The following is a 72,089-nucleotide window of genomic DNA, read 5'->3' on the forward strand; positions in this document are numbered from 1 at the left end:
TGCCATTTACTTCTGTGCTGAACTTCTGCGTGCACATATAGTATGACTTAAACCTTTAGGATGGAGTTTACTTGGGATTTAAAGAAGCATTTTGATGCTTCATGCCTCTCATTCAGATATAATAACAATGTTTTCCACAGCAGCAGCATAGTTCCCACATTTTTTTTTTTTCAATATACAAGGGAAAAATATGTTTTATCTGGCTTGCAGAGCTTCAGACTCACTGAATGGTTTAAAAGAAAAATTGTCTTTGTTCTGATTTATGAGCAATCACAAGTAACACAGATTCTCCCCTTGGGACATTTCTACTGAAGTGTAACCACATCGAGATTAAGCTTCGTCTTTGCGTGCCCTGATAGTCTTGTGGGTGCCATTACACGTTGAGGCATACAGGCTCAGGAGCCTGATCTAAAGCGAGCAAGCACAGGTATTTATTGCAGCAGAGAAGTGCAGAATATTTGCTGAGTAAGCCAGTAGGTTTTGCATTAAGCTGGGGATTCAAAGGGGCAAAAATCAGTCCCAGCAGCAAGTCTTGGGGCAATCTGCATTAACCTCTCTCTATGTCAAGAATTAGATCTTTTTTCTTCTCCTTTGTTTTCTCTATCTTCTGAATAGTTTTTAATCCATGGCAGAAATTTACCTTTTACCCTGCAGTTTTCAAATTTCCATAATAGGCTTTGGTGACAGATTGTATCAGAAGCCTTCTAAAACTAAACTGAATGATTGCCTTTGGTTTGCTTTTATTCTCTGTTAACTTTTTTCTGGCATTGAGCAGATCTGTGGGGTGTGATTTTAAACTCTTCCAAACATGGGTGGGATTTTTCCCCATTTCACAACTTTGTCAGTGTTCTGGAGTTTTATATTTACATTTATCATCCCATCTGAAACACTGGACTTGATGTGATAGTTGTTGAGTCTCAATAATTTAGACAGTAGGAAATCTGAAAGCATCCAACCTTCTTTCTTAATGGATAGATTTGTGTCTCAGCTAGGTAGATGTACGGGAGCTGGCTGTAACGGTGTTACCCTGATCTTCAGCAGCTAAAAATCTAGTTGTATTCTTTGGGAAACTATTTTAGGACATAAAGTAACTGTGTGCAGCGTGTCATCTGCATCTCAAGTGTGATCCACAAGCCAAGACGATACCAGGTCCACACTAGGAGCTGAATAACCCAAGTTGTGTTTCTTATGTTAGAATGATTCCTGACCTGGTGTATTCACACTGAAGTCCAGGGAAGAAGAGCCGCCTTTCCCACCCTCTTCTTTTTATGCAGAACTAAAAGGTGTACTTTGAGGGAAGATAGAAGTCTTGTTTCCATCTAGAGGAAAGCACACAGCGTGGAAAAGTTACCCCAGACCCAAGCAAAAAATTGAAGGGTAGTGGGGGAATGTGCTAAAAGGTTTGGGAATATGTAGAAAAAATACACAGTCACATGCTTAGTGAAGTGAGAGTTAGAATTTAGCTAAATAATACCCAAATGTGACTCTGACTTGTTCTGTCGAGCTTTATAGGTCCTCATTTTGATTTTCACATGTTTTGGTTCTGATGGTCTTGTCTCTTGTGTCACAAACTCCTAAAACCGATCTACTGATTTAGCTTTAGGAGGGAAACTATCACAACCCGGCCTTGAATCTTAGCCAAGATTTCTATATCTCGTGTACAACTAGCAGGTGGTTGGTTCAAAAGCAAACTGAAAGGAAATTTTTTCATGGCTCTTGTCTTCATGCAATGGATCTTGTCACCAGATGTTTACTGGTCGCAAAAGCTGTTTGGACAATTACAAGGAAGAAATACCTCTGAGTGGCAATAAGATACAAAATTATCACTTCTGATTGAGACCCAATATTTTGCTGGCTGGCAGGTTTCACATAAATCATTATACATTTAGCCTTGTCTTCTACTTTACTTTTGCAAAATTCCCTGGCATTTGTTGATTCAGACATCAGTCATTCTTACACATTCTTCTTATGTAAAATTTCTATTAGTTAGTGGAAGATGTTATTGTTTCTCTGCAGTTAATATATTGCTTTAGGAAAAATTAATTTAGAGTCCCACCACTATCTGTGGTGATCAGTCTTGTAGAAAAAAATATACCTGTTCAGTTTAGTAGGAATTTATTTAGAAACTGTAATGGGAAACCCAAAAAAACCCCAAATCTATTGAGAAAGTAGCAAGAAAAAGAAATATCTTAAGTATAAACTACCAAAAAGAGTACCCTGAGGGAAATTTAGAAAAAAATAGGTTTAGCCCAGTTCACCAAATGCTCCCATAAGATTCTGCTGCAAGCACCATTGAGGTTCCAACTGCAAATGGACATGGTGTTCAGCATCTCCAACCTCTACTTATTCAAGATGTCCTCTGAGCTTTCTCCACAGTACACTTCTGATTTTTGAACTAGCATATAGTTTGAAAAATTCAAACAGTCTGTGCAGTGGGGGAAAACACAGTAGTGAATGAAAGCTGAACTTTGACAGACAGTTTGCTGGAAGTTGCACTGAGTGTAACGTCAATTCTCGGATCAGCTTTGCAATGTTTGCATCCTAAGCCCGTGCAGATGGGTATTTATTTTTGTACCTGAATTTCATGGCCAGCAAACACTGCCAGTGGCTTACAAAGCGAGCCAAGGTCCTAGGAATAACACTGAGCTGTATAATCAAGAGCAAAATGAGTCCGAGGGACTTGTTTTCTTTCTGGTTTTCTAGGATTTTAGGGCCTTCCCAGACGAATAACAGCCATCAGAAGAGTGAAGTAGCGTATCTCTGTGGTGATGCATATTGCTTAAGGGCAACAGCACAACCTGGTGGTTTATGGTTAGTCTCACGCATCAGATCAGGTAGCTGCACAAGAAAACACAGGACTTTTTTCCCTTCCCCAGAAACCAGCTCATTTTCTGCACAGAACTGAAGCTGGTTTTCATTAATTCGTTTGTAAGATACCATTTTACCTGAGGTTTTCAGAATAAATAGAAAAGGCTAGACTGCAAGGGCATATGCAAAAAGATAAATTAATAGGTCCTTTCCAACATCTATGAATCTGAAACCTCGAGGCACTGTTGTGAAGAGCCATTTCATGTGGTTTTGTGCTGGATATGTCTGAATTTTTGTTCCAAGATAATAGCTAGAGGCATATAACTAAAAAGAAAAGCTTGCAGTATGCACTATGCAAAAATGGGGGGGGGGGGGGGAGACAAAAGGAGAGTGTGTGCAGAAAAAAGGACAAGTTTATCTTGCTGGCTTGTTCTATTATGACGAAGCCAAGCAGAGTATATATAATACATTTACATAGACTGAATATTCAAACACCAATAATAATATTTATTCTCCTTCTTCTGTGTCTTCAGGGTATGTGACGTTGGTCAGAGTGTATCTTCTGATGTGGCAGTGAGACAAAGCGGGTGCCAAATGTGCTCAGACAGAATTTTCAAATAAAATTAATTACATTTTCTATTTTGCTTGATTCGAAGAAAAAGCTATGTCATTACTAGCAATGCAGCTGGCACCAGTGTGGTTGCTGAACAAGTTTTCTTACAAGCTACAATGTACAGTTTATTTACTGATCGTTTCGAAGGGGACCCAAGCCACTAGCTGTAGGGTTCCAGTCCTGTGCTGGGGCTGGTCCTGAGACTGTTCAAGCCTTTTTCATTGTCAGGCTGGGTCCAAAATACAGACTTCTCCTCAGTCCTGCCTAAGTTGACAGAAAGAACCTTTGATTTCAGCCTGTGTAGATTTGGATCTGAGAGAAAAGGGTTCTTAAGAGATGTTTTCCTAGGCACTGCAGGACTGATGTGTTTTGAGCCAAAAGTAGCTTTATTTTTATGCAGTGAAGATTCCTCTAGGATTGTCACCACAAGTAAATGCTAAGGTTTCTCACTGCTTTAATGCACTTTAATCCTGTTCATGGTTGAAGTACATTTTGGTCCAAGAAAGCTCTTTAGTCCACATGGAAGTGTGGTTAATGCATTTAAATTTACACTTAAGCACACACTTAAGGTTCATTTATTTTACAGTGATCAAATATATAAAAAATGTTAAGTGGGCTGAAATTTATGAAAAAGCTTCTCATTCTGATTCAGCTAATTAGAGAGGAAATACGTTGCTACATAAATAGGGCAAATTACTTTGAAGACCAGTGATGATGCTTCTGAAAGTTTGTACAAAGAGCTTTGCAAAAGTGTGGAGCAGAAAAAATAACAAATAATTGTTTTCTTTTCCTTGAGAGCTGCATTAGAGGACAAAATGCTCGAGGACCAAATCCTATTGTTCAAAACTTTTCCCTAGAGTCCAGTGAGGCACAGGGAGGTGACACAGTTCCCGCATCTCTGCATCCCACTGGAGCAGATACTGGAAGCATGTTCAGTTCTGCTGCAGCTAGCCATAACTATGAACAGAAAGCAAACACATCTGAGATGAAATGCCTTTCTGCCAGCTTCCCACACATCCTGCTTCACAGTAGAGAAGCTCCAGAATATTTTCCAGCTTGCTAGAAATTATCAGTGAGCACAGTGGCATCACATCTACCTGTCTGATAGGTTTTCATCACTCAATAATTATAACCCACCAGTTCAGACATTGCTTTTTGCTTTGCTTACAAAGCAGTTGACAGTGATGATTACTGGATGGAGAGCATGGGTTGAGCTGACATGTCTCCATGAACCCCTGCTGATGTAACTGCTGTGTAGTGTCTGGGGCAGCATGAACATGCATGACAGTGTCAGTTCTCCACTCTACTTCTCCTACTCTTTGCTAAAGCTATTCCATATTTTAATGTTAGCATAGTTTGTTTATCAACAACATCATGCACTGCTTGTGAACACCTGCCAATCTTTACAATCGAGTATCAAACACTCAGAGAATAAGCATGTACCCAGTTATTAAGCTTGGGTAGGAGGAAGCTCTTCTGTTTCGTTTCTATGTTAAATGGAGGGAACATGAAGAGGGTCCATGCTGCCTTCACAGTTCCACTCACCCCACTAAAGGGAATGTTGTATCAGCATTTACAGCACACTCAGAGGGTGGATGATCTTTTACTCAGTGGAGTAGAAGTAGTACAGACTCAGTGTGTTCCCATATGTGTCCACCAAATTGTGTTCTCGTCACTACAAATTTTGTATTAAATTATTTAGGTCAGCTTAAATTTGGAAAGCAATAAAATAAACACCATTTTGGCTCATTTACATGTCTGTGATTATTGTAAAATGGTTTGCTTCCTAAATTAAAGCCATGCAAGCAGTCTGCCAGGAAAATGAACAGCAATATTTTTCTTTTTCGTTATATCTTTGAAAATCTGCTTGTAACACTCAGTCATTAACCCAGAAATAGATGGACACCTGGAAAATGAAAATTCAGATTGCTTTTAGCATTCACTGATCTGTGGACGCTCAGGCTTGAAATTTCATCATTTTCCTTTGAACTAAGTAACATTTTGAGCCTTTGCCTAATGGTTTTACTATATACTGCTGCAGACGTGGGCAGGACGCTTCAGCACAGTACATCTTTAGAGCTGTTAGAGTTGGTATATCAATATCCGGTGATTAAGGACCGCCTAATAGCATGCATTGTCAGGATACAGAGTATCACATTAAAAGTCATTAATAGCTCTATCCTGTGTGCTGACATGATGTAATATAGCAGCTGTCCCGTGGAGGAACTCTTCAGGCATCCTGTTGAAGGTAGACATGCTAATAGCTGCGGTAGACTGGCATATTGCATCGCGACGGCGCCAGAGTCCTTCCTGCAAACAGCACTACAGTAACGCCAGACATTGTATATCGTGCTAAAGATCCATGCGTTAACAGCTCCATTTTTACTGACATCCTCTTGTTTGTTATGCCAAAGATTTATACTAAATGAGTTAATGTGAGCTAAGATCAGGTTTGTTTCATGTGTCTTTGAGGCACCATGGGGACAAGAGCAGCTAGCAGGCAGATGCTTGCGCACATCCCATACATGAAAAGTCCTGATCATGACCAAATGTCCAGCCATGAAGAGCCAGTACAGTTTCTGAAAGGTTTGTTCTGCAGAAACGTCCGATAAAAGTTCTCTACAGCAAATTCAAAGAGATCTTGCTGAACACCTTTAATCCAGGAACAGGGCAAAGGAAGCACCTTCTGAAGTGCCACAAATTGGTATTTGAAAGTTTGTGATGTCAAATGCTGGTTATTGTCACTGGATTGGGCATTCACTGCAGTGTCACTACCATCTTCAGTAGACTGGGGGTTTTACTATGCTTGGAGAACTTCACACCCATCATTCAAGTGAGGCTTTTGGGTTAGCAGTCTGTGTTTTCCCCCTCAGGATCTTTGGGTGAGGAGGAGGGGGAGGCAATATATCTGTCTTTCAGCCACTTTATTAAATCAATCTCCATCGAGACGCAGGAAGCACTTCTGTGGCCTCTGCTGCTGAATATAATGGAAATGGCTAAGCTGGGAAAACTCCCCTTAATGCCAATAAACCCTTGGGCTTCTAGCTCATATTTTGTCTCAAGTGTAGCATAATAGATGGACAGCAGAATGCCTGTTGAACAGCCTTCTGATAGCTCATCCCATAGCAATCCCACATCCAGGCACCGGAGATACCAAAGGAAGAGTCTGAAAATCCTTCCAGCTGCTTAAGGCAGGGGCTGTCTTCCCATGCTTAACCCCACATTGCTCGGGGGTAAGAATCTCTCAGTCCTCAGAACAGACACCAGAGCTTGGACCTGTTTATATACAGTGATCCTATTGAGTCTTTATTTGATCATCCAAAATAAATGCTTATTCATATTTACCCTGGCTCAGTTCAGAAGGCTGTTAGGTACTGGCTGTGCACGGTCCCATTTTCTGCTTGCTGACCAGATGGTCTTTGGGTTTTGTTTGCAGAGATGAGTTAGACATGTCTGGGAGCGCATATCAGGATAGGGAGGTACCTATGGATACACTGTGGCTGGAATACAGGTAGGGCAGCTGGGTGACAGCAAAATAAAAAGAGCCAGTTCTGATGATCTGGTGTTGAACACACTACAGGGCTTTTATTTCTTTTCTTCTTTTTTTCTTTTTCTTTTCTTTTTTCTCCCTAGTTTGGAGAATCTTCAGACTGATCCCATAAACCGACCCCCCTCCCCCCGATTGCCCATACATCAGGTGCTCAGCACAAACTAAATTCCTACTGTCCAGGCACCCATCACTGAAACAGCTGTCTCAGCATTAGGTTAACATCATTTGCATGGTGACACGCTGGGATCACTTAAGCCCAAAAAGACGATGATTTGGGAAGCACAGAAAAGAGCTGGATCCGTTCACTTACATTCCCTTTGGTCAAACATCTTGTTTCCTGTCTGTTCTGGTATAATTATCTCAGCTACATTTGATAAATTTTACTCCTTGCCCATCTTCTCTTGAAATAGCTTCCAGGTTTCTCTATAAAGTGCTCTGATTCAGCCCTTTTTCCTATTTCATGCACCAATACTTAATTCTTGTACAGATTTTTATTGATTGCTTTTCTTAGTGTTATTTCACTGTTTTATGGCTGCTGTTAATGTTTATTAGAAAAACTATTTTTTATAGTCTGCATGTAATAACATCTCTGTGCATTTTTTGGCAACACTGAGAATAGCTGACTAAAAATTGGGGTAGGTGGGTGTGTGGAATAAAAGGGGAGGAGAGGAAAGGCAGCATAGAACAGTTAGCGAATTGCTTTTCACTTTTCACATGGTTAAACGCTAAACACTGGTAAATGCCCTTTCACCACGGAGATCAGTTCCTATCTGATATAAGTGTGCTTAATCAGAAAGGCAACACCACAGGCACTAGTGTTTCTTTGTGCAACATTCAAAACCTTTGATGTTATCATCAGCTGGTGAGGGGATTTTTTTATTATTATTATTATTATTTGTTTTTAATTTTTTTTTCCATGAACATGAAAATTAAAATAACTTGAATGTTTTCACCAAGCAAGTCTTAGCTGTTGCACTTTATTCCTCCAGCGGCACTGGGAAATAGGCTGACATTTTCCTAAAGCTCTGCTCCTGCAGGATAGGCAATGAAAGGCAAACCATGTAAAACTCACTTAGCAGAGCCTGCGTCCCTACCTGTGGGTTTTCTTCCATGCAAGTGAGTCTCTGCTTTGGCAAAAAAAATGAAGGCACAGGGGTTTTGTGCCACGATAGTCCATCTGTGCCTTCTGAATCCATTTCCAAACCAAATCCTCACTAGAACCTTTATTATGATTAATTACTGAGTGCAAAAGATTCACAGCTGCGGCGGTGGCTCCAAGAGGCACTGGCAGCTCCTGGACAGACTGCTCTGAAGCGGCTTTCCTTCCCCACGGCACGTCTACCAGCTCAGGAGCCCAGGAGGATTCGGCAGTACCTTCTTCTGATTGTTGCCCGTGGTGACTTTTAGAAAATGCAGCCTCTGAATCCCAAGGGCTGGCTTCTGTTTACTGCAGAAAATGGATGGAAATGCTGCTTTTATTCAAGATTACGATCAGGAATGTCTTCAATTTTTAGTGATGTTTTGAGAGAAAAACCACACTGCAGCTATAAAACCACAGGATTGAAAGCAAAGCAAGAGGGATGGTGTTTTAAAGTTATGGGTGTCTGAATGCGATTCGGGCTTCCTTATGTTCTTGGGCACATCTTTTAATTTCCCAGTATCCTTGGGTCTGGTAACTTAAATAGAAAGTCCTTCAGGTTGTGGACTGTCTTTCTGAATTTTGTACTGAACCTGCCTTCGGGCAAAAGGGAGAGAATAAGCAGAGAATTGTAACATTCCTGCTACTGCTAAAAATGCCTCTTCTCCCCAGCCAAGGTCTGCAAGGTCTGACCATGGTACTGTATTCTCTGTCAGTGCACTGAAGTTTTCCTTTCCTTTTTTCAACCTGACACAACCCCTGCTAAGGGAAAATGCACTTACGGGTTGGTCTTGGTTTTACATGATAGGGGGGAAAGGGACTGGGAAAAGTCTGTGCTGTTTCAGGCTTGTACAGTTTCCTTGGTGCAAAGAAAGGTGAGAGGAAGAAAGGATAAACTGATGGGGTGGGTTAATCCAACAGGGATCTGTGCGGGGCAGAACAGTCATAAGCAGAAAATGCTGTTAGTGAACTAATGGAGATTACTCACGAACAATGAGTCTAACTCATAAAATAATCTTTCCTGATAGTTATACTTGGTTAAAGTTTTAAGGGCACTGTTGAAATGCCCTTAGCATTTTGATTTGTACCTTTGGACTTCATGTTGAGTATCATTATTTGGAACATATTACCTTTAAGCTAATGTTGTGTACTTAATGTATAGACCTGAGGGAGTCTACTGTACTTCACTGTTAAGCCACCTGTTCTGCCAACTCTGTTTTTCAAGCAGATGGCACTGTGATGAATTACCTGATATCCACCAATCGTGGCATCTTCCTGAAACCTCTGCCCAGATGTTTACAATGAGATTTTCATCATTGCACAGCACTTGCACATCCACAGAAGAAGGGGCCTTCTGTTAGGAAGTCACTCAGCCTGAGAAGTTTCCTTCTCTAATGGGATTACAGCAGTGCTGAGCAGTGCCTGAGCTTTCATAAGCATAACAGTCTCTGGGCACGACCCCATGGCAGAGGTTACTAAATTGTAGTCCAGCAGTAACAAAACAAGCACAGCCTCTTCCAGGGTTGCCTTGTTTTTCCCAAAGTTATATTTTCTTTATGAAACAGGCAAAGAGACTGAATCAGCTGTGAATTGCAGAAAAGAAAGGAAGAATGTTTTTTTTTTAGTTTTGCCCTGATGCAAGGAAAAAATAAAACATGCGACCTGATGTTGACCAGCACCGATATTACCTTCTTTCTACCTCAGCAAAATTATTGGCAAGGTGCAGACTATCTTCTTTCATTGAACTTGAGTATCAGAAACTCCTCAATCCTCCACTCCCCCAGGCTTCAGACCCACTCAGGGCAATGACAGAGCGGGGCTGAAATTTTACCTCATGCCAAACTGCTTATTATTTGCACTAAAATCCATAGCTGTGACATACACAAGAGCTGTGACCCATTTATTGGAGAGTGGAATGGGCACCCCAAGCTTTTTTTCTCTATAACTTCCCACCAGTAGGTCCCTGTGGACCCTGATGTGATGCTCAATTCTTTCAATCCTAATTCCAACATGCTGGATGAAATAGGAATCTGCAAACTGCAGTGGTTTAAGCTAAACCTTGGGGCATCTCCGTGGCATTTTTCATCAGTCATATATCTCATCTCGTGGATGCAGAAGATGAAAGATGGAGGATTGCAGTAGTGATAAGGCCGAAAATAATGAGTGAGATTTGGGATAACTGTAACTGAGAAGAGTTCCCACCTTCCAAATATGAATACTACTTAACAGATTCCATAAGCTCATTTATCCATCAAACTTCTTAGTTATTCAGAGTTTAGGTATAAGGACATATTATCATTGTGAACTTCAAACCGTTGTCGTTAGATGATAACCAGCAACCAAGCTTGGCTATTTGGGTATCATTACATAATTTTAAACAATTAGATCTTTACTATCCATAGGAGGGAAAAAGAAACCAGTTACGCTGCCAATTAATTAATCTTCTGCAGAAATCTGCGAAACCTAACTTATAATTTAATTAGCTTTATCATGCTCACCCAAGATTTCAGCTCCTTTCTGAATGCTCCAATTTTGCCTGTTTTCTTACAAGCTAAACAGCAGGCTATAATAATGTCATGCAAGACATACTGCGTGCACATTAATAACTTTTTTATTTTCTTTATTGAATCTGATCCCTATATGAGACAAAATGCTGAGTTCTGTAAGAGTACCATAAGGAATTAAAGGTAAGGGAACATTCCAAAGAAATAATAATAATATTAATACCTTTATCTTGTAACTGGCAATATTTTCTCATTGGCTCTGATTTCTCCAAGAATTTCATAAAAGTACAAACCATAATTGCGCTAATAAAGAGGAAATTATACCAACCTATAATTAGAGTAATAAGGAAAAAGGTACGACGGATCATAATTGAACCAATAAGAGGAAAATATAATCATGTTTAATGGCTTATATGAGTGTTAGTGTCTTCTGTATACTTAATAAATTGGTATCCATTTTCATGGTATGTATCTAAGACACCTTTCCTAATATTATCAAATTACCCTTCAGATGTGCTGTTGGGAACTTCTGCTAGTCCTGGAAGCACCTCTGGAGTGATGCTTCTTTCAATAGCTGGAATGACGACACAATTCCAGGTGGCTTTGACCACCAGCTGCAATCACGTGCTTTTAGGGTTTCCCGGTCTCACCTTCATAGTTCTACACAGGCATTGTGTAGTACCAGGTATGAGATGTGGAAAATAAATACAGGAAGAGGACCCTTTGGGGGTCATTGTCTGGAAATATGCTCTGTGAGCCAGGTATGCTTGACTCAAAAATAAAGGCAAAGATTTCTTCCCTAATACTCACAACAGAATAGCGTGAATGATGATGGTTAAGAGAGTGGAACACCTTCCTTATGAGGACAGGCTGAGGGAGCTTGGCCTCTTTAGCTTGGAGAAGAGGAGACTGAGGGGTGACCTTATTAATGTCTATAAATACATAAAGGGTGAGAGTCAGGAGGATGGAGTCAGGCTCTTCTCAGCTATGGCACCAATAGGACAAGGGGCAGCGGGTGCAAGCTGGAGCAGAGGAAGTTCCATATGAATGTAAGGAGGAACTTTTTCCCTGTGAGGGTGATGGAGTGCTGGGACAGACTGCCAGACATGTTGTGGGGTCTCCTCTGGAGACATTCAGATTCGCCTGGATGTGTTCCTGTGTGATTTAGTCTGGGTGATCCTGCTCTGGCAGGGGGTTTGGACTAGATGATACTTCGAGGTCTCTTCCAACCCCAATCATTCTGTGATTCTGTAAATGCAAGCCCCAAAGCTGAGATGGGTTGTTCCTTGCTGCTGCTAACCTCCCATCTTCTGTGCTTTTTACCTGAAGATATCACAGCTTGCAGCATTGGTGTTTTTCCCTCTGAGTCCTTGAGCTGCTAAACTGTCCCTGTCTCAGCAATCGTGCCCCGGTCTGCAGTTTCACCTTTTGTATCTTGTGCAGCTTCATCTTACTTGTTGTGCTCACAGCTTTTTCTCACAACGTAGAGGTTTTCTCAGAGGTTTGAGCCAAGGTCGCACAGAAGCTCAGCATGAAAACTCAGGCGGGGATCAGAGACAGCCAAGCCCACCCCCTGAGGGAGCTTACCAAGGCTGGAGTTTAAACAAAACCTCCCCACACTTTCACACAAGTGGCATTTCATATGACTTAGTTGATTTTCCTCTCAGCAACTGCAAACCAAAGAGAATGTTTCCTACTTTTACATACTATCAGCATCCAAATTTTTCCTCACACACACACCCCCCCCTTCACATAAAATATCCTTTACTTCGAATTGATGTTTCCAAAGCTTTTTAGCCCAGTTATCCTTATAAAAGCCCAGGTGCTCTTTCTGAGGCTTGGAAGGCCAGGATCAAATCTGGTGGAGGGGGACTCTTCACATTCAAGCAGACCTTGAAATCTCAGAGGACACCTCGCGAGAGACATGTGTATTCCCCACCAGAAATATCTGAGAGATCTTTTTCCAAACAGTTCTATCTCTCACATATTTCTCAGATCTATTAGGTAAGTCCTGAAGATAACCCAGAATGTGCATAATTTAGGATATTCATTAGTATAAACTTCTGCATATGCTTAGGTAATATCCTGAAGGGCAGTTTAATAATGAACTAAATCATGACATAAATGTTTGATATTTCTAAAATACATATTGTTCAAATTCTCTAAGCTTCTTAGCCTACTAAATGTCAATCTTTTCTAAAGCTGGCCTTTGCTTTCATTTCTTAAGAGACTTGGACATCTCTTGTATCAAAATTACCACGTCAGTGTGACATCTATTTCATAGGTACACGTTAGATGCTGAAAAGGCACTCTTATTTTTGGTAGTGATTTTTAAGAACCTTGCCTTAAATAAGAATTTACATAACCTCCAAAACCCCCAGCAATAAAGGTAGGTAGATAAATGGATAGAGATATTTACAAGTATCAGCATACATGCACGTATGTATGTATAACATCCCTTATAGACACGCACACACACACACATATATATGGAATTCTATTTGGCGGTTTGTACCTCTTTTCCTTTCAAGCTCCCAAAGGAAAAACTGAGAAAATGACCACCTTACGCTGAATTACTAAAGGCATTAAATGTATTTAACCTCTAATTTTCGCTCAGGTATTTTTAGTAAGCTAAGTAATAACTAAAATAAGTGTTTCCTCTCACAGCACGCAGTTGTGAAAGTTTAATTTATATGTTAATTTTTTAATTAAAGGAAAAAATTATAGAAGAGGGCTTAATTTTCTTAAAAAGTACAGCATAATAGTCTAATGTTAGACTAAAGTATAATAGTCAAGAAGCAGAGGAGTCTAAAACACCTGTTCCAATGCCCCCTTCCCCTGAAGACATCCAGGCAACCCCAAGGCTGAACTCAGTGTTTTCTACCAGCTGGGATGGCCAAATCACTTATCCTGGGATGCCCTCATCAGAGTCCATAGAAATGCTCCACGTGCTGCGTTTAGTAACCACATCTGCCTCAGAGCAGGAGGTGGTTTCAGGTGCCTTGGGCTCTGTAAAGAGGAGAGAGAAGGGCAAGGAGAGGGGAAGGGAGCAGTGGTGACAGCAGAGGTAGGACAACACAACCAGCACTGGAAAATTGATGAAACCAGAAAGAGCATTTTTAGTGTTTAGTCTGCAGAAGGCAGTGGTGAGGGTTGAGAATTGGAGGCTTTGTTGTGAGCATCAGAAATATTTTATTTAAAAGTGGGTTCTCACAAGATTTGGGGCTTATGATTCATTCCTCTGGTGTCATGGAGATGAAGCAAATGTGTGTGACCTGGCCACGTTTCTGAATGGGTTGAAGAGGTATTAGAGAAAGTGAGAGAACATTGCTTTCCCTTCAAGAGCAGAACTTAGTGTTTCCTGCAGGAATCTGCACTTGGAAAGGTTTGATCAGCAAGGCTTGCCACTAGAGTTGATTCCAAATCAATCCTAGTTTGTTGATAAATGTTTATTTTGATTTTAAATATTTCTATTTACATTACTGAGACAACAATCTTAGCTAACAATCCTGAAATCCAACCTGCAGCTGTCGGACACTTCCATGCTGAAAGCACAGGGATTTATAACCTGGTTTAGCTTTCGACTGTCACATATTCTCTCCAACAGTCAGGTCCCTGCAATGTCTGGCCTTAAAGGTAGACTTTAAAATTGCAGTGAGGATCTAAATGACCATGCTTTCTTGAGCTTTTCTCTATTAAAACACTATTTCACATGCGAGCTTTTAAAAATCATTTGTAGTCTCCGTGTTAAGGTCTATAAACTTCATACTTAACTTTTTATTTCTGCTTTATTCCTGTTCTACGCATTGCCAAATATTGCTTTTGTGTAATTGAAACAGAGCTGTAGTTTGATTATTAAACAGAGGGAAAGTAATTGTCTTCAGCTCTAACAGGGGAAGCAAAGGCTCTTGGTAGAAGAAATACTTAAACTGTGGAAAAGTTGTGGGTTTTCTTTATTCAGAGCAGCACTAGAGACGAGATGCTGCTGGGGACCAGGAACCCCATCACCAAGGGGTGGCCTTCTGTATGCATATGGGGGCTCAGGGATGTCACTTTAACACAACATTTTGTAGTGGGGGTGTATGCAATTTATTTATCTCCTCTGCTCCCCTTCTCTAGTCCTCTTTCACTTGTAACCTTCATGTATTTACAATTTAAATGGCCTCCCCTGCACCGTGGGACATGTCCCAGCCGTGCTTGCAGCCCTGACAGCTCTGACCCGCAGTTCAGACTGGCTTCCCACCTGCAGTGCCGAGTTCTGGTGGAAACAATGCATGAGAGACTCAGGGTGAGGGAAGGTATCGGGTGAGCCAATCAGGGTAGGTCATTTCCTATTTGAAGCATAAGAAGAGGGAGGAAACAGCCTGTGATGCCATACGGGTCCCATCAGAAGCAGACAACGCAGATTCTGTAGGGTGACCATGAGTCAAGTAATAGATGTTTGCCAGTCATTGACGTGTCTCTGCAGACAACACCCCTTTTTTATCTGCCACAGTTGCTTGAACCCACTTATCTTACAGAGAAAAGTGTTAGGTACTTTAAAATTATTATAATTGAGAGCTCAACAACAGCAATAACGTGGAGGGGGGGGATATCAGTGCTCTAAGCAGATGGAGGAGAGAGAGGCAGGACTATATTATATTATTAATTCTGTTTATTTTTCCAGATTACACGATTGTTTCCCTTTGTTAAGAACAAACAACTGCATCTTCCCTTTCCTATAAAGAGCTCACACCTGGTTTTCCCCAGCACTGGTTTCTCTGTGTACAGCGTTACTACAACTCCACCGTTAGCCTTTGAGCAGATGTCAGAGAGCGAGGAACGGGCTGCCTGCAGATCAAGTTGCTGCTGCCAACTCTCGCGAGCTTTGTGTCAGAAACAGTTGATTATAATGTCAGTACTGTCCAATTCACGGGCTTAAAGCAGCAGCTGCATGCCGCATTTTCCCTGAAGTATTCAAAGATCCTGACTCTTAAAAAACTTTGTAGTTCTTGTAGTAGAAGTGGGGTAAGTGATTCTCTGTTTACACGTCTCTGTCTGCCAGGATAATTGACAGTTCAGCTTGATTTGCACGGGGATTGGGATCTTTTAAAACGTTACGCTCTGCCCATTTGTTGCTCTCTTGGGAAAACTCACTCTGCTCTGCAAATGGAACGAGTAAGCAGGCGTGTGTATCAGACCTTGGTATTATTCAAGGGAGCCTGGGCTAAGTAAATTAAGCTGAGCTAGAAATCGCTTATTAATTCAAGCGACTTTTCTATTTAAATAGTGATTATATAGTCTTGTGTATAGATTTTTTGGCTGGGTAAAGATTTGCCAGGAGAGGAAACAGTCATTGAAATAAATTGTGTTCCCTTGCTGAATAAGAATACAGAATTACAGTCTGTTTAATTTTTGCTGGAGGAAACCTCTACAAAAGCAGCTTTTTCCAGTATGCAAATAGATTATATGATGTATCACTGCTCTGTTGAGGCTGATGAGCTAAAGCAATCTGCTGACCCTTTTACTCTCACAGTAATAATCAAGTAATTTTTGCTCAGTGTGCTTTACGCTGTTGAGTTTGTTTTAATGCAGCATTAAAAACTTTATTACATATGTGCCATACGTTCACAGCGTAATAATCATCCTCTGTCACTTGCTACTTCTGTTAATATTAGCAGAGGAGTAACTTCAGAGTAGACAAGTCCTCTCACTGGGTAGTACAGAACTTGTGTGTTTTTCAAGCTTGATTATTTTCAAACTTTTTCTTTAAAATGACATCTGTTCTTTTTGGAAACCTAATTAAAAAGCACAGAACTGGTTTTATTGTCAGGCTTTATTCTTTGTAAAATTGTTGTCTGAAACTTCTTAGGGTCAAAAGTTATGCCTTTGGGTTTTGCTCTGCTACACTGTTTTCCTCCTTGTTTAATTAACAGGAAAGTGCAGAGGGGAATTAATTTTAATTACTATTTAGATATTAAAAGCTTTGGGAACTTTAATGTCTCTTGACTTTTCTTAGTGTCAATTTCACTTCTTCATAATGATGATGTTTGAAAACTCTTATTTTCAGCTGCCTGTGGTTCCATCCTATGTAGCGTGTTAGGAGGATGGGGAAAAAGAGATGTTGTCAGTGAATGAGACTTACAGACATCACTCTGCCCACCTCACAGTGCTGTGCATTGGGTGCACACATACCCAGCTAGATACTATCAGCATTTCCCACCCCAAGTTGCCTTGGTTGACTGTGAAACAGGCTGAAAGTGTTTCTCCCTAAGCTAATCTCTATAGACCTTTTCTCACCTAGCTCTTAAAAGATTTTTATTATAGGAATGAAGGGGGGGGGGGGGGGGGAGGGGAATGACTGGTACATAGAGATGGGAGCTAAATGGCACTAAATGATGTGAGCATCCTGTGTGGGCACAGCGGGCTGCTGGAGCAAGCCTCTGTGAGCAAACTCCTCGGGATTTGCTGGACCACGTGAGTTGTCCAGATCGACTACTCACACCTCTGAAGTTCAGCACACGTGGGGGTATTTACAGGTTTCTATAAGATTACCTGAAGGCCAGGTGGAGTTTTAGACCAGCTCTGACACGTATTGCATCCACTCACCACCTTATCTTTTTATTATTTTAATAAAAAGACAAAAGTATTGATGTTTCTTTTCTAAAATTGATCCCTTTTCTATGTTTAGATGAATGCTAAAAATCTTGTCTCTGCAGTTTCTTCCATGCCCCTTTGATGATCTCCCAAAGTTAGGAACCTCTTTGCACAAAACCTTCCTCCCCCTCTCCTCCCTCCCCTCCCATTTTCTCCGTTGATTTCCAAGAACACGCAAACAAGGGGTTGGAGCTCAGATGAGGCCACAGCTGTACTTTCCACAGATATTAGCCTCATTCCTTTTAAGGACACGAGTGCTTCTCATTAACAAAGAATGGCCTGTTTAAAATGGCAGGACAGAGCACGCTATGTACGACAGGGCAAAAAGCAAAAAATAGAAGGAAGCTTTGTTGGGCTTTTTCAAATATGTAAGCCATAGAAATGGGTTTGTGTAAATAGTCTTTTTCTGACTTTTCTCTTGCAAGGGGAGGATATGGGAGGTTTTACAGCATTTGAAATAGTTGGGGTAAATAGGACTCTTAATGTCCTTAAACCATCAGCACCTCTACCCTTAGCTTTAAGATTAAATTGATTGTCACTTTGCAAACTTCTCAGGAAGCAAAGACTCCACCTACATATGTTAAAAAATCCTTGGTTTGTTAGAATTTTAATGTTCATTTGAAGTAGGAAGTAGTAGAACTATAACAATTTCCCTGACTGTGGTGGTTGTTGACTTGGTTCAGTTGCTTTAGAGAAAAAAAAAGCTCTTGAAAGAAATGTTTCATTTAGGTCTTCATTTAGGTCTCTTTAGGCAGTTGTCTACAGGAGGTGACGAACTGACAGTTCAGAGGTCCTTCATGTACTTCACTTTTAAAACATCTCTGTGTCTTAAGACACATAACTAAGACAGTGAAATCACCCAGTGCTTTGAGTTTACAGCAATGCTGTCTCAATGGTTTGCTTCAGCCCAGGCATCTACAGTGGCACAAGCATATCATCCAAAAGTTACGTAGACCTCAAAATCCTTGGACTAAAGCTTGGCTTCAAGCTCCTTTTCAGTGTTCAACAGAAGTGTGTTTATGTGCAGAAAATTCTGTGCCTAGTGATGTTTGCTATCACACTCTGTTGTTTTGAGAATATGAATTGCCAACGTGACCTCTAACAGAATAATGGCTGCTTGGGCATGGTGTTTTCTGTCACAGATTGTAAAATGTCCTGTTCATCGTGCCAGTGGAAATGTGAGTGGTTAAGTCATCTACTAACTGAAGTAGTTGGACTCTGCTTACATGACTTTACCTTCCCTAGTCTGGCTTCTTCAGTTCTATGTTTTTTTTAGTGACAAAGTTTTTCTGAAACACTGTACCAAACACTAATTACTAAACAGATTCTTTGGAATGCAACTAACAAACAAGAACTCATGATTAAAGACTGATGAGCTTTGTGCAGCAGCACCATCTTGGAAAACAATACTAATTCCAAACTTACTATTTTCCTGTTTCAGGCATCATGATTTGGACAAATGGGACAAGTCTCAATACCAGATTTCTTATGTGGCTTCTTCTCTTGTATATGTTCATCAGGAAGGTAATGCCTGAAGATAACATTATTACAACCAAGAAAGGCAGAGTCAGAGGGACTAACCTACAGGTACTGGGGGGAACTGTGACAGCCTTCCTTGGAATACCTTATGGACAGCCACCCATTGGTAGACTGAGATTTCAAAAACCAGAACCTCGTGAGAAGTGGTCAGATATTTGGGATGCCACAAAACACGCAAACTCTTGCTACCAGCTTCTAGATACAACTTACCCAGGATTTCCTGGATCAGAGATGTGGAATCCAAAAACTAATCTGAGTGAAGACTGCTTATACCTTAATGTATGGATTCCTTCTCCCAAACCCAAGAATGCAACGGTCATGGTGTGGATATACGGTGGTGGCTTTGAATCTGGGTCAACTTCCCTACCAGTCTATGACGGCAAGTTTCTGGCCAGGGTAGAAAGAGTCATTGTAGTTTCTATGAACTACAGGACTGGTGCATTAGGATTTTTGGCTTTGCCAGGGAACCAGGAAGCTCCTGGAAATGCAGGTTTATTTGATCAAAGATTGGCGCTTCAGTGGGTCCAGGAGAACATAGCAGCGTTTGGAGGCAATCCAAAAAGTGTGACTATATTTGGAGAGAGCGCTGGCTCGGCTTCTGTCAGCTACCATATACTTTCTCCTAAAAGCCATCCTTTATTCACAAGAGCCATCATGCAAAGTGGATCTGCAAATGCTCCTTGGGCTGCAATAACAGCATCTGAAGCCAGGAACAGAACGGTGGCTTTAGCTAAACTGCTCCAGTGTCCCATCAGCAATGAGACAGAGCTAATTCTCTGCCTCCAAGACAAGGATCCAAAGGATATACTAGAGAATGAAATTTTTGTTGTAACATATGACTCTCTTTTAAAAATCTATTTTTGTCCAACTGTGGATGGTGATTTTCTCTCGGACATGCCAGAAGTGTTGATTGAGAATGGCCTTTTCAAACAAACACAGATCTTAGTCGGTGTTAATAAAGATGAAGGAACAGCATTTCTAGCATATGGAGTCCCTGGCTTCAGCAAGGATAGTGATGGCTTGATCAATAAAACAGAATTTGAGACAGCTTTAACTGTGTCCTTCCCAGAAGCAAGCCAACTTGCAATAGAATCAATCATTTTTCAGTACACAGACCTGGAAAATGAGCAAAAGCCAGAATATTACCGTGATGCCATGGATGATGTTATTGGTGACTACAATATAATCTGTCCTGCAGTGGAATTCACCAAAAAATTTGCGCAAGGACACAACGCTTTCTTTTATTTCTTTGAACATCGATCCTCAAAGCTCCCTTGGCCAGAGTGGATGGGAGTAATGCATGGATATGAGATTGAGTTTGTGTTTGGATTGCCCCTAGAAAGAAGGGTGAATTACACTAAAGCTGAAGAAATCTTAAGCAGGTCCATGTTGAGATACTGGGCAACTTTTGCGAAAACTGGGTAAGTTTACTGTGGAAATTAGTTTGATTGGTCAGATGCTGCTTATTTTACAGGTAGAAAAACCCTAACTCTGTTTTTAAGCCCTAAATAGTTTTTGGAGGTTTTTTCCAATGATGATTTGAAGCCTGATAAGACTGTTGAGGAAGGATTAATTGTTCAGCTATCCAGAATTTCTGGTTTGGTTTTAATAAAAGCACCATCTTAGCAGAAGAAACTCTTGACGCACAGTTCATTGTGCTGGATGATCTTGAGAAAACAACGTGCAGCCACCCATAAAAAACACAACATGTTTTACCATGGCAGCGGTTGACACAAAGGAAGGTTTCAAGTTTCAGAAACAAAATCTTTCCAATTCAGGGAAAGACTTCCAACAGTGGAAGTAGGAGCAAAAAAGCCAATGTCCTTTATGATGTAATTTGCTCAGAACATGCAGGTGTATAATATGGAGGGATATTAAGTTCACATGATGAAGCGATTGGAATTGCAGGATGCTCTTTTCTGAAAGCCTATCTTCCCATGTGTGCTGTAAGTATAATCCTGGGCTTCACTGAACCCGATGACAAATCACTTGCTATTTCCATTAGACTCATCTTTAAGTGAAATATGTCCTAGCCTGTGTAAGAAGCAAATAAGCATATTTCATTTGGATGTTTGAAATGGATTAAATACAACCCTTCATCCAGTCTATTTAGCTGGAGTCCAAGAGAAGTGAGACAGCCCTCCCTCTGCATGGCAGGGTTGTGCAATATTCAGTTCGAAAAGAAAACATCTCAGTGCTGTAAGAAAAACTGCCTCTACCACAGTCATATAAGATTAGTCTCAGAGCTGCAAACCTGATGGGATGGGGAGGCATCTTGTCTTCTCAGAAGCCCAGTTTTTTCTCTCTCCTGTGAAAATTATACATATATATCTGTACCTGTGAAAACATACTGTCAAACATTTAATTCTCACAGTAAAAATGTTTAAATAACTTAAATTTAAAAATCCTGAATTAATTTTACTTCCATGGTGGACTTTATGTTCAGTTTGTGAAGGGTATGTAGATTTGTAAAGACTGAAATTGACTTTGGAAAAGGCTTTAACTATTTTTCTCAATGGATTACAAATGAGAGGAGACCACTGTGCTCATTCAGTCCATATAACCTTGCACATAACACAAAACACAGGTGGGACTTAAACATTTCCAGTGATGAAAAGTCCAGAACTAATGTTGGTAGGTTGTTCTACAGCTTAATAACACACCAGTTATGGTTATAAAAGGAAGTTTTATGGTTTACCTATTCCACTTCTTCATTTATAGATGCTATGTTTTGTTTGACAACTTCTAAGCTTTACATTATGATTTGTGTTCCACACAGAGATAATTCTAGGCTCTATTCTAATAACCTTAATCCTTTCCTTTTTTCTAAACAAAACAGGTTATACTCTTGAGACTTTCTATACAATGCATTTTGTCAAGTCTTTAAATAGTAACTATACATCTTTAAAACTGTGATCCCCCAACACCTTGTTGGTACTAAATACTGTTGTCCCCAAAGTCCCAGTGATGGCTGTTACCCATTCCCTCTAGTTCAACCCCAACTCCCCCTGTTTATCCACCCAAGGGAAGTTCTACTTTCCATGCCCATGGGGTTATTGTGTGTGCCTGCCACGCGCAGTGTCTCCGATCCCCCTGTCCCCTCCACTGCAGCAGCACAGCAACACGAGCCTTGCATAGTCCCTTTGCTTACAGCTTATTTTATATGCATCCTTTTTCTGAGAGAGATTTGCTTATCAATAGGTGTGATTAATTGTCTGCCTTGATACTCAGGAATATTAATTACATTAACAAGTTCTACCTCTTTATATGTTGAAGCTGATGATATTTTTTTGCCGTGAGAGGAGAGCATATTAAAACTCAGAAGATGACTATACAGATAGATACACTCATCAAACACATAATGGTTTAATACAGGCTTTATTCTTGTGAAATTTAATCTAGAATTTGATTTATGAGCTCTTCCTGCTTCCCTCTTTACTGGGAGCCTGATGACTCCACTCGATATGTATTTGGTGTGAAAGACCACAGCACTAAGAAAAGAATTCAGCAGGGTTGTACCTTCTGGAATTGAGCTCTCCAGTTGATTTATCAATGCCAAAAATGCATCTGATAGATCCCCATGACAAAGTCTGCACAATGAGGTTAGGCAGAGATTGGTAACAATTCCTGCATCATGCTATGACATGGAGAGAAGACTCCTTATTACACACTGCAGCTTTACAACCTGCCCTACAGGAGTTGGCAATAAGGATCTTATACCAGAAATAACTGATCTTTCCATTAAACAGAACTATTTCTTAGTAGTAAAAGCAAAATTTGGGTGTGTATTAGATTTTTCAGAATAAAAATTACTTTTTAATTAACTATTTTTTTCTTCTGGATTGCATATATATTTATGTATTACAAGTATTTCACATCTATATAAATATATAAAATATTAAAATGTATTATACATTATATAAAATATATTTTCATATAAAATATAATATATATTATTTTAGCATAAACATGCAATGTTTATATCTATAAAATATGTATATGTATCTATAAAAATATGTATACAGATACTTACATGTTTTTACAAATATATATTTCTCTACTTACCTATGTAGAGAAATATATATATATATATGCATATATAAAAGCTCAATTAGCTGCAGTGCAAAATAGAGGACACTACTGTCCCTGTCACAGTTGCTAGCTAAAATTAGACAACGTAAGGTACATTCAGGTTTAAGTTTATAGAAGACTGTCCTGTCATCTAGCCTGATTATCATTTGCCCTATAATTAGATTAGCCCACAGCTAGAATTTCAAGTGGTTTCCACAGCAAACAGCAAATAATCCCTCCCTCTGCTTCCAGCACAAGTATTGAAAGCATCACTATTTGGGCTGACAATACTTTCAGGCGATTTATGTACCAATAAAAGATCAGATCAGTACTAACCCACTGCATGATACATTCCACATTGCCCTAAATGCAGACCCCTTAGGCTCTATAACACATTATTCATAGTATAGAATGAGTGAGGAAATAATAAAAGTTGATAATAATTCCAAAAGTAATAGCTGATCCTTGTTTTACTGGCACTTCTACTCGCACGGTAAACATTGATAAAGAACTGCGGAAGCCCCATTTGACATAATGGTTATAGTAAATTCTGACATGATCAAAGGGCGAAAAGCTGAGGGGAAAATTACTGTACCATTGATGTCTCCAGTAGATGAGGAGAAAAATCAAGTAAAAGATGAAAATCAGAAATATTGTACAGCACAATTTTTAGCGAGGGCGTTTGACCTAATATTCTAATGTGCAGAAGTACAAAAGCACAAGGGAGGGAAGAGCAGCCTGCAGTGGAAAGGAGATAAGGTAGGAGCAACAAAAGCTGAAAGAAATAGGTTTGTTCCTGATGCTTTCTGGTTGGGAGGCAGCAAGAGGTGGCTCGGCCACACTGCGTGGGGAGCTGCGTGCTCCACGTCACCACTGGCATCGCAGCCCGGGGCTCGGTGTTTCTCAGGAGGGGTCTTCAAACGCATACTTTGACCTTACTGCTCTCTGGTTTTCATTCTCACATGAGCACGAGGAATAAAAATAATGATATGAAAAGCCAGAGGTCCAGATGCTCAGCAGGAGCATTTGCTGTTTCTCAGAAATTCCCAATGTCATGTAAGAATGAAATAAAAATATGCTAAAGAGAAAAAACAGAGAAGTGAATCCTTCAAAGGTGCCAAGAGTGGATATGGAATTCTTTATTCCTATCTTCCTCAATAAACAGAAGGAGACTGTCAACTAGCCCAAGAGTTTCCCATCCACCACCACCTCTGTCAGCAGCCTATGCAGTTTCCCAAGTCTCTAGGCACTTCTTACTAATAGATAAAAATATTTTCTGGTTTTGAATGTGAATGGGAAGTGGGTAAGGTAGATGATGCTGTAGGAGACAGAAACAGACACTGTTGTTATCCACCAATACCTCTTCAGTAGTCAAGGGTATAGTGTCATTTATAGGAATCTACCGTGTAGGTAGATGGTCTGTAACTTCTGTGGAGACCTTGCTGAAATAGTCATCTTTGACAATAAGCCAAAGCTTTTCGGTCATGCGATTCCCTGCAGATTCATTAGCCAGAACAGGACTCGGTCACTTGGGAACCCCTGGGAACTATGGGTACCCTAACTACTTCTGTTATTGCACAAGGGCACAGGCTGCTAATCACTGCCTGCAGTATTTACCCATTATATAGTGTCACTTCATATCACATAGAGAAGAATGAAAAAAAATAACATTTGTATCTTCCAGTGGTGTCTTCACTTTAAAATTGGATTCAATGTACTGGAGGAGAAATATGCTGTAGGAATGTCCTGACTGAGCAGTGCGAGGTCAGTCTTGAGGTGGAGGCTGATGTCCATTAAGATGTGGAGATAGGTAGCTATTACTAAACTGCCAATAAATTCCTGGGATTGGAAGACAAAAGCATCCAAGAGCAGCAATTCCTTTTCCATCACTTGAACACTTTTGCTGTTTCACTATCACTTCAATTTTTAATGACTGAACTTTTGGTCTCAGGTAAGGTTGACCACGTATCCCAGCTGTTCCTAGTGCTATTAGCATCATTTCACAAAATACTTTTATTTTTTTTCTTGCACATATTTGAGCCTTGCAAGAACTACAGTTTCATCACATCCTCAAAATCTCTGTTTCACCAGAGAGGAAAGGAAGAGGGTTATTACTGGTCTTGTCTGAATACATCAAGTATAATAAAATATTTGAGTTATAGGAAAGAACGGATTCCAAAAATCAATGTTCTTGATTTACTCTTTGATTTAAAATTCCTCCATTTACTCTGACCTAGGGTCTCCTCAGCTGATGATTGTATCCAAGAACATTGGCAGTTGAATATCAATCATTAGGCTTAAAATAATTTGATAAAATTCCAGATGTCATCAAAATTAGACAGGTAATGGGATGTGGCCAGTTGTACTCAGCAGGAAACCATAGTGTGGTATCATAGGGGAGGGGCTGGATCAGGCTCAGCAGGCTTATGTTTGTGTGCAAGTAAAGTTAATTTTAACCCTATTTGGTTAGTTTTCAGCGACCTTTCTCATGAATGCTTTCCAGCATGCTTTTTAAAATGACATCCAATTCAAATTTCTCTTTTTTAAAGACTTTTAAAATTCATTTCCCTGCTGCACTTTTGTTATTCTTCAGAAAGCTTTTGAAAGCAAGCAAGTGACACTAACAGGTACTATCAATCATACGCAGCAGAACGCTCTGCTAACTCCAGCAAGAGGAAGTTTTATTTATCATGAAAAAATATATGGCATCCCAAATCAGTGGTTGCTAGGTTATTCCTTCTGCGTTACTTTATTCATTAGATTTGGTAACTGTATTCTTTAGACATGAGTGACGTAAAGTGACAAGGAGACAGACAAATCAGATGAGATGAAAACTCAAATAAGAATGTAGCGGAACATACAAAGATAATATTTTTAAGGCTTTGTGAAAAATGTTTTGGATAAAAGGAAACTGGCAAAACTTGTCTCGCTGCCAGTTTTACAACTGCTGAAACAAATCTTTGCAGCTTTTTCTATAAAGTGAAGCCTTTGAAATATTTCCTCCTATGTTTTAGGGGAATTTGTGAGGCTTTGATTGTCCCACTAAAGCTCTGAAGCACTTTGCCTGGTTATTATTGCCTTTCCCTGATGTTCCACTGGTAGACATGTAATAAATTTCACTGCTTTTGTTACCAACTTATCACAACATGTTTATAGAGAGTAGTTTCAGAACAGTGAGAACAAAACCAACAGCCTCATATAGAGTCCAGACAGCAGGTTGAACTGGGGACCTATATACTCTATGTATGGAAGGGAACGAGGGTACACAGTGAAAAGGAAAATAAAAAAGCTCCAGCTACTTTTAATTTTCTAATACTTCAGAAACTAAGAAGTTTTATGTACCACTCAACCATCTCATGGTAAGAAATGTACTACGGGTTGTATGTCTTGCTGAGGTTAGCCCATGTTCACAGGGACAGAGGTGGCAGAAGCAGGTGCCTGGGTTTGGGCAGAGACCTGGTGCTGGCCCCCACAGGGACTTCAGATGCACTGGAGCTGTACTCAGTGGGACTAAGAGGGGACTTTCTCTGAGGCTGCTGCTGCTTATGGCATCTCATGTTTATCTAGAAGTCATTTGTCATCTTAGCTAGTGATTTGACTGGATCAGGTCAAGAATCCAGAGGACTTCTGGGGGTGAGGTGAAAAACCAAAGGAGTATACATGAGGCAGGAGAGAGGTTTCTAAAAATACAGAGATATACAGAAAGGAAAGTCTTCCTCTGTTAGGGAAAAGCAAAGCTTTAATAGTCTAATTGGTCCAGCGGAAGGTGGCCCATGACAAGGGGGTGGAACTAGGTGAACTTAAAAGTCCCTTCCAACCCAAACTAGTCTGAGGTTCTGATTTTGACCCAAAAGACCATATTCATTCTCAGCCTCACTCTCTTTCACTAGAATCACCTCTGAGCCATGAAAAAACAATTGTGGAATTCATAGTCATGAACAAACAAAAGGTTAAATTTTAGGACACTTACTCCTATTTCTCCACCTTCACTTTTGGATTTTGGGTTCTTACAAGTGACTCATCATTTTTCCAGGGTCCGTTCTTATTGTTATATTCAGAAGCAGTAATGGAAACATCTTTTTAGCAATCTATTTGGAAATAGTGCATCATGGAAAAAATCAGTAACCAGAGACTCACATTTGGCAGTCATCTCTCTCTTCCTGGCTTGCAAGCTGACAAGCTGTCATTGAATTTCAAAATTGAAACCAGTAGCACTCGATTCAGTCATCTTTTGAAAATAGGTCGGAGATACAAATGGTTTAGATTGGCTTAATGTTATTACAAATATTGCAAAATTACAAGAAGATGTCTTGTTACTTTCCCTATGTGAGGCAAAAGCAATTCCGTCCATACAGATTTTGTTCTCCACAACAGATGAGTCAAACTATTATTTTCAAACATGAGATGAGAACGTTTATTAAGGAAATATCCAAATATTGACTGCGACATGAAACCGAAACTGTAATGCAGAGGTTTGCCTTGAATGTAACAGAGGTGATGCTTTATGGGAAAGGGTAAGCTCTAATGCAATCAGTCGAGGAATCAAACCCACCAGTAATAATGCACAGTCCTTGGACTGAACAGGATGACCTCCCCATGTCTGCTGTCAGGAGAAGGAATGATAAAGCAGGTCTCTTTGAGGTGGTTTTTTGTAGAGCTACGCTGTCTTTGGCTGACCAGATATCTTGGACGTGACTTTTCCTGTTCTGTTGTACTGGGAACAGTTACCTGCTGTGCCCAGAACCAGGCAGAGAGCCTGTACAGGTTCCATAGGCTGACATAAAATTATGGCATGATTTCTCCCTTAAATTTGGGAGTGGGTAGAAAAAGCCTGGATGGAAACAATTTAGCTTTTGATGGAAAGTAGATGAAAAAGGAAGATGGGAAAACAAGAGAGGGAAGCGCTAATTGTTGCAAGAGGCTAGGTGGAGAAGAAAAGATTTTAAAAAGGGAGAAAGAACAAAAAGAAAGATGGAAAGGTAAAACATGAGAATTACTGGTGAAAGGATTTGTGAACTGTGAAGTAAATGCAGGCGTGAACTTATTATGAGATATGTGTAAGGCAGGTTCATGTATAAAAGCAATACACTTCAGAGATAATCTAGGTTTAGGGATTACTTTCCCTATATCATAACTTTTACAGGCGTGTACACACGAGTGCAAAAGTCACTGTGAAATTCTAATTAGTGTTCACCCACCGTTAATCCTCTTTTTAGGGCCACTCTTCTTCCATGCTGCTTTTTCTGCAGCTTAGCCCTTGTTTCATCATCAAGAGACAGAAATTGAAGTTTAAAAGGTCTGCAAACCCCATTTTTCCAGGTGGTTCTGGAACACTAATCTGAGGTCCTACTGAGAAATTCCACCTGAAGAATGGAAACCTTTCGGTACACATTTTAATTTACTCCCTAACACAAGAGATTGACTTGTTTCAGGGAAGTGGCAAAGGGGAGAAGAGAGGAAATGAGGAGCAGAAGAGGTTACCTAACACCATATTCTTGAAGGTAGCTCAATATGGTGTTTAATTTTTTTTCAATCAGCTGCAAGAGCAGTCAGCTGGGGGTAAATGTAGTTAGCAATTCGCTCATGGGATTTGTGAGATTCTGTCCCTACAAATCTAGAAGCTTCATAAGTAGTAATCAGGCATTTCACGCTTACAGTTAGTGATGTTACACAATTATATGCTGGCGCAGATGTAAAATTAAAAGCTGCCACCGTCTGCTTTCCCAGACATCTCTGGCCACCATCTGTGTTCTCTACCTTTCCTTGAGGGAACATAAGACAACTTCTTAATTTCATACAATACGAACTCTAAAGAGTGTAGCCTCAAATTTACACCAGAGAGATACTTCTTCTACCAGAGCTGCTGTTCAAACACTGTGATTTTTAGTTTAGCTGACGAAGTTTTAAATATCTGCCTCTCATCGCTGTTGTTCACCATGGTGTTCTCAAGGAGTAGCCTCCAAGTGAATATCTTATATAACTGGAAATGCTTAGAGATTTAAGCAGTTGTATTTTCCTAGCTATGAATTAGTCTGCATGCTAAAAGTCCACCTGATTTTGAAAGAGAAGCACTTTGAAGAGGCTCAGATATCCTCCCTTCTTTACATAGTATTTCTTCCTGAGACTGTGCCTTCCATGACCCTCAGTCCAAATGTTTATCTCCCTCTTGATGTCTGCATGTAGTTCAAATCAGATTCACACTGTGTTATAAAGCTGGGACATAATTCAAATGTGTTTGAGAAAGATACACAATCTCTATTTGTAGATGTCAAACCTACAATGAATTTATAACAGAGATAACAAAAGAAAACTTAATCATATTTTTTTAAATATCTTGTTTTGGGGGGGGTTATGAACACTGTAGCTTCTTATTTACATTTCTCATCATGAAAAATCAGTGGTTCTGCTTCAGATGGGGCAATAACACACACACACACGCTACTGAAAGATACCTAATAGTTTCATTTATAAGACTGCTCAATTTGGCCAAGATTACATGGTAGCTGAAGTTTGTGACTTATGCTCTTCCTACCACTTACAGAAATAAAGCTTTGGCAATAGCAGAAGATATCAAGAAAACGCTGCTATGATGAAGTCCATCAGGACACAATGAATCTAGATGATTTTGTTTGGTGCAGGGCTACATGGGCCATCCATCTTGCAAAGAAATCATGATTAGGGCAATTACAATTGAAAACAAATCTCAAATATTATATCCTAGTATAGTATCCACTACACAGTCGGTATTGAAAATTTGGTCTCTAGAGATAAGGAAAGCATTAGACCCATTTATCTAACAATTTCTGAGTGTCTGAGATGAACTATTAAAGGGAAAGCAAGCAAGAGATGGAAACAGCAATCATATACATATGAGTACAGTATTTACTCTTTCTCGCAACCAACTGGGCTGAAAAATTTTACCAAAGCCACTGGGAATTTAAACCACAGTATTAATAGTTCCATGGCAGTAAAAACATTTTTCTCTCCCTTTACACAGCCTCTTTAGGTTTGTCCCAGGGAGCAATTCTGGTTAAAACACTATGTAAGTTAATGTTTTTCCAGGTCATGAGAAGGAGAAGTGAGGTTGCAAAGGAGACAAGCCAGTTGCAGAGGATGAATAAAAGGGCAAGTGCCATGTGCCTTCCTCTCTACTTACTTTCTATGGAAGTTATTTCCTCCTCAGTTCTCAATAGGTTCACCACCTTCTTCCATTAGCTTGGTAATAATGAAGCTTCCATAAGTTTCAGAAGGTTAAGCACCTTCTTCGATTTCCAAATAACCCTCTTCAACCTCTACAAGTAACACTAAAAACTATAGTTTCATCTGATTTCTTGTTGCACCCAAGAGCGTAAAAAAATAACAGCTTTGAAAAGAGGTCCTTGAAAGCTGAAATTGATACCGTATGAAAGGGCATAAGGATCTTAAAAAATACTTTATAGGAACACCAAAAAAAAAAAAGGCAAAAAAATTTTCTATTGAATAGAGAAGGACTAAGCCATAGTGTTGCTTCTCTTGCAAAAAAGCTACAGGTATTTCTCCAGCTGGGACCTGATCCAAAGCTCTTGAAGTCAATCAATTTGCTCCTTTTGTTTTAACTTGGAACAGCCCCTAAATAGTAAGTTGATTCATCTCAAAAAGTGCTGGGCTGGTCTTTAAACACCATGGCAATTGATGCCTCAAGATGCAAGGCATGTTAAGCAGAAGGAATAAGATAGGTTTGAAACTTCTTTACTGCTTTATCCCAATACATAATCTAAATGTGTAAACAACTACAGTTATATGGAGTAGGTTATATTGGACATCAAATTCAGCTTAGCATGACTGAGCATCACACAGTGATAAGCACTTCTTAAAACAAGACAGGATAAAACATGGCTTTGGTGGTTTAACATTATCTCCACATTAACATCAAAATTTCATCCATTTTCCTGAACTCAATTTAACATCAGATCTTTTGTCTTCTGGAAGTCATACCATTAGGTTGTAGACAATTTTTTATTTGGGTTAGTTTTGATTTTTGGTTTTGGGGCCAGGAAGTTATGTTTTGGTTGGGGTTGTTTTCCCCCCTCTTGCCAATCACTCTTCTTATTAGGGCAGCCTCCAGCATTGCAGGCTTTTTCCATTTCCAGAGCTTGCTTTCTTTTCTTTGGCCAGAAATAATGCTCTGTGATGAGAAAACTGTGACACTCAGCATGGTCTTGATCTCTTTACACTTTCTTCAAAACTGTGCAGAATGTGCATGGATTTAGGATGCAACATCAGAGATATTGTGGGATCAAGGGTGTCCGGGCTTTGGGACTGTAGGATAGACTCACTGGGAGGAGACACAGGTCTGATAATCCTCATTCAGAGAGACTCAGAGGATACAGGCACAATTTAAATCAACCTGGATCTTCATTATTAATTAGAGCTAAATCTAGAGAAAGGTCTGGCCATGTTTAAATTTACCAGTTGCTCAGGAAAGGACATTCTAACTCACTTTCAAGCTTCTAGTGCTGGTGACTCTTAGACAGAAGGGTGGGAGTGCTGTTCCAGACCTTGCATGATAATCACATCTCATCATATGATATAACCATAGTGGACTTTGGGGCAGGGACTCCTGAAATAGCAGCAAGCTTTGCTGATGCTTTCACAGTGGAGGAGACCTACGTGCAGGAGTGCCAGCATGGGCTTGGAGGTTAGAAATACACAGCCAGGGTCTGAGGGGCTCATTAGCTCTGGCTCGGCTGACCCAGCTCGTTGTTACTCCTGATACCAGAGCAGACTCCAAGGCAGGAGCCAGGGATTTGAGGCACTGAGCTCCTAAATGCATTGCAAGCATGCCTAAAGAGCTAAGGCAGAACATCCTGGATCGAAATTTCTCAAATGCTTTATTATTTATGGCCAATACCTTAAGACTTACCTCGTCAATCCCTTATATATAGCAGGAACTCAGAAACTAGTACCAAGACACGCATGAGCAAGAATCTTTTCCACTTGATGGGAGAGAGGCTGTTTTGAGCAGAACACAATAAGACTAAAAAAGGAGCAATGGCTTGTTGCTTCATTTCCTGAAACTGATATCGGTTATAGCTACACATGCCACGATAATTTATAGTTTAAGACATTTAAACACACAACTGCTGTCACCAAGCTGGAATCTGGAAGGAATATCCTGAGCTTTATTTAGGCTGTGAAGGTGTAAGAAAGCCTAGCTGCAAAGGTCCTTCTCCGATTTCTGTCAGTTAAGTAGTATGCCAGCTGGATCCTGCAGGTTTCTTCAGGGATCAGCAGAAGAAATAATATTTACCTACGATATAACTTGTAAAGCAGTTTCCTTTGCTGGGACTCAGAGGCACTTCGTAGTCACTAGATTATGAAGTCCTGTATGTGAACTGTGGGTGAGAGCTGAGCACAACAGAACTCAGCAAACTTCCCATAAACAGCTGCCTAGGAAAAGTGATTTGAAGGACTCAAATCTGCCACCTCCCTCAGTCACGGAGTCCTTTCACTCAGTGCAGTGGGAATCCCAGTAAGGCTTAAATGTCACAGAAACAGAACCAATGATTTTTGCATTATTAAGGAACAGGTAGATGAGAAAAGCTATGAGACTCGCAAGAGTGCTAGCAAGAATTAAACTGTAATAAGCAAACCAATGTTTTTAAATTGTTATTTTTATTTCCTAAATTCCCCAGTCCTTCACAGCGCCACAGGAGCATAGGCCTGACACCTTGAGAATGCTGATGCCAGGAGGCTGCAAGGAAGCTTAGTGCATGAAGCAGATGATCAGGGATGCTCTCCAATCACCCAGAGCTGCGCAGGCTGACAGCACCTCTGTCTGAGTTGTCACCTTTCAGTAGGGTAGTTTTTACAGCTTGGTTATTACAAATGGCAATAATCTATTCAACTGCTAGATTAGATAGCTGCTGTCTTTCCCATTAATCTGAGAGGATAAAGACCTCAACAGAATATTTTAAAATAAAATATTAAGCGTGGCAGTGCATTTGTGCAGAGGGCCCATAAGTCCAGTCAATAGGATGACTATTGATTAGCTGATATTAAGGAATACTCTGAAGAGCTTTCTCAAAAACTAGCAAGGTAGCTTGTTCTGCAGTATCATGTATAAAGAGCCCCAACTGGTAGCAGTAGGGCCATCAAAGGCAGGGTATATAGTATATGTGTATATAGGTAGTATGGTATATGTGTATGTAGGTAGTATATGTATTTGTGAAGCAATGGCATGTCAGCTTCCCAATTCACTTATTTTGGAGGGGTACTTCCTCTTGTTTGTTGTTGTAAATGGGCTGATTCATAAGCTTTGGATAATAGGCAGGAAGTGTCCCTGCCATCTAAGCTTTGCTTTTGTAGTTCCTAACAACACAAAACAAAGTGTGCAATCTAATGTAAAATATTTTGGCATAATGTGAAGATTTTATTCTGGTAGTCCACCAAGTCATTTTTGTAGGTGTTAGACTGTTAGGTGACTTGGGAAAAATGTTCTGGATAACTGAATTAAAAAAAAAAATACAACTAAGAATAAATTTATTATACACAATGATACATAGGTGGCACAGTTGATGGTGATATTGCATCAGATACAACCTACATATTCACTCATTGAGAGCCTTTTAGATTTATACAGGCCTCAGCCTCTGATGGGAAAACTTATGCAGTAAGTAGACCCTCCGGGAATGTTTTTAGAGATAAAAATTCTTTGGGGTTTGTTTGTTTGGAGTTTTTTTAAAGGTGTTAGTAATATTTCTTCTTTCTTTCCCTTGTGAACTTTTCTAAGGAAACTTTCCAGAACAGGTTCATTTTCTTTGTTCCAGTAGCTAGGACTGCTCCTCAGGTTAAGGACTTTGAATTTTCAACCTCACAGTCCTCTCTGGTGTCTACTTAACACCGAGTCATCTGAAACAAATAGCCTGCTATGAAGAAACCAACATTAAGCCAAATTGTTTAAGGTTTTGAGAAAATTCAACCAGTAGTTAACAGCAAAATCTGCTCCTCTTCTTAATAAGACTGGGCTGAAAAGTACCTATTAAGCTCCCAGTCGTGCCATCCAAGCAAAGCCTTACACAAACACGTACAGTTGCTACACCATCACCCCACTGGGGACTACAGCACCGCCCAAAAATGATATTAACCTGGCAGTTGGTGCCTTGCAATGAGAAAATGAATGTAGGTATAAATATCATGTGTCATGGCCTTTAGAAATTATGTGAGACATCTGGATGAGTTTGCCTGACTAATGCTGCAAATGCTTCCCACCCCTCCACAGCGAGCCATGCTCCAGAGGGCTGAGGCAGCACGGGCATGTCTGGTGCTCCTCATCAGTGCTCCTGTTAATTAGGAGTGGCCTTCTGTCCAAGTGAAAAAGAAGGAAAGCAACCCAGAGTGAGGTGGTGGGAAGAGAAGGTTTAATCATTTGGACTGGATAGATAAGCATATTTTGATTGGGGAGGGCAGTGTCAGTATGATTGGTGATTTTCCTGCTGACACAACTGCTAATACAGAAATTGTAAAACTAAGATAAGTTTGTAAGATCCAAATCTCGTGGCCTTTTCTCAAAGCATATGATCTCTGTTATCGAGTCCTCTGAAGTCAACATGATGTCTCATTGATTGAGGCATCAGCAGGAGGGACTCGGGCGTCAGCTGTACTATGGAAGGAGGCACAAAAGGCTGGCATAGCCTCTCCTTTGGGGAACAAAGAGTTGGAGACCAGGGGTTTGATGGGTGCCCATCACAGGAGGATGTTATCTAGTGCCCTTTACCATCCTATCATTTCTAAATGCACCAGTCACTTCCCTGCGGCAAGCGGGCATGTTTGCTTGTGGCACAGGGACAGCTTGGTCAATGGCAGTGGTTGTTAGCCTGACATCTTTGTTTCTGTTGTAAACCACATAACTGCTTCCAACCCCTTACTCACCAAGACTAACTGTTGATACCATAGTCCACTTGTTGCCTCCTCATCTCTTTGCTCATTTTTCCTGAATCTTGGATTTCTCTGCCCTGTGCTATCTTACTCCCTTTCGCTTGGCAGAAGATGCATATAGGAGACACCGCCACCAAAACTCAACTAAGCCATGGAAAAAGGGGTTACTTATGCACTTCTACAAGCACATTCTTAATTACATTCATCCCTATCAGGTTTTATACCTGTGCAGGACTGCTGTGCTGCTGGTAGCCTTTCCACGGCTGCTCTGAAGCTGCCTTGGGTACCACTGCATGAGCTTCAGCAGCTCCCTCCCTCACAGAGCCATCCCTCACTCCCAAAGCTACCCCGGCGTGAAGCATTTACAGCGTGCTTCTTATTTGCTGCTGAGCTGACTATTTCCATAATTCTTAAAGGCTTTGTAATGCAACTGTAGGAAATGTGCAAGAGAGGGGGGGTTATTGCTGTCGCATTCGCTCTAAGGCTGTTCCCTCTCCCCCTTATCTCGTGCCCATGGCAACATGCTGTAAAATGCCATCCCATGAAAAACAGCTGATTGCCAGTACTGCCTGACAGCTCCAAGGAATCATGAAAGCCAATAAAACATTGCTCATGCTCACTCTCTCCTCCTTTTAAACCAGCTGTTTAAAAGAAAAAAGGAGCCAACCTGAAAATGAGCATCAGCAGTGAAGCCAATAAAAGTCACACCTAGGAGGAACCGATCTCCATCTGATTTCAATTCTCACTGCACAGGCTGCAGCAGCATTATCATAACTTCTCATTAATCTCAGTGGGCAACCCTTTCAGCTAACGAGACCCACGCCAGCAGCATGCCTGCCTGCCCTTAACCCGCAGGAAGCACCGAGGAGGAAATTGCCTGGTGGCATACACTGTGTCCGTGGCTGGTGGGGCTGCTGCTACTTCCTGCTGCTGAGGCCACCTTCCCACCGCTACATGCAACTGGGAGGGGGGAATGGGAAATCCTCTATGGGATGAGCCGTCGGCAAACGAGCTTGCTGAGCTCTTCTGGGAGCAGGTCAGAGGGAAGCGAGATGCAAGTGAAGAGGCAATTAAGACCAATAACACACTGCTCAGGTGAAATTAGTGTATGCTTCCTCTCAGGGAGCAGTATCTCCACTAACAGCTTCAGCCAGGCAGAACAGATATTTGTCTGTCTGGAGGAAGGGGCTACCGGGGACTGGAGGTAAAATTGTGTTTCAGCCTCTGAATCTCAGTGAGTTTGGGTTCGTATAATTCGTCTGTGTTAGACAGCTAAAATGATGTGGGGTTTGTTTTTCTTTTTCTCTGGAGAAACACACAACTTGGTAACCTGATCCATTTACAAACATAGCAGCTAAATAAGAACACGGTGAAAGCTTGGGACAATCTAAGCTGGTGTGTGCTACAGGGAGTGTTCACAACACCCATTAGGAAGGTAAATGATGCCTAAAACTGTTTAAGAGACTTATCAGAGGATTTTTTCTTTTTTCTTTTTTTTTTTGTGGGCTATACTGAAATACAACCAAAAGACCCTCTCTGTTAAATGCTGATGGTGCAGCAGAATGAAAACTATTCAAAGTTCACTCACAAAAATAAAGTATTTTACTGGTACTTTATATCATGAAAGATTACAAAAAAAATGATGGATGATAAATTATATTGTTATGTGCATGATGAACTATCTGTAAAAGCAATGCTGTGTAACAATTAATAAATATGCTGTGAGCTATTACTGCATTTCAGGCTGTATTGATCATATTAATGAGAATGCTAATGTATGTGTGTTACGATTAACAGAACATTGGTTCAGGTTGTTGCCTTTTCCATCTGAGCCAAATTAACTTTCTAAAGTTGTTGAAGATGAACATTAAATAAAAAAAAACTTTCAGTGAATAAGCTCCTCTCAAACTCTCTTCACTCCCACGTCAAATCTAGCATATTCACTATAAACAAGTTTTGATAATTAAATATTATTGGCAGTTGTGGATATAAAATACCCAAAGGGGGAACAATCCCATCTTTGTAACAGTGAGTAAAACCAAGTATCTTCCACTGAGCACAAGACTCATGAGAAACCCTGAGGGCACATGCATGAAGGTACAACATGAGGGCAGCCTTACTGGAGACTGAACCTAAAAAGATGCTCTATTTTTTGAATTAATGAGAAAATAAGTTTGGTTGCCTTAAAGATATATCTTAATGCAACAATTAGCTATAAACAGGCTGCTCTACCACTACCAGAAAGTGGAGTCCAGCCTGCAACATCAGAGTATAGGGAATGTATGGAGGGAGCAGGGAGGTGTTTAGAAAAAAAAGATTAAATAATGAAACAAACTCTGTTTACAGCCAAGTTTAAACAGAGGTGAGGCTTTTTATTTGTTGGTTTGCTTTTTTGTTTGTTTTTTTTCCTCTCTTGTATTTCTTTTCTGTGAGCAATTAAAATAATTGCATTTCTTAATTGCCATAAGGCTTGCTCCTGCAAACACTAAAAAGTATGTAGGAAAGGAGCTATCTGCTTTCTAAAACATTCAGTGAAACAGCTTATATTTTCTCCAAACATAATTAAGGTCTTTCAAGACCAGAGTTTATAGATAGGCAAAGATGTCTAAGAAAGGTGATTAGTGTTTCCAAGGTAGATGCACAACTTAGAGGTTTTGTAAGCTTTATTTCAGTAGAAACAAGTTCCCATAATCTATTACCAAAGATTGTCCATCCAAATATAGATGGACAGAGACAAGGCTGTGCAGTGCACTTGATTCCTTTCTGTTCAGTAAGGATATTCTCACAAAACTTAATTTTCCATTTGAATATTATTAAACTTTGAGTTTGGTGCAGAGAACAGGGAATTTTTCAGATTATTCTGGTCACTGCAGTTCTCATCATGAAGTTATTAGCAAGAAGGAACGAGCAGTAATTGTGCTAGAACAATGAGGTTATAGTCATAACTTGTTCTTACCAGTTAAAAATTACACTCCCGTTACCCCTCTGTTTTGCTGTGACTAGGAGCTACTTTTTAACTTGGGAAATTTTCAATAATGAAGCTAAGAAGGAAATTACTGGACATTTCTTGGAACACTTAGCTGCCTAGAAGTGTGGAGAGAATAATCAGCAGGTCCATGTATTTCAAAATGCTGTGTTCTTCTGATAGTTCCTTCAATCATTTTTTAGTAAAATACATCTGTAGCCATTGTGTCATTCCCCCCCACCTGTAAATTATAATGTGGAGTGTCATGATTTATTTCATAGCATAAAAGCTGTTAAATGAATACTGACAGCACCATTAGCGTTCTGATCTTGAACTGAAGTGCAAGTCAGCTCTGCTTAAGTCATCATTCTCGTGAGCCACAAATAAATGTGCAGTTAAAAAGGGTGCCATAGGTTAATCAGAGCTGAACTAGTAAAGAAAAATTAGTAAAGAAGTGAGCAATTCAGGAAATCTCTACTCTAACATCGTTTCCAATGCCAAAGACTGCAGAACATTAAAACATGAACCGAAGACTTGATTCATTCTGAGTAAACTAAGATATATTGATATTATTTCAGCAGCTGAATCTTGTGCTTTGACTGCTCCCACCTACACCCAGTAACTTTTTATACAAACTTAAACCAATTATTTTCTCCCTAGTCATATAGATAAAAATACAATATATTGTCCTTTTTGGAGGGGAAAAGTTAGATGCCTGGCCCTAGAACCTTATGAATTGTGTTGTATTATAAATATTTATCACAACTATTTTAATACTAACAGCTGTGATCCTTTAATGAGCAGAGACTGTTTTATAAAGGGCCAAGCAGTCTGTTCCTCTTCCCTGGTTTCCAAAAGAAAGATTGCTCATGTTTGGCACTCCACTGATGGGGCTCATCATACTTTAAGGAGGAACACTTCCTTCTTAACAAGACACTATTGTTTCCTCTCTCAGTATAGTTCTCACCCAAAGTTTAGACATTATTTGTACCTTTACTTGTATATTTATCTGAGTTTAGTCCAATCTTTTGTTTCAAACTAATACACTCAACTTTCTACTGGTTGGTTTGTTTTTAAGTCATCTGTAAAAATTTACGGCTTCAGTGAGAATCTCCAAATTCAACAAGTCTAGTTCTTATGTAATTGTTTAACTATTTGCCCTTGGGAATAACACAGAACAATCAAGAAGTGGAATATAAATAATTATATTTGTTTTCTAAATGAAGTTAAATTTACCTTCCTTTCCCCCCCACCCTGTTGCTTACAAGAATATACTTCAGTAATTCCAAACTAACATATTTAAGCTGAAAGAACTGTTGAATAATAATTTTCAAAATGCTTTATTGATGTGCAAAGGTAATTTCTCATTCCAAAGTAACTGTTTCCTTTCTCATTTAGATCTCCAAATGGGACCCTGATTAATGGAACAAGATGGCCAGTCTTCACCAGTACTGAACAAAAATATTTGACATTAAACACCGACACTTCAGAGATACTGACGAAGTTACGTGCTGAGCACTGTCGATTCTGGAAATATTTTTTCCCCAAAGTTCTGGAAATGACGGGTAAAAATACTTTTGTGTGACTTGTATACAAGGACTATTTGCTTGATATTAACATAATACTTTAGTTCAAGTCTTTACATTCCTACTTGTAACTGATGACAAGCAAAAGACTTCAGGATTTGCCTATGCAAAATTGAACTGATTTGTGTCTGTTTATGTTTATGACATGTCACTACCTAGAAAAATATAATGGGTTGTTTGAAACTCTAAATTCATAGAATCATAGAATGGTCTGGGTTGGAAGGGACCCCAAGGATCAGACAGTTCCAACCTCCTGCCACAGGCAGGGCCACCAACATCTAGGCCTCAGTTGAACACAGGGAACTCAAATTTTTCTTTAGGAGCCCGACTGTTTTTGCAAAACCTGCCAAACAGACCGAGCCTCTGTGCTTCTGGACTTCAAAATTAATCGGTTTTATAAGGTAATTTTGCAGCTCTGGAACTGCGTTCTGCACTTTGACTGGGGGAAAAGAAAAAAAAACCCCACCTTGTTTCAAAACTAAGATACATTTTTTAAATGTTAATTAGTAATTTGCAAGAATTTTGTGAGCTTTGATTTGAATGTTAGTTTTAATCATCTGTGCACCATTACATATTTTTCTTTCTGAAATAATTTTTTCCCATCTCGTTTGAGTCCATAACTGTACTATGGCTCAAGTTTTATCTCCTCTCAACTCAATAGAATGCCAAATTATGGATGTATTTTAAGGAAGTTTCTTAAATTCTGACAAGCCCTGTACAATGAGCCAGGAGAACTGAACTGTTTTCTATGTTTCTTTAACCTGGCTGTGAACCCCCATCAAGTAGCGTGCATCTTACAAACAGACTATGTGAAACCCAAACCTGGCACCTGGATCCTAATGTAGAAATACAAGACCATTGCCAAGAAGTAGTGCTGCTTTGCCATGTACCTACATCTATCAGTCCTTGAAATATTGAAATAGAAACGCTGCTTTTCTATTTATGTTCACTATACAATCTTATACACATCCAACAAAGAAATCTTTAAGATTTTGCTTAGAAACATGATATAATACTTTATATTGCAATAATTCTCTTCACTGAAATATTATTTTGCATTTCCTATCTCCTTTTATGCCCAAAGGACAGTGCATGCCATAAATACACGTATTCCCTCAATTTCTGAGGGTCTAGCTTTTCTATTACTTCTTCCATTGAAATATTCTTAGAAAAAGAAGATTGCTTTAACATGGTATGATATAAAATGACAGAGAACAAGAAGTAAGGAAATTTTATGTTATCATTATTGCAAGGTATAGTTCAAGCAGGGTTCAGGTAGAACAAGTAGAATTATATGAGGTAGAACCTGAAAAGGACAATCAAACCAACTTATTTTGCTAGGAATTGCAAGGGGATTTCTGCTTGTGCCAAGAGGTCAGAATTTGACATGGATGTACTTGGTAATGAACCAGTTGTTTAGTTACTGATCCACTCCTAGCACAAGTCTTGCAATCCCCTCGAGGCTTTCTCTGTATGTAACGGCCAGCTCCAAATATGTTCAGCATCTGAACAAACCTGTTCCCATGACAGTCTGGGTAAGAATAGTTCCTCGAGGCAGTTAAGTATACGAAAGAGGAAAATATTTAGTCCCTGCCACCTTTATGGTTAGATATTTTCTATTTTCCTCACCAACCAAATTACATATATTTCAAAAAAAATAGTCATGGCTACGGATTGAGAAATCTAATAAGAAAAAAAAAAAAGCAGCAAGCAGCATGTGCTAACACAGCAGTAACAATCATATATAAAATACCAGCCTTTATATCTCTGGAGCACTTAATATTTTTTCAGAGGATTTATCAATGTTTTCTCCTTCAATATATAAAAGTGTAATTGAAGAAATGAGTCAAAACTTGTAGTTTTGTGTCCAGCTTGATAACAATCCCTAGACAGATTAACTGGACCTAGACTTGCCTTTTGTGGGCTCTCAATTCCAACTAGAGGCAATTTCTACACAGATTTGAACTCTATTACAAAGGCACCGAGAACACCTTCTGCTCCCACTCACCCCAAGACAAGGTGGAAGCAGTCAACATTTGGTATGTCATTTGAGGGTGTGAGCACTGGGACAACCACCAGAACTTTTTCTGATGACTACTTCAAAAGGAAACACACCGGAGGGACAGTAAACACCAGGTGACTCAAGTAGCTTTTAGAGCAATTACACATTAATTGTAATAGCATCTATGTTAGACTACCTCCTTAACACAATCTTTAATGCATCTAGAGCCCTAGCAATTTATAAATGCCCGTTTCCTCTTGATTATAGAAAGCTGCAGGCAGCCAAGGTTTCCAGTTATTGTTCAGTTATTACTTTAGTGTGTGAAATGCATATAATATATATTTTTTCTATTTTATTTAATATTGCTGAATCGTATATCATCCATAGATAAATCAAAGTAGGTAATATAAATACATTGTATTTTCAAACAACTCTAAAAAATTTTGACTGTGGAGGCAGAGAAAAGTTCTACTTCTTCACCAGTAACAAAAATTATTTGTTACAGTCCGCCAAAAAGTATCTGGATTCTATAGGGTTAAATACTCAGCATAGAAAGAATATTAAAAATGTTAATAACTAGAAAATTCACCAGAAGAATTAGTTTTGAATTTCCAGAGGTCGATGCCACACTCATTACATGTACAGAGAGGTGAACTAGTGAGAAATAACACCCCCGTCTACTGCCCCTACCGACAAAGGAAAATTGTACTCAGTGCACCTAAGGTACATAGCTTATTGCTCATAACAACTTGATCTCTTTTTAAATCCAGTACCTTGCATCTCAGGTCATAGGACAGAGAGTAGCCCTTATAATATTTCATCTCCCAGAGCTCTATTGTCTTTAAGAAAAAAAAAAAAAACTTTTAAAAACTCAAGTCCTTAAAAATACATATGAGAACAAATATACTGTTGTGGTTAAGAAAGAACTGATATGTAGAGTGTGTTATTAAAGGACACTGAATAGAGATACTGATGTATAGATGCTATTTGTTTTCTCCTTTCTGAAAAATCCCTGTAGAAACTGTCACCATGAGAATCTACAGCATAGATGATTCACTTGTAGATAAATGCTACAGATTTAAGAAGTTTACAGGTACCTGCATTTATGAACTGTTGAGGACCAAAAAAAAATAATTCTAACTTGTTTTCTCCTATTAATTACACTGTATCTTAACAGCTATACAGCCTTTGTCCCAATCTCAATGTTAATACACGATATATTCAAGATTAGCACTTTATTGGCACATCTAGCAGTTCAACAAATGATGGTGCAGAGATTTAACTGCTATAATGCCATCTATAGTTTTATATAAATTTAGCTTTGCTATAATGCCATTAGAGGAAGGGCTGTATACCTGTGTGAAAAGAAAAGAAATGCCAGCTGTCTGCACTGACACAGCTGAAGAATCAAAAAAAAAAAACCAAACCCAAACCCCAAAACCTCAACCTCTCCTTTTTCTGCTCTGTTAAACTGGGACCTTTCTGAGCATGATTCATCACCTGCTGAAATCTCCTCTTTTCTCCTTGTAAACTTCACTGGGCTTTGCATTAGGCTAATTGATATCACTATAAAGTTTGGCATTGCCTAAACGACTGCATATAGCAAAATAACCTCACTGTATTATTAGCTGACTTCCAGAGTACTGCAGCACATTGTGGAAACCCTGTGCTCTGAGCTGTAATTATCGGTCAAGTTGAATTCTCTAATTTTCTCTTTTTTTTTTCCTGCCTTGAAGCTGTCAGCTCATCTAAGTCATGGGTGGTTGCTTCAAAGAGATTGATGATGTTGGTGATAATGGGATGCATTGACTTGTGACTTCAATTTGGATCTTATCACTGCAAAAAGCAAACAAATGGGAATCCAAGTTCTTATTTCAGTGTTTTCCTTCCTCCTTTTGTCTTTTAGATTCATAATGGTGGCTAGCCTGAATTTCTCATTGTCTGCTTTCTCTAGCTGTATCACTTCTTCACCGTGATCTTTAAGAAGCACTGAAATGCCTCGTTAATTTATACTCTAGAACAGTGACTTTTAATTGAAGATGTGTATGTAGCATAAGTATTCTTGTTTCTAAAAATCTTTGGCCAGACTTCAAACACATCTAAACTTGAATAATTAAAGAAGGAACAGGGTTTTTTAATCCATAAATGGAGGCTTTGCCTGGGTGAATAAAGCTGGATACCCATAATCAAGAACAAGACAAGAAATACAGTTGAGGAGTTTTTCTCCAAATGCTACCAGTACAGGTTAATATGTTAAATATCAAATCTTTTTGATGTATGTGCAAAGTTTGGTCTTAATCCAAGGCCCCAGCTAGAACTTTAAATAATGAAATATGCAAAGACATGTTCATAGAGTCATGTCTTCTCCCCACAGTCACATTGGCATAGCTTAGTAATCAAAACGTGGTTCTGTTGTTACCAGCATTTACAAATCCTCTTTGAGTTAGTGACAATTGTGGCCTGCAGAAAAAAAAAACCTGAGGGTGAAGAGTATAGTTTTGGGGCGTATTTTTAAATATTTCTTCCTACATTTGTTCTTCACAATTTCCTCCTGACTACAAGCAGAAGTATAGAACCTCCCCAAAGAAAAAGTATCTTGGTTTTATTTCTGGTCTCACTGAAACCAAGAAGTAATGTAAACCTCATTTCAAAGTCTCATTAAATTGCCATCTGGATTTCCAGACCAAAAAGGTTTGGAAATATTGAGCTAAACTGCAGATAAGCAACCAAATTACTGGATGCTTCTCCAAACTAAATCTCTGAATCTGTTAACTCTCTTTTCCAGAATATTTGCTCTACTGATGTGTAAAACACAAAAGTATTTCATTTTCACATAACCAGTTAAACTTGCAGCGCTGGCAGATCATAAAAAAGGGGAAAACTGTGTATTTATGGAAGGAAAGGGCCTATGCTCTACTGCAACAGAAGAACATAAAGTCAAAAGAGCATAAAGAAACCATGGAACTGTTATCTCATGAATACAATTACCAATTTTTTTTGGAAGCTAGATATGTCAATATGGGACACTGAGATAATTAGGTCCAGAATGAATACAGGCATCCTTAGACCATAAATGGTTTCTAAACTTTAAGAAAAAGTCTACAACTGATCCAAAATAATAAGCCACAGTATGTGATACAGCCTGCATACATTATCTTTAGTTTAGCTGTTGCATGGGCTGTTCTGGCATGTATCCCCAGTGTTAATTACCTTTTAGGACAGGAGGAAAAGACCCCTTTCCATATAATACTCTGGGAACCTTGTAAAATTATATATTTTTATTACACTTCTTATCCTCACCCTCTGCTCTGATACCCATAACAAATTTGGCAATAAATATTGCCTTGGGACAGGGGATTAGTCAGCAAATTCTTTACACACTAGAATGAAAGAGAAAGAGAAGGCAGTTCCGTGTTGACATAGAGCACATTTTACAGTATCCTTCTCCAAAGCTGTGCCCCTGACACATTAAACTTATGCATTTATTCCATGGCAGGGTGAAATCCTGGCCATCCATTGAAACACCTAATGGCAGTCCTGCTGCTGTGATTTACCCGTATCTTTGCAAGTACCAATCTCAATCTGCATGTCATAGTCTTTAGACTAAGTAGGTTTTGCTGTACAACAATCCAAAGTAATATTTTAAAGATTTTTAAAAATAAAATAAAAAACACTGTGGGTTTAAAATTATTAATTTCATGAATAGAAGTATTACCCAAAAGCAAAAAACCCATACATAACTATATTTATTACTCTGGGCTGTGGCCAAGTGATAACTTCGCTGTCCTTTCTTCCCAATGTAAAGATTTATTCACTGAATTTTCAGTCACTCCAGGTTTGAGAAAAGAGAGGCAGAGGACCATCCTTTAATATATTTAGAGAAAATGATACCGATAATCAAAATTATTTTTAATTAACATATAAAGAGATTCAAATTTAGATTAATGTAACCCATTTCATGTTTTACAGGAAATATTGATGAAGCAGAACGAGAGTGGAAAGCAGGATTCCATCGCTGGAACAATTACATGTCAGACTGGAAAAATCAATTTAATGATTATACTAGCAAGAAGGAGAGATGTGCAGGGTCTAATTAATATGTTTACCCCTTCCACTATGTCCATATTACTGTTCATCAGGCAAATACACAGGTAGCTTTCTAAGACATCTAGCATTAAATATGTTATGCGGATTAATAAAAATGTTATGGATGTAATTTTGATTCCCCAGATCTTTCATTTATATTTTACCTCATACCTCAATAAACAATATAAGGCATCTGTATCCTTTGAAGCTTCACTGTGTTAAATAGGACTGTAGAGATTAAAGCCTAAAGATTAATGATGTACATGTTATAAACACTAGCTGCTTAAATTCACACTTCAAAGAAACAATGTAATCTGTTATAGAAAAATGGATTTTTTGTAATAGAAATAGCAGTGTTTTACAGTATTGCCATGCAAAACACAATCAGGTTTGATCTTTAACTGCAGTGCCACTGCACTTAAACCTTGCTTCAGACATAATTTAATTGACATAAACATAAAGAGATAACAACCTTGCACTACACACCAAATGATATTTGCTTGTTAGACCAAAAAGTTTTAAGACTGCTATTAGAGCCCGAATCATTGCTTCTTTACGGCCAAAGCTGTAGGACAAAGCTATAGTAAGAGAGTACTTAAACTATGTATTGAAAGCCTAAATCATCATCATCATCACTCTGTATGCAAGAGTAACAGTAAAACAAGCCAGAAAACCCTATGCCTCTGCTTCTGTTAGCCTCATTTTTCAAGGACCAAAGACCTAAGGATTCATAGTGTAATGAACTCACAGCTTTCTTTGCTCAGGATCCCACTGCCTTCAGCTGGTAAGAGTCTCTGCTATGGAGATAACCTCAAGTTATGGTATTTTCTTTGTCCACCAAGATGCCTCCTAGTCAAGGAGTCCCACTTTTACTGGAACGTCACAGACGTGTTTATACCTGCATAAGAGCATCTATCTGTGCATCAGCAGGTTAATCAGCCGTGAAACAACTGCTCAAGCCAGCCAGCTCTCAGCAGGAGAGTAGGACCTGACCACAAAGCCCTTGTTCCTCTTGGGCACAGATATCACTGCAAAGGGCCATCGTGACCTTGGTGGGAAGACCCCAACTCTGACACAGTCAAGTGAGCTCTTGTTGCCATGTAGGCATTTCTTGGATCCCTTTCTACCTACTTGAGCTGAATCTATTAGAAGCTTCTGAAAAAAAAACAAACCCTTGGATAATCCTTATTCCTACTTCCCTGCTTCTGGATGAAGTTGGAAGTTGTGTGCCTGAATAACACCTTAATTGGCTGCTTTCCACTGGCCCAACTGGGAAGAATAAGTGCCAAAAATTTTATAAGCAGTATGTATAAGGAACAACCCATCTCATAAATAAATGATCACGAAACCTTCTGTAAACATAATAGCATTTCAGTTCATCTATTTTTTGTTCTAGTGCTTGCAAGCTCCTGCAAAGTTCCTTCTCGAATTGAGAATGTTGAAGAGATCTGGATAATGGACAGAGTGTTTTCTTTCTGGCAATCACTGTGACCACACAGGATCCCTGCACTGAAAGGATCTATTTTAACAGAAAGGACAAACTCTGCAAGAGATGGTGGCTTATCTTTTCAGTTAATTCTAAGAGAATACAATTATTTCCAAGAGAATACAATTATTTCTTGACTAAATTACCGAAAACCACCTTTTATACAGTATTTCCAGAAACTACACAATCTAATCTCCACAATCAAAAAACCTGGTCACTTTTGAGCAAAACGATTAAAGCTTGAAGTTATCTGGGATTAAAAAGCCCTCTTCATGGTGCGTTGCATGTTTTATAGCACAGGTAATTAGCACATTATGTATATTAGCACAGTTACTGCTATTAATAGTTGCACAAGAACTGTGTCAGTCTACAGTGTATGGGGTATTTCTCAGATATGCCGCATGCCAGTGATGAACAACTACAAAAGGATGAACTTTCTATCCACCACTGAGCCAGTTCTGGTACTCCTCTTGATACTGATGTGGTGTTCTTCATGGACACGTTGGGAGCAGATCTGCCACAGTGAGCCCTGGCAGCACCAGCAATACCCAAGCACATTTAAAAGCAGTATTAATGTCTTTTGGTATCCTCCTCTTTGCTCTGTTTCACTATCTTTCTGTCTAATCAGCCTAATCAATAGGGAAAAAGAAATCTGAGCTAATTAAAATGCACAAAGAACCTCTGGGAAGGGCAGGTTGTAAAGCAGTTCATAAAATATTTTGCTGGGATGGTGTCCTTTGTCTGTGTGCTGTGAGCTAGGCCAGATAAGGTCTATTTGAAGACTAATATACTTTCCACACTATGCATACCAGGCCTGTGGCGTTCTTCAGAAGCAATGAGGATGGAGAAAAGCAGAATAAAATAAAGGTTTAAACCACTCTTTGAAGTGTGGTTTTACTGATTTTCTGGTGTGAATAAATTGCTAGCTTTGTATTTTATCATATGCTGGGAAAATATTTATCTCCATTTATCATTCATTGGAAATCAATGCATCATGTAGTCACATATTAGTATCCCTCACTTCTGCAAAAGATGGAAAGCCCTAAGTACTTGGATGTAAGTGGCTAAGGTAATGAAGAGTGGAAAAAAAAAGACCAGTCCACATTGTGAGCAGTTTCAGACATAAGGTCAATGAAACTTATGCTGGAAATCGTTTGAGGATACTGTGTCATTGCTTAAATTGATGATTATGTATTAGAGGGAAATCTCACCCAGACCTCACTAAAGATGTAATGCTGTTAATTAAAGTTTTCTCTAGGCTCAAAAGGGGCAAGAAACCAAGGTTTCTGTGTGAAATCAGAGAAAATGTGTTTGTTCTTTTTCATCCTTCTTGATATCTGAAGCAAGAATTCTGAATTTATTCCCAGAGTTGCTGAAAGACTAATAAAATGAACTGCAGTGCCAAAAAAAATGTTGGCATTAAACCAGTTGTCATTAGGTTTATAAGCTAACAGCACACTGATTAAATTACAGACATTTTGTACATATTTTAGAGACAGTCATAAGAGGCCTGAAATCAGAAATTTCCCAGCAAAACTCTGTTTAATTAAAACTACTGATCTTTTGCATTTTAAATATTTTGTCTAAAGGAATTTGGGTTAGATAAGCTTCCAGGAAAGTTAAGCATTTTTTGAGTGAAAATCCATCTATCCCTCTGCTGGAGTTTTGAAAAATGAAGGAATCTAGGTCTAAGGCTGATCTGCAGAGCATGGCTAGCCAAGGTTGAAGCTTTCCAGCCTTGAAAAAGGGCCCTCAGACCCCAAAGCTTGTCTCTAGAAGAACTGGGACTCAACCCCTAAGGTTTCCAGAGCTCTTCCAATAGATTTTATATTCACTGCTTGGACTTTTGGAACTGGTATTCAGCCCTTGCTGTCCTCAGCCCTGGGTGTATCTTGAAATTTACCATTAAATTCCTGTTTAGGTGGAAGCCTGGACTTTTGAACATCTTTGTTCATTAGGGGCTCAGGCTATTTACAGAGTAGAAATCACTGCTCTATAAACACAGAAATATGTGCAGAATTTAGATCCTCACAAACAGACAACTCAGACATGTCTGTTAATCTCAAGGAGCAGAGGCAAACCTCTGTCAGTTCATGGTTGGAAAGGTATCTTTGCAACACCAGGAGTGCAAGTCCTTTTTTCTTTTTTAATTATTATTTTAAGTAGAGTGCCGCAGAGAAAATTATCTTAGATTATGAAAAACTGATGGAAATGTCAGAAAAAAGCGTATATAGTTCATGATGTGCAAGTTTAATATGACCTTTGTAGGCCTCTATTGTTCCTGTCACAAAGGATCATCAGTGAGTTATTTGGCCCGTTGCATATGCAGACATCACACAGGTTAATAAATAACATTAACAGTGGAAAGATATATATTTGTCTCTGTCAACATCATAACGTTGTCTTCTCAGGCTTGATTATGGTTCATGTATTTCTACTGGCTCAGCACCAGTTCTGCAACATCAGCAGCAGCTATTTAGGGGGACATAATAAACGTCACTGTACTTCAGTTACACCTGCAGCGTGTCCAGCTAGCAAAAAGCAGCCTGTGCTGCCACCACCAAATGCCAATCTAGGAGAGGGGAAAACATAATCTGAAATAAACCCCCAAGAATACAAGGAGAGGGGGGAAAAAAAATAAACCTTTAAAAAGAAAATAATAATAAAACCCCTACTCAGGCACTTTTGCCCTCAGAATGATCAACAATTGAAGGGCTTAATGGTGTAGGCAGAGGTACTAAATATCCCAGTGTCTCTGTTCTGCTAACTCTAGCCAGATAAAAAATCCACCCACTGAATTGCAAAATAGGTTTAGGAATTTGACAGCAGTTCAGAATATGGGGTGAGGAATGAGACGGGCAGGTTTGGCTCAGGCTTGGGGGCTGCGATGGAAAGTGCTCGTGCCAGCTGACTACTTTCCCACTGGCTTTTCTCTTCCAGTCCGTGGAACTATGGGCATTTGCCAACAAACCCGACTGCTCTCAGATAGCCAGCGAGCCTCAGACCAAGCACCTGTGTAACAGATATGTGCAGCTGTATATGTTTACCCCAGCTGATCCATCTGTAGTACATGCCACGTGCCTTTTGATTTACCCTGGGTAGATTGAGAGCAAGAATCCATAAAAAAAACCCAAACCAAACACAACACAAATACCATGGCTGAATTACAAGTATTTCTCTCCTACTCATTACTCTGGTAGGATATTTTTGTTCTCATCTGCCTAAGGTTCTAGATGTGTTTTCCATTATTCAGTGACTGTGGCTGTAGAGGGTGAAGGAACTCTCTTTTAAAAAAAAATAAAAAATCTCTAATTGTCTAAACCACTCCATTTTGCTAGAGTACTGATTTTAGGGATCTACAAGAGGTGTTTGGAAACAGCATGAACATGAGTTAGAGAGCAATATTGGTGGGAGGGATCTGGGGGACAGCAGGATGATCATGAGCCAGCAGTGTGCCCTTGTGTCTACGAAGGCCAATAGCATCCTGGGGTGTATTAGAAAGGATATGGTTAGAAGGTTAAGAGAGGTCCTCCTCCCCACCTGCTCTGACCTGGTGAAACCACACCTGGAACATTGGGTCCAGTTCTGGGCCCCTTGGTTCAAGAAGGACATAAAACTCCTTGAAAGAGTCCAGCACAAGGCCACCAAGGAGATGAAGGGAGTGGAACACCTTCCTTATGAGGAGAGGCTGAGGCAGCCATACATGCTTAGCTTGGAGAAGACGGATGACCTTATTAATATCTATAAATATGTAGAGGGCAAGAGTCAGGAGTATGGAGCCAGGCTCTGCTCAGGGATGGCAGCGATAGAACAAGGGGCAGTGGGTACAAGCTGGAGCAGAGGAAGTTCCATGTGAATATAAGGAGGAACTTTTTCCCTGTGAGGGCGCTGGAGCCCTGGGACAGGCTGCCCTGAGAGGTTGTGGAGTCTCCATCTCTGGAGACATTCAAACCCCCCTGGATGCATTCCTGTGTGATTTAGTCTGGGTGACCCTGCTCTGGCAGGGAGGTTGGACTTTCAAGTCCAAGATCTTTCAAGGTCCTTTCCAACTCCTAACATTGTGTGATGGTTAATATTTAACAACCTTGATTCCATTCTGTGAGGGGAGAGGAGTGATGCCTTAAAAAATCCTGTGTTTCTTAGAGTATATACATATGCACACACATACACATGTAGAAGTACCAGTTCAGCAGCAATTGCCTCTCAACAGTATGTTTCTAAACTTCGCAAGCAATGTGGAGATGGAGGCTTACATCTTATTGGTTTTTCATTTTCAAAGTGTATCTTTTTTGGTCTTTGCTAAAGACTAAAATGATCACAGGGCTTTCTGATATAAATCAACACCTCACCCAAATTAGTCATTCACAGTTAAAAGTTCAAAAGCTTTTACTCTGATTTCAATTGTTTTAGGACCAAATTTTATGAACAAACATAATTAGCCATTTTGAAATGCTTCATAAGACAAGATAATTCCTTCCTGACCCCTGCTGAAATCTTGAAGCATGAATACTGATTATCTTGTTTTAGCACGTAAACCTTCCAGCATTTTGTTGATAAACTAGATTAGTTGCACTCATAAAAAAAACGTTAACTCATGGACTTAATGACTACAAAGCAGTGATGTGAATCTACAATTAGCATAGGTGTGAATTTTTGAGAGGCTTTTAATTGGATTGCAGGTGAGATTAAATAAGGCTTCTAGGCACTGCTGCAAGGAAGAGTTCTGGGCTGGGAGGGGTAGGTGCATAATGATTGCATTTAAGTTTGGGGAGAATTAGGAGGAAAAATGAAGTTTAGTTCCAGCACAGGATCTGTTAGGCAAAAGTGAATGATGAGAAAGTTTCTTTCCTGATAGCATCACAGCAGCTAGAGGACACTTACAGAGTCTGTGGCAGTCTGTCCTTTGGGATTTACTGAATCTCGTCCTTACATATATCACTGTCTCTTTAAAAATACTGTCACTCTGGGCAGGGATCTGGAGGTAACTAGGAAACTATTATTGGCTTTCTTAAATAAAAGTATGTAGTCCCTCCAAATCCACCTATTTACCTGGAAAAGAACACCAGCTCCTGAGTGTTGTCAATCCTACTCCATTTTAATATACACCATGGTTGCTGGAGCTAATGTTTTAGCCACTATTAATAGAACAGTGTACAAATGGTGTAGGTGGTTCTTGAAGTTTGGGAGTGCTGTGGTTAATTTTTTTAATTTATAAAGTATTTATAAGGCCTCAGTTATACTGAGTAGTGGTAAAAGTGTGTAGGCAGAAAGCAGTTATCTCCACACTTCTCAATCTTCCAAATTAAATTCACTCTTGCAGCGTGTCTAATCACTTCAGGGTACCTCATCATCCTTTCTCTATTACGGTATATCCAGCACCATTTCTTATGAAATGGATGCATTTCGACTGGGATTTTAGATTGATCTTATTTTATTATCTCATTTGTGAGACAATTAGGGTATTAACCCAGAAAAACCCTAATGGGACTGATCATTTCTCAAGAATTGTTTAGAAAGTCACAAGGACTCTATTCAGAACTGTGAGAAACAGCTGGAACTACACATCCAAAGTGATACTTCTGAAATACTAAACACTCACTAATTGCAGAGCCACAGGTTTTATGGATACTGCTAGCTGAAGTTTCATCAGTCATTAAATAACATTGCCCATGCCTCATTTTTCCTGATTTAAATATATATTTAGCTTTTAAATTAGGAGATAGAATTGCAGAAAAACATTGCTCTGCTAGTTTCCAGTATATGTTTTTTCATCTAGTTCACCCCATTTCATGTTTTGCTTTCAGTGCTATGGTGATTTGGATAGTTACAGTTTTCCCCATCTCCACTCTCTAAGAGAGTTGGATCTTGGACCTCTCATTGCTGGCATAATTCTGTTTTCAGGAATGCTTCTTATAAGCTAAAACTGCAATTATATACTAATATACATGGTTGCCTCCTTTCATTAAGGCTTTTATATTACAGTTATGTTTGGGAATGACCTCAACACTCCCAGTTTTAGACCATTGGGTGACTTTCAGTTAATTGAATTGTGTCACTGCCTTCAGCAGAAGCACAAGAGCTCCTTTGACTGACATTTTCAATCTTCTCTATCACTTAGTAATCTGGGAGGTGTTTACTGTTTAAGAAAAAAAAATCTACACCTCAGAACTTACATTTCCTCCCCCCCCAGATTTCTCTTAATGATGAGCAATAAGTCTGTGGATAAACTGTATTTATGTACTTTTTGCAGAGGAAAATCCATTGGATACTAACTAAAAATACTACCAAGTCTTTCATTTTACATTTTACATGTTTCTACTATTTTGCTAATGAAAAGATTCTGAAAAGTGGAAGGAGAAACCAAAATTATTCTCTGTCAATTCCTAGGAAATCCAGTAGTGGGAAAACCAGCTCACTCATTAAGGTGCTTCTGCCCCTTCATCAAAGCTCCAAACAGGTTAGTTTAATTGTCCCATAATTCTGATCCACTGCAGCAGTTCCCATCCTTATCCACACCTAGATGATGAATGTATTACTAAAAATACCAAGATCAGTATACTCAAAAACTCCTTTCTGGAGAGAGGTACTAATATTCAACTGCTACAACCTCCCAAGCCTGTGATTGTCCTCAGTTGGTCCAGAGCTGCAAAGGGGGATCTTAGTCAAAACTCAGCCTATGAGACTCCACTTGTACTCCAAGAAACAGCTGGATTGGGGCTGAACAATACAATTTGACAACACTTTGGAGCAAGGAAAGCAATAAAGAAAATCTCATTGAATTTTCTTCCCTATCCCTGGGCACAAAAATGGCAGATTAATAGCTTTAGCTACCTCAAACAGCAGTAAGGCAGTAACAGCACGAGGTTTCTTACAATGGTTTGTGCTGAACTCTGTAAGCATAGAGTACAAACAGGGTCTTACCTGCTTTTCCACCTAGTTAACCTCTGGCTAACCGCATCCCATGCTGCTAGCTGTAGCAGGACCCAATGCCTATAGCCCAGCAGGCCGATGAAAACAGGACTGAAATCTCCACTTAGGCAGAGGTCTCGCTCTTTTGGCAAGACAGTACTTCAGGGGACAATTGGAAACCTCTGGATCCCCATTAGCTTTTCACTCATTCAATCTAGGCTCGTTACTGGTGAGGCAGGTGTGCTGTAGCATGAAAATAGAAGGTCTGCTGTTGGCAGACCTTTGAGCCTCTTGAATGAGAGAGGGAATAAAGCTCAGAGCGATGGAGAGGATTCACAGAGGATGTCCCCCCACTCACGAACAAACTATACAATTTATATTGATATAAGAACAAAGCATTATGTCAAATCTCTAAAAATCACACTTGGTGTTATTTCTGTATTCAAAGGAAGCTTCTTGACCACACAACCAGCCTCTGCAGCCAGAATTCCTTCTATTATCCTTTGGTACAAGAACTCCTAAAAGTGGTGTTACTGTCAGTGCACTGTGGCTCTACAGTGAATTCATGGTGGTTGACATTCATAACTGCGCATATATAAAAATAGATTAGCCCATTAAAAGCCTTGTTAATAATGGTTCTAGCAAAGCATACATTGCCTAAAGCAATACAATTATTGGTCAATAATTCCTCTTTAGCTGTCTGTATCACTACCACTTCATTTCAACACTTGGCTTCTTACCCTTTGATCTGCTAATTATCTTTTTACCCTCTGATCCTCTTTGCAATTCCTTGGCAATTTGATCCATTAATTACAGTACCCATATTCCCTATTTTCTGTAGAATGTGCTTTTTTTTCTAACCCTCTTCACCTTTCCTCATGCAAAAACTTGCTATCTTTCTGCAGGGCGTATCTACTTCTGTAAATATATATTGATAGAAATTGCTGTAATTAAAATTATCTTTCACTTTCCTTGCCATCTTTTGGACTTCATGAGAACGTCTGGATGCTTTGTCACTGACTTAAATTCTGATGGAAACAGGGGCTCATCTATGGTAAATTCTTTGACACCCCCATCTTCATTTACCATAAATACTCTGAACTTTTTCAAATGTAAATAAAATTTGGTTGCATTTCCACTCCAGACACTATACTAAAATCCCAGTTTCTGCTATGGTTTGGATATATAAGCCCCATATTTAATGGTATAAAGCTTTTCTCACTTTATGACCACATGACTCATGAATTTTTCTAGGTTGCCAATTCCCTTGTCCCTTCTGAGACAGACGTAGACTTTCAGGGGAACCTAAAGGTGTTTCAGAGTGGTAGGAGTTTAACAAGGAAACTCAGGCTGTTAACTTGCACAGTGCAGGAATGATGGAGCTATGGGAGGGGGACATTTCTGAGACCAGAAAGCAAGGGTTTGGCAGTTGGAGCACAACCTCAGTGTTTGACAGCCAGATTTCATTCATTGTTTTTACAGTTTCACAACGAAGTTCCTTCCCACCCTCCCTCACCACCTTAAATTATCCAGTTTTGCAAACCTTGCAGGTAAAAGCGGGCGCCCCCAGACTGGATGGCAGTGGCTCTTCCCCCTTACTTCACACAGAAAAGAAAGCAAGTGCAAGTGAGGTGTCTTCAAAGTTTGTGCAAGAGAAGGACAAATTCATTCAAACCTCCCAGGCCTCAATTTGCCTGTCGGTGTTGTGGGAATTCATCCATTTATAGTTACCTGCCTTCTCAACCTCAGAGTGAGAAGATTTGGTTCAATACTGAGAGCTTGGGGAATCTTAATTGAAAAAACATGGTGCAATACAGACTCTATGATTCTAAGCTTTATTCAGTTCTTATCTGGCATTTAGCTGCAAATCATAGAATCATAGAACAGTTTGGGTTGGATGGGACCTTAAAGATCATCAAGTTCCAGCCCCCCTGCCACAGGCCGGGACACCTCTCGCTAGAAATGCTCACTTAGTCCTTTGGCCAAACTTACCAGATGTTTAAAGTGGTAGTTTTGTGGTCTTTCCACTCATGCAAACTGAACAACTTCTCATTCCAGAGAAATCCCTGCACAATTCCCGAATAGCTATGCCACATGAGATGTTGAACACCTATTTTAGTGTGTAAATAATCTTTGCTATTTTTAATTTAAAGGATTCTTTTTAGCTTCTCCTGTGCATTAAAAAGATCTCATTTCTCTGCGTCCAATTCTTTTCAATCAGATTGCTCTTGCAAACTGTGGAGCTTGAGAGGCTGTATGATAGAGCAGGGGTATCTCCCTCTACAATCCGAAGGATAATCTGCTAAAAAATGACATTCCCTCACAATTCCAAAACAGAAGTGTGCTTATTGCATATGGTTCTGTCTAATCATATTGACTTATTCTTCTTTTTTTCCCTTTTGGATGTACCTGATGGTGTATAAGTTGCTATTTTTCACATTAGTTCTTGAATAGCTCAAACTTCCTTGTATCACAAGGCACTTAACAGCTTTTCAGTAATCTGATTGTTCAATTGTCTGAATATTTCTTGACATAGAAAAGTGAAGTACAAGATCAGCTTGAAATATCTTGAGATACAGTAGGCCATTTCACTGTAACTGAAGCAAGTAATGGAGAATTTGTAAAATAAAATGTAAAGAATGAATTGTGGTTTGCAATAAATACGTGTACTGCTCCAAGGGTATTTGTGTTTGAATTATGGAACTTCTCATTCATTGTTTGGGCATCAGGACTTATCTGCTTGACTTCACTTTATAGTCCCCTAGCCAGGTATCTTAGCTGCTTCTGAGACACACTATAATTCAATGCTATATGGAGAAACTCAGTTCATTGATGAATTGTAGATCACAGACTTGCCAAACATAACCAGAAAGGTGGTCAGAACTGCTGACAGTGTAGTTTGTCTTCGCTACCACCTGCATTGGGAAGGAAAACTTTTTGCTGCTTCCTTCAGTGCAACTCAGCCTCATCAAGTATGCCAACCAGAGAAGCAACGTCACCAAAGACCAGATTAAACAGCTACTGAACTCAGTGTGCAATAGCAAAAGGAGAAACCCATTAATCAAGAAAGTCTTCAAGGAGAGGTGCCACCTCCTCTAGTCAAATAGGCTCTTTTTGCGTGTGTGTACAATACTTATCCTAGTCAATATTTAGATTATTAAAATCCAGTAAGATGCAGAATGTGAACACATACATTTTTTTCTACACCAGAATCCAGAGTTCTCCTGATTGTGATACTTTCTAATCTCCAGTTTCAATACAAATTCACTGAGGTCATTTTCCTTCTTCATTAATTAATGTCTCTCACTAATAACTAAGTAATCCCTCTATTTTCCTTTTGTGTCCTTCTAGCAAATTGGATCAGGTAATTTTTGATTACTCAGGTATGTTTTCCCTTTTCCTTTATATTTCTTGCTTTTCTTCTCCATGTTGCCTGGACTGTTATTTAGTCTTATGGAACCTCCAGAGGCCTTCAGAAATCTGCAGAATTCCTCTGTATTGCTTTGCTATATCATCAAACAAACAAACAAACAAACAAGACAATGTGATTTTTCCATAATGTTTGCCAACCAGGATGTTCCTGTACACAGAATTCAGCTGCAGCCCATTTCTTAATAAATATGATTTCCTACCACTCCAGGGTGTTTATTAAAGCTTCATCCTAGCAGAGCTTTCCCCAGCCCTTGTGTTTGCCCTTTGAGCTCTGAGCAGCAATTAAAACCTGAGATTTCAAGAAAACTTCATGATTTTATTCTCGATCATATTTTGATTTCATTCCCTCAGATATTTTTTTGCTGCAAATAGGCTGAATACTTTGCACTAGAAACCTCACCTAAGTGCGATTGAAGTCAGTGAAAGCCTGTTGAAGTTTGTAATCTTTAAAGTGAACCCTAATTTAGCAGCTGGGCCAGCCCCCACTCTTTTAACAGAAGGCGATAACCCTTTCAGCAGCAGTCGATGTACCTGCTATGCTTTGACACACACACAAAAACACCAAAACAATTAAGCATGTACTTGTAACTAAGATGGATGTATGAGTAATAGCATGTCACACACACACAAGGATTGTAATGCTTTGTTGACTCTGACCTTCATCACAGGAAGATACAGAAAAGAGTTAATGCCAGCTTTGCTTTCATAGCATAGAGGATTGCCTCTCCTGTGCTGGGAGGGGGACAGATTTTACATATTTTTTATCCATGAAATGTTTAGATATCCTTCTTTCTTATTTCAACTTTCTTATTCATTAACAGAAAATCCAGAGATCTTGCTGCCCCTGCCTTGAGATCAGCTGATACTTTGCCTTTTGATGAAAACAACTAAGGAGTAAGCATTCACCAAACAGCTGGGACTGTTCAGCCTAGAAAAGAGAAGGCTCAAATGATATCTTATAGACATGTGCAAATACCTGAAGGGAAGGTGCAAAGAGGATGGAGCCAGGTGCTTTCCAGTGGTGCCAAGTGACAGAACAAGAGGCAATGGGCAAAAAAATGAAACACAGGAACATCAGTCAACACTTCTTTTTACTGTGAGGGTGACCAAGCACTGGAACTAGTTGCCCTGCAAGGCTGTGGAGTCTCCATCCTTGGTCATGGTCCTTAGCAACTTGCTGTAGGTGGTCCTGCTTGAGCAGGGAGGTTGGGCCAGATGATCTCCAGAGGTTTATTTAACCGTTCTGTGATTCAGTGAAACACGTCCACTAGATCAGTGCCTCAACACAAAGAGTATCAGACCTGAAAAGTGAGGATGCTGAGTGCCTTTGAGGCCACCCTAGAATTAATATATATTACCAAGAATCATAAAAAAAAAAAAAGACATAAATCACATTGGCTTAGGTTCCCCTTATCCAATGGGGTCACTAAACTGTGCAGCAACCCAGATATCATAAGATTTTGATCAATTTTTTAAATGTCTTTACTCCCTTATCCAGTCTCTTGTCTCATTTTTTTCTGCTCTCCTATTTCTATAATAAGAAATAAACGTACCTTTGCCTGGCCAATTTCTTTGAACTGTAAAATAAACCTGTAACTTGGGGCATACTTGGAAATGTTTACAGATGCTCAGTAGCACCGTGAAGACTCTCATGTCCCTTTGAATTTAATGGAAGTTGACACTGAATTCAATGAAGTGCGAATTTCCCTCTCAATTTTGCTAGCACTTTCCCTGGATTTATTATGCCTGTGATTTCACACAGTGTCTGTAAATAGTGTTATAATACAGCCACCAACTCAGCCGTAGTATTTCAATTGAGAAGTTAGAGTCCAAAGTCTTTTGCCATTAGCTGCCTCCAGTTCACATCTGCGATGGATAATCTGGATTCAACCCTCTTGAGATCTGCCTTTTATTACTAATTGCTTTCATTTATTTTCTAGCAGCTCCTCATAATTAGGAAGGATGAAACCCCCTTCTTTAGGGAAATATCAATAATATACTATAACATGAGATCAGCTGCTGCGCAAGGGGCCTTATAAAGCAGGGAGATCACAGCATCTTCAGCTTGCTCCTGCAGAGCCTGTATCAGGTGGCAAACCTCATCATGGGGTGATACAATCACCTCTCTGTCCTTTGTGCCTGCTTGATGTATAGTGACATGTGACTGTGAAGTCCGACGTGTTAGCTGGCATTCCAATGGAGGTGACCTGCCCTGCTATGGCTTCAACACTGTGGTGAATACCGAGGTGGTAAACCATAGTCGTGCAATTGTGGACTAAAGAATATGGATTTCTTTCTTTTATTATACTTTTGTGTGTAAGTAAATTGCCACCAGCAGGATTATGGCATGACATGGATCATACGTAGTACAGCATTTTTGGATGTTAAGGCCTTCCAGCTCCTTCACAACCAGCCCTGTAGATCTAGCCCGGTGAGCTTGCTGCTTGCTGCCCTCCTAATCCTACCGCAGCACTTGCTGCCCTTGATAGCTTTGAAGCGAGCAGGTGCCTGGAAGGAAATGGAGTCAGATATCTGGTTACTGTCTCTGCTGTACTCTGAGGAGTGATGAGAAGATTTACACTGGGGTAGGTGCGAGCGGGAAACGGAAGGGAATAGCAGAAATGTCATTGCCCTGGGTCACATACCAGAGTGAAGCTGCTCTGGTAGAAACATCTTCTCCTCAGCTTGGCATGGTGACAGACCTGTCCCTTGGCCAGCAAACAAGGCGAGCGTTCAGAGAAAGGCAAAGGTGCTGTGCTTGCAGGGAGTAAAATCTCATCTGTGCTTCAGGGCCTCAAGAGATGTGAGTTAATGTCAGAGCTAATGTCTCCTGGGCTCTGCCGGGAAAACTGGATGGCCCTTGCTAAACTGTTTTTCTGTTTTTAGTTTCAACAAGCTGTGTCTACGCAGCAAAACCCTATTAAAATAACTGACTTATGCTGGTGCTTAAAGCTACCCACAAAAATAAGTGCTTTGCTGAAAAAGGATGGACTTAAGCTGAAGCACTTTGCTGCATAAAGTTCTGAGTCAATATTTTAACTGGGCTGTGTAATTTCCCGTGGTTTAATGTGAGGCACCTCCTTGTGCCTTCAGTTCAGAACAGTCTTATACATATCATCGGAAGATTGTGCTCATCCTATGCCTCACTACATCTTATTATGAAATTATAATGCCACTCTATAACCTTGCTGGAGGGAGAGTTTCAAGCTAATGCAAGAAAGCTGGCCTCCCATACTGATGAACAAATATTTTAAAGTAGATATCTCTGAATATCCATCCAGTACCTCAGTGCAGCCAGCCTCCGTGGATTTCTGTTGTTTATCTTAAGAGAGAAAGCTGGAGTTTATGTGTTTAACTATTACCACCCAGTCCCAAAATCTGCTCCGAATTTTAGCAACATCTCTTGCAGTTTTATCTTATATGGCAATTGTCAGGTTGCCTAATCGTGTTTAGACATCTCAAGCCTGAAATTATACGAGATTACGGACTGTAGAGCAATCTCTGGGAAGTATTTTGCATGTTTGTTTCTGATAACAATTTACGGGATGTTCAGGCCCACTCCTAGTAGAAAATATAATATAAAATTAAAGAGTTCGTGCTTTTATAAAGACTAATCTGGTCTGACCTCTTCAAGGCAGGAGAACTTCAGTAGTGCAGTAAACAGTCAGACATTCCCTCTGAGCCTGATAAAACCCACTGACGTGTGTAGGGAGCTATGCTGCTGTAGGAATATTGTCCCTACTCCATCACTGCTAGCATTGCATATACAGTCCTAGAGCTGGCTTCAAAATGTTCAGGCAACGTATTACTAGTCTCTTTGACAATAACCACTCGTCTCATATGAAATATCAACATAGGCTGTGCTATGTGCTTGTAATAGACATAGGCACAGCCGTTTCTTTTCCTGTGCTGTGATAGTCGGGGTGTCTTATTGTGTGTGAGCAGTTACCAAATATGTGCAAGTATAAGGAGAAGGAAAAATCTAGGGAAAGTTGTAAAAACTTTATGTGAGGTCTCTGAAGTAACCAAAATAATTCTGTGGGAATTATGCTGCCTTTCTTCATGCAGTCCCAACCCTTGTATTTCAGTAGCAAAAAAAAAAGTATGTTTGGAAAGCAGACTGGCATAATTGCTGTACACAAAACCTGTGTGAAATGGCACTAAGAAGATAGCCACTGGGAATAACACAAGCAAAGGTAAAAAAGAAAATGATGTTATTTGTACAAAGAGGTGTTTGTGTGTAACAAATGCAGAAAGGAGACCTCTGGTAATTAAATTCACTGCAGCATTGTTCTCCTGACCTGTGCTGCATACTAGGAGGAGTTTAGCTAGGACACTCTGTGATCCTTATTATTCACTCTTAAACTTCTCTCTGGGTATGGTGAATTTATGAAAACCTTTAGATTTTGCTTACAACTTTGTTAAAAATCCTGCATTGTTTTTTAAGCGTGAGCAGGATGATGATGTGAGGCCTTGCCTTTGCAGAGGTGGTTTGAAAGGTGCTCTGCAGAGCAAGCGAAGATAAGCAAATGGGCTCATAAAATGCAGATACATCCTTACATCCTCTTAGGAACAGCCAAAAAGGAGAAGAAATATTTTCTGACAGATGGGCCCCTGATAATGTGTGTACCTGGGTAACTCAGCTCCCCTCTCTGCAGATCTCCTCTCTGCCACCCCCCGGATCCCAGCAACTTGAGTAGTCTGATGTTTCCTTAAAGTCCTTTCAAGTAAAGATCAGTTATCACCACAGGTCATTTCTGGAGTGGTTTCTGCTCCCTCCACGTGCCAGTGGAAGCCAGCTGCAGCATTCCTGCTCTGCTCTGTCTCTTCAGTGCCCTCCCTCCACCCAGTACTTTTTACAAGGGACACTGAGACATGGGAATAACACATCCCAAAACGCAGGAGGAAATCTGGGGAAGCTGAGGTTCCTCTTTAGGCTGTCACACCTTCCTCACCGACACCAACCCACTCCGGTTTGACCCAGAAGAGAGGAGAGGAAGGAATCAAAATACCATTTAGCATGCCTGTGGTAAGAAGTACTGGGCATGCAGCTCGAACACAGCCTGTTCAGACCAGCTCGAGACTCCTGATTATTAAAATCAGAGAGAACAGCAAGTTGTACAAGTGTTTTACGTACATTGCTGTAAGCTGGGCTGTTCTGTTAATTTTCCCTTTCTCCCACTTGAGACCCAGCTTACTTGACCTGTGTTACTCTGCACATTTTCTAATAGAAGCACTGCAGATAAGTCTCAGTTATCTGGGTTTGTTTGGGAACAGAAATACACTACTGGTATCAGGAAAAAAAGGTCTGCTTAATGTCAAGGAGTATGCCAAATTATGTTATGAGAAAAGGAGAAAATCTCTTGATATGATTTTCTTTTTTTTAGAATATGCTAAAGCAGGAGAGATAAAAAGCTGTTTATCAAAGACAAATACAGAAATAAAATTTTACCAGCCACTGAGGTGAATCACTATGTGCAGAACAGGTAGAATGTTCTCAGAATTTTTAATTTACTTATTTGGTTTGTGGTCTATGGTTATCACCAACGCTGCACTGCTCCCATCAGCTCCAACAGCACCATAAACATTTTGGGACCAAGAGCCGAAGCCTCTCTTTTCGACATTGTGCTGTGTGCAAGGTTGTTTTAAGAAGGTAAATATGTACCAAGCTGCAGAGAGAGGATAACAGAAGAAAGGAGGGCTTTGCCTCTCAGACAATGCATCAAATTGAACTTTTCATAATTTTTTTTTCCAGATGGGCAGAATCTTCAGCATTCACAAATTATCCACATGTGTTCTGGGCCCAATTCCCCCAGTGAATTCCCGTTTCTTTGCCTGCCAATGGGTTTGTTTCTGCCTGTGCTTCACTTTTCAATTTCTATAACATTTTACATTATATATAAGATATCTACAGTCTGCAAAGGGATAGCTAGATCAAGAAAACAAGAAGATTACTCCCTTTGCTCATCAAAACAAACAAAAATTTTTTTTTTCTTTGGCTTGTGGACTGACAATGGGTGATAGAAACAGAAACACAGCAAGTATATTCATTTTTCTGCTGCTTAAAGCTAGATATGGTTCTTATGAAAAGTCCTCAGTGCCTTCTAGCTGGTGGAAGTTTGCTCTAAAGCATATTAGAGACACTTGCAGCTATGAAAGGGGGAGAAAAAAAAGCAGTGGCAGCAATAAAAATGCTGACAATAACATAATATCGTAGTCCACTGAAATTTGGCAATAATCAATACATGATGCCCTCTAAAAAAAAAAAACTTGGGCTTTTGGCAGCTTTAAACATTTTACTTCCATAGGTGCAGGTTGTCTGAGGCTTAGGCAAGTTGGAGAAACTTTGAGAAATTACTGACAGAGCAATAAATATTTAAATTTCAGGTATTCACAGAATACCTCCAGCTGGGCAGGAGCGGACAATATTCCAGATCTGCAATAGCATAGAAAATCAATAGGATAGAGGCCATGGATATTCCTGCTGCAAATGTAGTTCTGGTTGCTTTATCTTCAGGCAAGAAGCAAAGTTTATTGCAAACAACATGGACCTTCCTCTTTCACAGCTATATGAATAAGGAGTGTCTCAACTGAGACCTAGAAAATTAACTCAGTGGAAAATCAACTCCATTTTTTGCAGAAACAAGGTGTCTAGAATGAATGTGTTAAACTTCAGCTACTCTGTTGAAGCACAACATTGCAACATCTTTTTTCTCTTCGTGTTTGGTACAAAGGGTCAGAGAGCATCATCATAAATGTCTAATGTCCTCTGTTAAGAAAAACTAACTAGCAAGAGAAATCAAACAGTACTGGGTTTAATTACTTACTACAATTTAATCATTGTTTATAAAACAGGGATGTTTGAAACATTTAGATTACTCTGTCAGTTCTGGTACAAACACTTCTCTTCGTCCTTTGGAGCCTCACGTAATCTTCACTTCTAGAGCAACAAAAAACATTTTCCTCAACATATTTTTCCAGTGATTCTTCACTTCAGATGTACAGCCTGGACCAGAACTAGAAGTTATCAGCTGCCACAAGGAGAACTGTCTTCCTAACAGTCCCAGTCTATCTAAAACCAAATCCTGCTCTCTAAGATGGAGCACAGTTGAAACCCAAGTGTGAGTCATTGCCAACTTGGGGCTCATTTTCTTCAGAAACAGTGTCCCCAAAATAGCATGGCCGTTCATGCTTCTTCTGCCTGATTAACTGATTTTGCATGAGACTTACAAAGTGTGTATGAGAATGTTGCACCACGCAGCCTATGGAGGGCTTTAGGTGAGCTCAGGAATTGCCCAGAAGTCAAGTTCACTGCAGGGATCGCAGGTTGAAAGACGGTTTCTTGTCTTCCTATGTGTTAGTGCCAAATATTATGTATATGTAAATTATGAGAATAATAAAATCTTATCTGACAAATGGAGAGTAGGAAACATAGATTAATATTTCTTAGTGTGACTTTGGCTTTTAGATTCCAAAAAGAGGAATGAAGGAAGAAGGATGTGATTATTTGATCCTACAAAATGTCATTCTTTTTCATACTTAGATGAAACAGCGAAAGTTTTTAATATTCAGCAATTCACTTGATTCATGACAAATCAAGCTCCTAAATGAAGCATTTGTGTACCGTTCTTTAGTGCATGGTTAGTCACAAAGATACAAAATATGACTGGAAAACAGGGTATAGTAGCAATAACTGCAATCTATTTGATGTAAATGGTTCAGTTGTGTGCCAGGCTACCAGCACTTCTGCTTCAGATCATGTTGGGTTACATTTATAGTGAGTATTTGTTTTCATCTGATAAATGTAAGTAACATAATCACAAGGCAATGAAGACAGTAGATTGGTACTTTCCATATTTTTTAATGCAGCTGTTTTTTACCCTTTTTTTGCTGTCTAAGAGAATCCATGTGGGAATTCTGACTGTGAAGGAATTTTTTTTTTCCCCTGACTAGTGGTACTAGTGGTTAATAAAGTAAAGATCTGAAAAGCTTTTATTAATGAAATATATTTTGTTTTATCACTTCGCTTTTAGTCATTTTTCACACACCCATAAAAGAGAGCAAAGAGGAAAGGAGCCACCAAAACGTACACACACACAGAAAAAACCTGTAAAGCCTTTAAAAAATAATACTGTCGAGGTAATACAGACACATTTTTAGATTGTAAGGACACAAGATGAAGAAACATAGAGCCTTTGGGAAAGAAAAGTTCCCTTTAAACCTTTTCTCACCAATTCCCGCACCAAAATGACCTTCTTTTGGTTGTAACATTATTTAGCTGTAGCATAACTTATTCTGGCAGTAATGCCAGTTCAGTTGTCTCAAGGGCCATATACTTCCTAAGATACTGCATACAATAAATACTTTGGTCCGGGTATAGGTTATACCAAGCACAGAGCTAACGTATGTATAGCCTGTGATCACTTCTAGCTGGTAGATGTCTAAGAAGTACTTGTCATATCTTGGTACGTCACCTATTCACAGAATCACAGAATCACAAGGTTGGAAAAGACCTTTGAAGATCATCAAGTTCAACCAATCCCATCCTAAGCTAAACCATATCACTAAGTACCTCCTCTACCCTTTTTTTGAACACACCCAGGGAAGGTGGCTCAACCACGTCCCTGGGCAGCCTGTTCCACATCCCAACAACTCTTGCACTAAAGTTGACCTGACAACACTAGGAAAAAGTACAAAACCTGAAGGACTGAACCCAGGACCCTAAAGGCAAGGTGGCTGAGCTTTCCTTTCAAACACAAGCGCTTTGCAAGGATTCATCTTCATGGCTCAGTCCCAATGCATATAGGAGAAATTATCGATTGCATCGTTGTACCTACAGACCACCTTTCCCAGACAGCTTGGGAGATTTACAGTTATAGTGGGTATCTAAAATGCCTGCAGCTCATTTGGGGAAGAAAATGAGAAGGGGAAGTGAACAAGTACTACTCAGTTGGGGATTGTGTGTTCTTGCATAGGTAAGTTTGTTTAACAGGAAATTAATTGGCATGCAGTTACGCAAAACAAAATGAATAGCAATGGGGTTTATGAAGCCAACAAACACCAAGTGGCACCTACTGTACTGATATTTCCTAAAAACTTCTAAAATCAGATGGTTTATTGCAAGGTAAAATGCAGGAGGTGCCATAATTGCTACTCTTAAAATATATGGGAAGCACTTTGCCGCCAATTTGTCAGAAACGTGAGCTAGATAACTATACAGCTTCCGTTACCATGGTTGCCATCTTTACAGTGGATGCCCTGGTGCTGTGGCAAGAGGGACAAGCTGCCCATGGTGATAAATTCCAGGAAACCTAATGAGAGGCTGCCTCTCTCCAAACACCCATGATGGTGCAGGCACATCTTCATCTGTGGGGATGCAGGTGGTGGGCAAAATTGGGCATTGGTGGGACACGGAACCTGTGGACTTTGGGGTACGTGCAGTGGGCGGACTGCATGTGGACCAGTGGGTAGAGCATCTCATGAAGGACCAAGGAATAGACTTTACTGTTTCCACAGACTGGATAATCTCCATCTGAGATTCTTTTAAAGTTATCCCACATAAAATCAGTGAGGTTTGTAAGTCTCATTGCATTCTACTCAGTGTTTTGAATATTTCTTGCATCTTTATTATATCACTTGTGAATAAGTTAGGTAAAACATAACCCCTGCCCTCAAGATGGTATAAAATACAGTTATGTGCTTGCCAACATTGTTTGGCTTCTCTTGTTCCTGGAATTGTCTGTAGGCACAACCTCATGGATCTGGTCCTGTATGTGACACATTTTTAAAAAATATAGAATAAATCATAAAGGGCTGCCATAAATATACTTCTTTCATCCCACCTCCTTTTGAAAAAGTGATGAGAGTGAAAAAAGCAAGGAAAAAAAAAGGCTCTGAAACCAACCCAGAGTGAGAGGAAATAAATTAGGGCATAATCTCCTCCTGAATTTGAATGTTCAACAAGAGGAACTAGTGCAAGATGTAGAAAAGAACTAGGAGTAGAAGTAGGTCTCATTTAAAAATATATTCCAGATGAAACTACCTCCCAAGTTTCATCTCAGCCTTGTAGTTTTCCTCTGAAAAAAGAAATCAAGCAAGTAATAGCTTTTAATAACAAAGAGTGACCTATTTTTGAAATAAAATTAATAGGGAAGTGTTATTCTGAGAATAGGAATAATTTTTATGAACCTTTCTGCATCATTTCAGGTACCAATTCTATGATGAGCTCTTAATACATCGTATTTTGACTCTCTCTGCATATTCCACAGAATCCAAACTAAATTTCTGGTGTTTGGACTTCTTGGGCTGAAATCTTCCTGATTATTAAAATTATTAAATTATGAATGAAAATATTTCCATATCACATGCGTTATTTTCTGAACAAATTTCTGCAAATTCTTCCCTTCAAACAAGATGCAGTCACAGATCTTCAGAACTTCAGAAATGTTTGGATTAAATAAACCACGGTGAAATAAACTCCAGTGAAGTCAAGACATAGAAAAGACCCTGATTCATTTAGTGTGACATAGGAGACACCATGCAGTGCAAACAGCAAAAAAAAAGGAATAATGATTGACTTCTATAAAAAAATGGTTTTGTGAACTCTGCTAAGAAATTAATAGGACTGATTGACTTTGTCATATCCTTATCTGTTACACAAATTACTTGTAAGTTTGGCAGAAAATGCACTAGCACCAAATGTTATTCTAATTCATCACTGGAGGTAGGTTGTTTTCCAAAATAGAAGTGCAATTAATCATTATTAGCATAAAGAAGCTGCTGATATTGTACATTAATAATATGATGTTAATGTTAATAAAACAATCACTGTAATGTTGATCTATTGAGTGCAGTGTGGTGAATCTATTGCGCCTTGCGTAAGCAATGAGTATGATTTATCAGTTTATGTGCACAGTGCACTGTTTGGGGATAAAACTAATGTGATTAGAGAATGGAAAATGTTTTCCTGAGATGAGATTTTCAGCATTGTCCTTTGCCTTCTTTCAGGGACGCTTTTTGTACAAGGAACAGCCAAATATTTCAACTTTGGTAGAAATATTAAAGGAGAATTAGGAATAAGAAATAGTGTCACTGTATCCTGTGTATTTGCTGTGCAGTAATGCAATGTTTCTTATAATAACTTTAATAATTTACCTAGAACTGTTTATAAGGAAGATCCTGAATAAAATCACTATTTCAGTTTGTTTACCTCTATCTCTGCCTTTCTCTACCAGTTATATCCTTCTCCTTGATTAGCCTGAGTACATGAATTCTTCTAGTCCCTGGACAATCTCTCTTTTTATCTAAAAACAGGTTTCCTGAACACAGATAATTTCAAAATTGCTTCCACAGACATTTGTCATAGTAAAACCTTGCTCAAACACCAACAGCCCCAGTCCTAAAGGACAAGCTCCCAGGCATAAGCAATACCAAAGGCAGATTATTTAAGCACAAGACTTAGCAGAACATTTGCTGTCCATTTAGCACTCTTTTCAAGGGTCTTGGTTCCATGACTCTGCTGTGACTCATTATCACATGTGTGATTTAACAGTATTAAATGACGTTGAAGCTTTAGTTTAAGCCCTTAATTGAATGCACATATTCAAGATGAGAACATAGATGGGGCTGAAGGCACCTAAGGTGGGTATAGCAGAGACACTGAACTTTATCCTATGCCTGCTCTAAGGGATTGGGTTTAGTCTGCTGAGCAGTTTCTTTAAACCTCATGTTTAAAATGTCTCCTTTCCCCTTTGCTCCCCACTCATGTGTATGATTTCTTTTCAAGTAAATATAGGCAAACTGCATATTCTAAAAACTGAGAGCAACATTTAGGGGCGGGGGAAGGAAAAAGTGGGTGGGTTTTGTCTTAGCAGCTTATCCTTTGATAATAAGGTTGAGAAATAGGATTTATCAGATAAGCCCTTGTAGGCCTATATTTGATTGCTGGGCTGCACGTGACATGGAAAGATTTGACAGTTTTTTAGTAATCAGGTTTGTCATAATTTTGTGGAAGGATTTGCAGCCTCTGGCCTCGATGCTGATGAGTGCTACAGATGCCAAAGGGCTCTGGCTTTGCATCTATTACACACAGAGACAATGTTTGGTTTTTGAAATCATTTCTGTGCTTCATGCATAATCTCATGACATGGAGAGGATTGGAAGTTCAAAAGCCTGTATTCTCTTTCATCACTTTTATTACAGGCCAGAAATTTTGTTTAGCCAAAAGGTTCCTTAAAGCATAGTAGAGCCCACGAATAAAAACACCGTGACAAATTCATCGATACTCTCCAAAGTTTTGCAACAGGCTTCTAAAAAATATAAATTATAATAATAATAATAATAAAAAATAATTAGTGGATGGGCTAGATCAGGAATACCATATAAATATGCCTGTTTAAATCTCGGTGCTTGGACAGCAGTGGTTTCTGCTGCAAGATACGCTAGTATGTCATTCGGTGACACTCTGAAAAGTGCCGGATGGAAAGCAGCCTCTGTGCTTTTGCCAGACTTTATTTTATGCAGGCCTATTTCTGATTTTGCTGACTATATATTAAGCAGTGTTGACAGATAAATACTGATGTTTTATTTTCATGGAGATTATAGAGTTACATGCTCTAAAGTCTGGTGAAGTAGATTACTTAAACCACTATTGCTTCTAGTGGATTTTTATTATTATTATTTGGATTTTCCCGAATCATCATCTTGTGCCTGCTGTCCTTTCCCTTCTGTCAACTCTGGCAAAACTGATAGCCAGGTGACTTGTCTGAAAAAAAATGAGTTTCTCACTTCCTAGGTTACCATTTCACTCCAGCTTCATGCTTATGAAAATCAGAGGGGTTTGGGTCGTGACTCCGGGAGACAGACACTGTCCTGTAACCCCTGCACAGCAACACAATGGACACATTAGTTCTTGCTGCACTTTCATGGACTGAATGAAATGGCTCCATGGTTTGACTTCTACTCTTTGTCAACCCCTCCTGCATATTGCCACCTACATTTACCTAAAAGGAGGTTGTAGAGAGGTGAGTGATGCTCATTTCACCCAGGCAAGAGGTGGTGGGATGAGGGGGAATGGCCTCAAGCTGCACCAGGGCAGGTTCAGATCAGACATTAGAAAAAAGTTCTTCACTGAAAGGGTTATCAGGCACTGGAACAGGCTGCCCAGGGAGGGGGTTGAGTCACTATCCCTGGGTATATTTAAAAGACGGTAGATGAGATGCTCAGGGATATGGTTTAGTAGAGGACAAGTATGGTTGGACTCGATGACCTCAAAGGTCTTTTCCAACATAATGATTCTGTGATTCTGTGTGATATAAAAGAATTATTAGTTGTTACAATATAGTTTTATTTCCCCTTTTACCAGCAGGTCAGATATGACAATCTATTTATCCACAGACATTCTTTTAAAACCTGCACACCTTGGCAGGGGCAGACCCCCTTTGAGAAGGCCAATTTTGCAATTAGCATCATTATTGCCTTTTGCTTGAGTCTCTCCTTTCTGATTCTACCTGAGAAGAGAAACAATCATGCCAAAATACTACAATAAAACTTTTCCCTATGTTCTTTTTTGGTGGAAATGTTCGCATTCTGATTAAATCCTGCAGCAGAAATAGCTTTCAACCAAATGGATATACATTTGAAACTATTTTTTTTTATCTTGTTCAGGGAGCTTTGACACAAATTTCAATAAGGAAAAGATAAAGCTCTAAATCTGTGCTTGTGTCTGCTGTCATCACAAAAAACAATTTCCCTTCCAAGACCCTGGTAACCAAGCCTGTGCAGCCACCTCCTGTGGTTCTGTGTAACAGGCTCATGGTCCCACAGGGGCTGAGGGGGTATTTTGGGATTTTAATGGCACTTTTTCTGAGCTCGGTTAAATTGATGGCTTACAACCATACTGTCCCTTCCAACAAAGACTTGGTATTCAAGGACTATGCTGAAGGACTTGCCTCCAAACCACAGAGTTATATAGAGCCAGAAAAATGGTAAATACAATAGCAGATGGTTTATATCATCTTGACAGCATAGTTTTTGGCCAGCACCCAAAATGACAAACTTCTGAGTTGGGAGTTTGAGCTGTTGTTGTTTGAAGCTGGGAGCCAAGGTTTGGGACGCTGTAATGCTCTGCAGCTGATCTACATGTACATGGCAGGAACATCTAACGTGAGGTTAGAGCAGTGCTCCAGGCAGGTCAGTGTCAAAATAAGGTGAAGAATGATCTAAGGAAACAGCATGGACTCATCTAAGGAGATGGGAATGATATTTTAAAAATAAACACCAGTATGCAAAACAAAAGATGTGGACTGCTCATGTAGAACTGCCTGAAGCTTCATTTATTTACAAGGGTCTTTTGAGGGAAGACTGGTTAGAGACTTCAGCTATAATCACACTTTTACAGAAATTATTTTCACTTACTACCAAAGGATTAAAATATTTTAAGCACGCAATGTGCATGAGTTGTTTGGGTTGGAAGTTTTTGCAGGCATACCCATGAGCATGTTAGATCGTTATAACTTATTGATGACCTGTCTGACGGAGACTTTCTGAAGTTTCACTTGGCCACAAATATAAAAAGAACATAGGCAGAAAAGAAAAGCAATCCCCTTCTCCAGCTATCTGTAAGAACAAGTCTTGTAAAGGCATTAAACGGTTCCAAATCAAGCCAGCAATTCAAAATTAGAGTTTGCAAATTTACCAGCAATTGTTACCGTGTCAACAACAAATACATCTTGGTTTTACTGTCTTTCAGCACTTGTCATGTACAGAGTGACAAATGTCCCTGAAATTTCTCAGCTGCCAAAAAAGCAGCACTGTCTATTCCCTCCCTTCAGAAATACGAGGCTGTTAG

The 72,089-nt window shown here is 39.5% G+C and overlaps 1 protein-coding gene across 1 annotated transcript; it reads left to right on the forward strand.

The window, feature by feature from the left end:
• Positions 1-18,695: 18,695 nt before the first annotated feature.
• BCHE (butyrylcholinesterase) lies at positions 18,696-45,612 on the forward strand (the record flags this gene model as incomplete). The annotated part of the gene is made up of 3 exons (XM_084267391.1): positions 18,696-20,209; positions 39,139-39,305; positions 45,298-45,612. The coding sequence occupies 3 exons, from the start codon at positions 18,696-18,698 to the stop codon at positions 45,423-45,425; spliced, it is 1,809 nt and encodes a 602-aa protein (XP_084123517.1). The 3' UTR covers positions 45,426-45,612.
• Between the last annotated feature and the right edge of the window lie 26,477 nt (positions 45,613-72,089).

This window comes from Gallinula chloropus (genome assembly GCF_964237585.1).
Source record: "Gallinula chloropus genome assembly, chromosome: 8".
NCBI lineage: Eukaryota > Metazoa > Chordata > Aves > Gruiformes > Rallidae > Gallinula > Gallinula chloropus.